This window comes from Nicotiana tomentosiformis, chromosome 12, assembly GCF_000390325.3.
Source record: "Nicotiana tomentosiformis chromosome 12, ASM39032v3, whole genome shotgun sequence".
In the NCBI taxonomy this organism is placed as follows: Eukaryota; Viridiplantae; Streptophyta; class Magnoliopsida; order Solanales; family Solanaceae; genus Nicotiana; species Nicotiana tomentosiformis.
Window position 1 is genome coordinate 33,048,718 of NC_090823.1, and position 72,089 is coordinate 33,120,806.

A 72,089-nucleotide genomic window follows, 5' to 3' on the forward strand; every position below is an offset into this window, starting at 1 on the left:
AAAAATTTGAACAACTTTTCTTCAAGTCCAAATTGATCCGTTAACCTCTCGAAATCCACCTGAGGCCCTCAAGACCTTAACCAATTATACTAGCACGTCCCAAAATACAATACAAACTTCGTCGAGGCTTCAAACCACGTCAAACAACGCCGAAATTATGAATCACGCATCGAATCGAATTATGAGTTTTTAAATCTTTCAACTTCTATATTTTACGCCGAAACGTATCCAATCAATCCGGAATGACTTCAAATTTTGCACACAAATCATAAATGACGTAATGGATTTGTTTCAATTTTCGGAATCGAAATCCGACCTCGTTATCAAAAATTCAATCTTCGGTCGAACTTTCCAAAAATCTTATATTTTCCAACTTTCGCCATAATGCGTCGAATTGTCCTACGAGCTTCCAAATCCAAATTCGGACATACGACTAAGTCTGAAATTACCATACGAAGCTATTTACATCATCAAAATTCTATTCCTGAGTCGTTTGCTCCTAAGTCACCTCTCCGGTCAACTCTTTTCATTTTAGCTTCTAAAATAAGAATTGTTCTTTCAATTTAATTTTGAATCTTCCGAAAATCAAACTCGACGGCACACGCAAGTCATAATACATATTACGAAGTTTCTCAGGATCTTAAGTTGCTGAACAGGGCATTAATTCTTAAAACGACAACTCGGGTAGTTATAAATTTGAGCAAAATCTTCAGGTTGCAAGGCTCCTCAAAATACGAGCTTAAATTGTAAATCGCTACGCTCCATGACGCATAGCCTAAACTGGATGTTCCTACACTCCTGGCCCGCTTGAGTCTAAATTGTGTACGACTCACCACAAAAACAAAAGAGACCCCTAGGTTGAAAACCTCGAAATAGGCGGCCTAGATAAAAGTTAGGACATAAAAAAAAGGGTTTGCTAGGTTGAAAACCTCGAAAGAGGCGGCCTAGGCAAAAGTTAGGACATAAAAAATAAAAAATAAAAAATTATCTATTCTGAACTAGGGTATGATTTGATCCTCTTTACCGAGATACGTAGGCAGCTTAGAGTTTCATTATAAGTTCAGCCGCATGATTTCAAAAGATACATAGTGCCCCAATCGTTGTTCGAATGAAGTACGATGGAATGTAATCCATTCAGTCATCACTTGAAAATTGAGCTGAGATATCATTCTTCTGTTAAACTTTGTATCCCATTTGATTTAAAGTGGGCAAGTCGTTATGGTAAATTAGTGTCTTCAATGAAATGATTATAATCATGTAGGAGGCTACATAGTATTTGCATTAAAGTATGGGGGTTCGCTATGTCTTCATGTTCGCACAACCTTCAAGTTTGTTGGTCTTCATATTCGCTCTCTGACAGAAAAAACAAAATGCATAGAAGAGAGTCACTTGGCACAACGTTTTAAATTCAGTGAGACATGAACCCAAGATATTTTTGAGAATTGAGCTCTTGAATTTTGATTGATAGCAAGAAAAACGTCTTGTGATACCGAGGCTTCCATATAAAGATATAAAATTTATTGGATTTAAATTTAATAAATAATTTGGATGATATTTTAAATATACTAGTCCAAATAAATATTATGGGCTAATATAATTGGATCAATTATATAAGTCCTATATATATGGATTAAATAAATAAGTCTTAATCCATTGGGCTAGCCTATTTAGTTGGCTACAAATCATGGCCCACTTCATTAAGCCAAAAATGTCTTCTTCCTAGAGGCCTAGTTTAGTGCCACATGCCAAATGACGTGGCACGCCAAGTCAAACAGAAGAGCCACTAGGATCACGCCACATGTCAAAATGACAGGGCATGCCAAGCCAAATCAAAAGGCCAATGAAATCGTGCCACGTGTGCAAGTGGCATGTTCTGGCCAATCAAATGCGGCCATGTCATACTTCAATTTGATTGGTCGGAAAGAGTTTGTTCTTATGAGAACTCTTCCCTCCCACAACTATAAATAGGAGTCTTCATGACCGAGAAAATGGACCAGAAGTTATAACAAGAAACAAGAGAGATCTCGTAGATGAAACGTTGGAGATTTCTCTAAAAGCTACAAGCATTCAAGCGTTCTAAGGATTAAAAGATTAAGATGAAGATTCAAGATCAAGCTACAAGCCCTTGGATTAAAAATACGTCAAGGTCAAGATCAGACCTCAACCACTTGGATTAAAATAAAATAAAATTCAAGATTAAGCTCGAATGGGCTTTTATTTACTGTTGAAAAGTAGAATGAGAGGATTCATAGAGATTGTAACACGTAAATATTTGAAATAAAATATTACGACTGTTGCAATATTTTTCAGTCTCGATTATTTGCTTGACGCAAATTTATTATCTATAATTATGAAACTAATATATCCCTAATTTATACGGAGGGACATGTAGCAAGCTCAGATATAAATAACCCATCCCGATTTTAAATATCAATTCTAATTAAAAATTCACCCAATATTTTAACTCATACCCGACACATTCCTTACAAATAACCCATTAATTACAAATCAACACACATGCACACATCTTCAATAATAGACATGGAACCACATTATTCCTTCACAAATTTTTACAGTCAGCTTACTCGTCCTTATTATTATTTTTTGGATCTTAATCTGTATAATTTATTTACTTAATTTCATTAAACACTTATGGAGGACACACATTTCATCGGCACAGTCCACTACTTTGACATTGTTAATACATTTTGCACCGGTGCATACATAGGTAAAGACACGATTCACTCTTCACTCAACACAGTCGTCTTCCCTCACCGCTAATCAGTGACGGATCCAAAATTTTTATCAAGGGGTGTCAAAATATAAATAATTAGATACATCGAAAAGTTAAGGAGAGTCAACGTATAATAAATATACATAAAATAAAAAAAATTATCTAGCAAAATAGCGTAATTTTCTGGTAAAGAAGTTTCGCTGACACCTCTGGCTTCAATGCGGTCCGTCACTGCCACTAACCCACCTCATTATTTATTCTCATCACCAGTCCAGTTGTATCTTCACTTTCTCCACTATGTTACTACCGTAAACAACCTATTAACACTAAATTAAAATTTCAACCACCACCCTTGCGATTGACATCGTTCATCACCATCGATCCAAATGCAAAGCCATGAAACTACGTACCTTGAACCGGTTTCATATCCTCACCTTCCACCACCATAAATTAACCAACAATTATTTTTTCCGTTTCTCCAAAATTCAGAACCTCAAAATTTTCAATCAGAAAACGCCATCCACTGTTACCCCCTAACAGACCCTGACCAGTTCCACCATCAAAACCACCATAAGATCTCCTTAACAATAGTGTTTAGATTGGATTTTTGAGTTAGGTTCAATGTTTTCCGGTCAAAGGCGAGGTTCTGTTGCAGCCGCCGATAAAACACTAAAAGGAAGGAGGAGAAAGCTAAGCTAAAAAAACAAAATTAGGGCAAAGAAGATAATTTCAATTTTCATAATGCCGACTCTGCAGATACAAGGACATATATGCTCCACTCTTCACTAAAGGACAAAACCGGATAACTAACTCTATAGGACTAAAAGTGAATGCCAATGACTAATTGCATGGGTCCAATTGTAAATACATAAAGATATAAAATGAACTATAAGGGGGACTAAAGTGTCGCACCCCAAAACTTATAACCTCCTATCTATTTAATTAATTATAATGGCTAGTTACAACTTCGCAAGCCCAGCATACAACCTTCTAAGCTTCTTCTTTTCTACTGCACATCAGTTCCCCCTGTTGAAATCTTACTTGTCTTGAAGGAAGGAAAGATGGAAAACGTATCTTTAGAGCTGAATAATCCTCCCATGTTGCCCCTTATGATGGTAACTCCTTCCATTTAACCAACGCATGTGCCACTGCCTTGTTTCCTCTTTGAATCATCCTTCTATCCATTATTTTCTCTGGTTGTGGGCAGTAAGGGCTAGACAACTCGATGACAGGAGGGTGTGTTATAGTAGGAGGAAATTCATGACAGAGCTTCAACTGGGAAACATGAAAGGTTGGGTGCATCAAGAGGTGGGCAGGAAGGGATAACCTATATGCCACTGGTCCTATTTTCTGTAACACATGGTAAGGGCTATAGTATCTTGCTTATAAATTAGTAAAATACCTGCCCGATATGGAAAGTTGCATGTATGGTTGGAGTTTTAGGTAAACCTTATCTCCCTCCTTGAAATGTCTGTTAGACTTGTGTTTGTTAGCTTGTTCTTCCATCCTTTGTTGGGCTCTTTTGAGGTGATAATTCAACAATTGTGTTTTGAACTCTCTAGTCAGTAGGCTTCTGTCCACTTATTCATCTTGAGAATCTCCAACCATGTATGGTAAGTGTAGTGGGGGTGGTTGTCCATAGAGGGTTTCATATGGTGTGCTCTATATAGAGGTGTGGAAGGTTGTATTGTACCACCATTCTGCATATGCTAAAAATTGAGACCAATCTGATTGTGAGTCTGAACAAAAGCACCTTAAGTAGGTTTCTAGGCACCTATTCACTACCTCTGTTTGCCCATCTAATTGAGGGTGATAAGCAGTGAAGGTATTGAGTGTTACTCCCATTATAGAGAACAATTACTACCAAACTTTACTAGTAAAGATTAGATATCTGTCACTAACGATATCTTCAGGTACCTCATGTAACTTATATATGTTTTCCATGAAGAATTTTGCAACATCATTGGCAGAATAAGGATGGGAGAGAGCAATGAAATGAGTATATTTGGTGAGTCGATCCATCACCACCCAAATCACTGGTTTTTCTGTAGATTTAGGCAGTGCATCTATGAAATCCATGCTAATACTGCTCCATGTTGCTACTGGTATTTTGAGTGGTTGCAGCAACCCAGGATAATGAGCATTGTCATACTTGTGCCTCTGGCAAACATCACATGCCTTGACCAATTCTTGGACTTCCTGCTTCATGTTCTTCCAATAAAAGAGAGCAACTACCTTCATGTAAGTGTTCTCTATCCCTGAGTGTCCTCCCACTGTTGAACTATGCCACAGTTGTAGGATATCTTTTCTAAGTTGAAGATCAGGTCCTACCACCAACTTCTCTTTCTTTCTGAGTTGACAATGGATAAAGGTGTACCCTTTTGTATCAATTTCTCCCTGTTGTATTGACTGAATGACTGCCCTCAGTTCTTCATCTAGCTCCCAGCTTTGTATAAATATTTCTAGTAGATCAGTTCTCACATTGGATAGTATCATTGCAACAAGTTGGATAAATGGATCCTAGACAAGGCATCTGCTGCCTTGTTTTCCTTTCCCTTCTTATACTCAATATCAGAATCATATTGCATCAGTTTAGTGATCCATTTGAGTTGAGTTCCAGTGTGTAGCTTCTGTTCTAAGAGGAATTTTAGGGCACTTTGGTCTGTTTTAACAATGAAGGACATAACTGTCAAGTATTGAGACCATTTGTTGTCTGCCATCACTAATGCCAACAATTTCATGTCGTATACATATAATGATTTATGTTGTGTGGATAACCCCTTGTTGAGAAAAGTAATAGGTTGCCCTCTTTGCATTAAAACAACTCCAATGCCTACATTGCAGACATCAGTCTCAACCACAAAAGCCAATGAGAAGTCAAGAAGGGCTAATATAGGTATTGTGGTGAGTGAAACTTTAAGTTGGTTGAAGGCTCTTCTAGCCCTTTCAGTCCATGTGAAACCATCTTTTTAAGCATATCAGTAAGGGGTTTACAAATCACCCCATAGCCTCTTATGAATATCATATAGTACCTTGCTAACCCCAGAAAACCTCTTAATTGTGTCACAGATTGATGCGCAGGCCAGGATTGTACAACTTCATCCTTCTTAGGATCAGTAAATACCCCTTGAGATGAAATGTAATGACCTAAGTATTCCGCCCTCTTTGCAGCAAAAACACACTTACTTCTCTTTGCCAATAACTGGTGTTGGAGTAGTAAGTCAAAGAATTTTCTTAAGTGTTTCAAGTGTTCTTCCAAGCTCCTGCTATAAACTAGGATATCATCAAAGAAAACTAAAATGAATTTCGTGAGATGTTCTAGAAAAATCTGGTTCATCAAACTCTGAAAGCTGGAGGGTGCATTGGTCAACCAAAAGGGCATGACCAGGTACTCATAAGGCCCAAAATGAGTTTTGAATGTTGTCTTATGAACATCATCTGGTGCCATTATGATCTGATGGTACCCTACCCTTAAGTCTATCTTAGAGTAAATGTGAGATCCACTCAATTCATCTAGGAGTTCTTCAATGATGGGTATGGGGAATTTGTCCTTGATGGTCACCTTGTTGAGAGCTTTGTAGTCAACACACAGCCTCCAAGATCCATCCTTCTTGTTCACTAGCACCACTGGAGAGACATACAAACTAGAACTATATTGTATGATTCCTTGGTTCATAATTTCCCTAACTATTGTCTCAATGACATCCTTCTGCACTGTTGAGTATCTATAAGGTCTTGAGTTAACTAGTAGACTGCCTTCTATCAAAGGAATATGGTGATCAAACACCCTTATTGAGGGAGGTAACTGTGTAGGCTCACCAAATATCTTTGCATACTCATCAAGAACCTGCTTTAGCTCCATAAGCTATTCAACTCCTTCAGGTTTTGTCACCTCCATCTCCTTGTATTTTGCCTCTCTTACCTTGGTCATGAAGAACTGGGATCCTTCATTGGCCATTTTGTTCATTGATTTTGCTTGGATCATTTTAAATTTAGGTTGGATTCCTTGCAAGGTGAGCAGCTGCCCATTATACTCAAATTCAATCATGAGCTTCCTGAAATTGAACTTGATATCTTCTAAGGGGTAGAGCCTTTGTATTCCCAGCACTATGTCACTTTTTCTAATTGGAAATACAAGAAAATCATCCTGAAATATAGCCCCTTGCATTAACCACTGGAATCCCTTACAAATTCTGTCTGTTGGCACTTTCCTTCCATCAACAACTTGTACCAACTGAGGCTTAGTTTTACGTATTTGGCACCCCAACCTTTTTGTTGTTTCTTCATCTATGAAGTTGTTTGTAGAGCCACATTAAATGAAAACTTCCAATGGTCTTTGCTCTGTGAATCCTCTCAACCTCAAAATCTAATAACCTAAGGTTCCATTTAAAGCTTGTAAGGAAATAACAGTTCTCAGGGAGTTCCTTGGCTATCTCTTCTTCTTCTCATTCTTCTCCTTCTACTCCTTCTTCTTCTTCTCCTCCTCCTTCTTCTTTTTCTCCTTCTTCTTCTTCTTCTTCTTCTTCTTCTCCTTCTCCTTCTCCTCCTTCTCCTCTTTCTTCTTCTCCTTCTTCTCCTCCTTCTCCTCCTCCTTCTCCTTTTGCCTCTTAGCCTGGCACTTGTGGCCATGCGCAAACTTCTCATCACAAAAGAAACACAGTCCTTGATCCCTCTTCTCTTCCATTTTCGCTGGACTAAACCTTCTTCTTCTATTGTTATCAAATTTAGTTGTGACTGGTTTCTTGAGTGTATTCAAGTTGCTCCTGGCCAATTGTTATGACTATGATTCATGTTCCCTCTATTCACAGATGACACAGAGTTGCCAATTTTTATGGCCTTACTCTGAGCTGCAAAACTGGATTCATGCAGCCTGACTAAGTAGAAAGCCTCGGGTAATGTACAAGGATTTCCAATTCTCACTACATGGCTAAGTTCTAGCTTGAGGTTGTTTAAGAATATGCTAATAGCATGTTCTACTGATATATTGAGCCTAATCATGACATTGACAAAGGCTCTTTGGTAATCCTTCATTGTCCCTGTGTGTTTGATGTTCATGATCTCAATCATTGTATCAGTATATTCAGCCCCAAATGTGTCACACAAAGCCCAAATATACTCCTTCCAAGTAGGAAGTGGTAACTCCCCCCTGCTCCTCATATAGCCTAAGTGCCATTGAAGGGCATCACCCTTAAAATGAAGAGAGACTAGCTTTATTTTCTATTGAATGGTGACATCTTCCTCAGCAAAGAACTGCCCCACCTTATACAACTAACTTCTCAAATCCTCACCATCAAACTTAAGAAATTCAACTTTGGTGTACTTAGTAAAATACAGGTTAAGATAGGCTACATTTTGTGTGTTTGGTTGGTTTGTGTATATGGGATTGTTTTGATAAGGCATATGTGCAGGGGTAGGTTGAAGATTTGTCTGAATATATGGTGTTTGGTGATACAGGGGTGGTGGAATGTGTGTAGGTTATGGGTAATATATTGGTGGATAAGACATGTCCTGATTATAGGAGCCATATGACACTGGCATGTTCTGGGCAGAGTAGTAGGGTCTATTGGCATCATGAGGAGTAAGAAATGGTTGGGGCTGGAAGGTGGTAAATCTGGGTTGAGGGGAGAAGCTTTGCTATATTGGTTGGTTTTGGAACTGGGTAGACTGAGCTATGGAGGCTCGACCCAGTGTTACAGGAGCTTGGGGTTGCGATAAGGTGCTTATAGGAAGTGGGAGAGGGTTAAGATTGGCAGGAATAATAGGTGGGGGAAGCTGAGAGTTGGGAATTTGGTTGTACACAATCAATGGAACAGTGTTACTACTCGTTCCTATGGAGACTGAGCTGTTAACACAAACAGAAAAAGGAGTAGTTACCTCACCTAGGTCGAATGGCTTATCACTTGGTGAATATAGCCCCCCTCTACTATGATTGAGGTCCTTGTCTCTCTCAGGTCTTTTTCCGCCATGGATGATCTCGTTTAACACCTATCTAATTTCACTCAAGGCTTCATCTTGATTTCTGCATGCTTGTTCATGGCAGCTTCAAGCTGGTCTTGTCTAGCTGTAAAGCTCGTCATCTCTGCAGAGATCTTCTGTAGCATATTCATCACTTCATTTAGTTCCGCCATTAATCCACAGAGCCGAGAAATTGCTCAGATACCACTGTTGCAGTCGCCGATAAAATAGTAAAAGGAAGGAGGAGAAAGCTAAGCTAAGAAAACAAAATCAGGGCAAAGAAAATAATTTCAATTTTCATAATGCCAACTTTGCAGATACAAGGACATATAAGCTTCACTCTTCAGTAAAGGACAAAACCGGATAACTAACTCTATAGGACTAAAAGTAAATGCCAAGGACTAATTACATGGGTCCAAATGTAACTACATAATGATATAAAATAAACTATAAGGGGGGACTAAAGTGTCGCACCCCAAAACTTATAGCCTCTAGTCTATTTAACTAATTATAACGGCTAGTTACAACTTCACAAGCCCATCGTACAACCTTCTAAGCTTCTTCTTTTCTACTGCACATCAGGTTCCGTTCAAGATCCGGTCGTTGGCCAGTTTCTGGTTAGTAATTCCTTTTTTTGTTAATGGATTATATTAAGTAAGGAAGATGGTAAGCCAGATGGGTTAAAAAAATGGGCGGGTGTTTAATTATCGGGTAATTAAAATTAAGAGTGAGTTATTTATTTCTGAGCTTGCCACGTGTCCCTCCATCTAAATTATGGGCATATCAATTCCATTGTATTGCAGTAGAGCTATAATTGACCGGATAGTGAAACTGAAGATATCTTTAAACTACTTTCCATAGAACAATCCTTTTTCGTATATAAAAATGTGGCTAAACGTTAAATAACATGACAGAAACTGGCCAACCCACGCCATTTCTACAAAAATGCACAATGAATTAGACTTTCGTCAATTGGACCTCCATTTTGGCCCATAATAAAACAAACATCCAAGACATTTTCATATAAACACCAACATGTAAACTCTTCCACTCTAGGGTTTTTTGGTTCGCCACAGGAAGCCGGTAGGCAATAGTGAGGGCAGAAGCAGCGAGAGAGACAAAAAATGAAGACTATACTCTCATCAGAAACGATGGATATCCCCGATGGGGTAAAAATCAAGGTAAAAGCAAAGCAAATAGAAGTGGAAGGACCAAGAGGAAAACTAACCCGCAACTTCAAGCACTTGAATCTTGATTTTCAGCTCATAAAAGATGAAGAAACCGGAAAGAAAAAGCTCAAGATTGATGCTTGGTTTGGATCTCGTAAAACCACTGCTGCTATTCGTACTGCACTTAGTCACGTTGAGAATCTCATAACTGGTGTCACTAAAGGGTACCGTTACAAGATGCGTTTTGTGTATGCCCATTTTCCTATCAATGCTTCTATCACTGGTGTGAACAAGGCTATCGAGATCAGAAACTTTCTTGGCGAGAAAAGGGTACCTTTTTTAAAATATATTTTCGAATTTTTTAATGTTAATGTTTAGTAATAACGTGTTTTTATTTGCTATTGCTTATAATGTATCTATCGTGTATTTACGTTGATTAGGAGATTGTATTTGGAAATGCTGTATTTAACTGCTAGAATTTCTGTAGTTTTTGGTGTGTGAGATATTGCTAGGCAGAGTGGATTGCTGAAGTTAATTGAGTATTCTGTTAAAATATGATTTGGTGTTTTTCTCCAAGTTTTGCCGCTGGCCCATTTTAGTGTTTACTTCTCAAATCTGTATGTAAAAATACTATTTGGAATGTTTTGGAATGAAGAGGTCAATTAGTCTTACTGAATGGAATTCGTTTGTTGGTAAATGTTATTTGGCTTTAATTTGCTGCTTAATAATAGTACTACTTTAATAGGATGGCCGAATATGCATCTTGAAACATTTGACGTTTCAGGTGTCTTTGAGTGCTACATATTTGTTTTGTTGCCTCCATCCATCTAAAAAAAATATTGGGATTCTCTGAAATACCAATTTTATATAATTGCACTTGTTGTATTAAGCACAATTTTTTTAAAAAGTGAGTGGCTCAAAAAAAGCACACTTATATGATGCACATGGCTTCACCAATGGCTTTTACGACACTGATTTAGTAATGTGCTTCCAAGTCCTTCAATTGATTGAAATCTGTTTCTTAACATTTCATTAGGGAATGCGCTTAGATTGTGGCTGGCGGAGCCACCATCTGTTAAGGGTATCACCTATTCGCCGAAAAATTATACTGTTTAGCTAGGTCAAAATTTTATTTTTATGTATGCATGCTATATGTTGACTCTTATTTTCTCTGAGTGTTCTTTTAATGTTTTGACAACCCCTAGTAAAATTCCTGGCTTTGCTATTGACATGGATGATGTAATAATACCATTTTTTGGGTTTTAAGTTCTATGAAATCAAGTAGTCTGAGATTGAATAGTTGCTTTTCTTCCACGGGTAAATAAATGTAATACTCCCTCTGTTTCAGTTTTCTGAACCTATTTTTTTTGTCTATTCCATAAAATGATCCCTTTTTAAATTTGGAATCAATTTAACTTAAATTTTCAATTCTATGCTTTGATAGCCCCACAATTGCTCTAGCATGTTTAACACCACAAGTTTCAAAAGATTATAGCCACACAAATGTTATGACTTGTTTAGGACCACAAGTTTTAAAAGTCCTTAGTTCAGTCAAATAGGTTCACACAAATTGGAGCGGAGCAGAGGGAGTAATAGCTAAGAGAACTAGAGAGCTAGATTGAAATTTTCGTAGTGAGTAAAGTACTTGGCTGCAATCAATGGATGGATTGAGATGATTTGGTTTATTTTTAATATAAGAGTAGATGTTTGAATCCTTTTTCCATAAGGAATGACATAGTTGTAGGTTAGTTTCCTTGATAGATGGATATGTTCTCCCAATTTCTTCTTTGGCGAGGTGTTTAAAATCTGCTGCTACATCATTCAATTTAACATTAGCTTTGGTGGCTTGGCAGATTTAAGTTTAAGGTAGTAGGGAACTGACTTGTTGCTTTCATTATATCAGGTAAGGAAAGTCGATATGCTTGAAGGGGTTACTGTTGTCAGGTCTGAGAAAGTTAAGGATGAATTGGTATTGGATGGGAATGACATTGAGCTTGTTTCGCGTTCTGCTGCCCTCATAAACCAGGTAAAACTCCCTCTTTTTACTCCTGTAGATATGCACTTTAATCTGCGCTTGTTGATTCTGCTTTATTGACAGAAATGCCATGTTAAGAACAAAGATATCCGTAAGTTCCTGGATGGTATCTATGTGAGTGAGAAAGGAAGAATAGCTGAAGAAGAGTAGGTTTTAGCAGACTGGTTGTTTCATTTGAAGTTAATTCAACAATTTTGGTTCCATCGTTTTCTGGATGAAGTATCTGTTAAGAGTAATTTTATGTTTTATGTTTGGCTCATTAACTAGAGATGGATGCTTTCCTTTGATCGTTTGCTTATTATCAGATCAATTTCTATGTCAGTTTTTTTCCTTTTACCTGTTGCCCTATGCCTTTTTAGATGGATTTAATTTTTTTTTTATATACACAATTAATGTGTCTTAACTTGTAGTAGCAAGTAATCTACTTTATTTACCCGTTACTAATTTTACTTTGTATGGAGAGTTATCCGAAGTTATGTGATAATGTAAATATTCTTTTGCGCCATCCGTATATACAAGTCTCATTCAAGAGGGATTGCACTCCAACTCTACAAAAAAGAACAAAAAAGCATTATAAACCATTTAACTAGGACATTATCTGATTGGTGTTCAACTTATTTTCAGTTATCTGTTAGTGACTGAGCTTTCTTCGATAAAAAGAATGTGGAAAAAGGAACTAGAAAAGGAAAAGTAAGAGGAAAAAAAATTAAATTTTGATAGGATCTCGTCTCTACCTGTTAATCTATGGATAACGGGTAAAGGAAGAGGTTCTTAAAATCAAACATGCTCACAATTTTCCTCTAAATCTAGAAGAAAAATAATATAGTTTATCTAAAGTGAATAATGGGGTGTCTTATATTGTAAATCACATAGGAGCATCCTATGTGGTTATTTTCGTTTTTAGTACGCACTTGCATTAATAAATGTACTTCCTCGAAAGGACCCTTGAAATTGTGTTTTTCCATTTGCAAGTAACACCATCACTCCTTTACTTTTAATTAATTATCTCAATTTCTTTTTTCACCATGCCTCGACTTCATAGTAGCTCAAGCGAGTAAATATTATAGGATGCAATTAATAGTAGCATATGATAATTCTTTCTTCTCAGATTTCGTGAAATGCCTATTCACCCCCATTTTCCTCACTATCCCCTGGGAAGGTCAAAGCGGACCCTTATTCATGTAATGCCATTGAAGATATATACATGCCATTGACAAGTACTGGAGGAAATTGTAATGGAGCAAATCCCAACCGCTAGTAATTATGGGTGGGTTTTGTTTGTTTCCCCTATGCTATTCGGTACTCACATTAGGCCCTAACTACGTACTTCCTATTAGGATTTTTTCCATTTTCAGGCTAAACCCAAAATCTATAATTAAGGACGAAGGAATCATATTTATCTCACTACAATCCTTGGTGGTGGTCTATATACAATCCCGAGTTACTCTATGTGCAACGTTACATCTACCCAACATTAACAGTTCAACATTCCATCTTACTTCACAAAATATACTTCAGGGTCGTTTGGTAAGCGGACTAAGTTATCCCGGGATAATAATCCCAGGATTATAATCCATAGACTATTTTATCCCGCATGGGAGGTGGGATAAAATAATTCTAAGTTTGATGAGATAAGGTGAGATAAAGTAGTATATCCAGTATTAAGTCTGGGATTAAATTTATACCATATTTGGTTGATGGTATAAATTTAATCCGTTACCTTATCCCACGTTCATGTATATGTTTACAATTTAAGAAGGAATATATAGAGTGTATTTCAGTGGCGAAGCCAGGAATTTCATTCAGGGTGTTCAAACTTGAAATAAGTAAAAATATTTCCGATAAAGGGTGTTCAATATACGTTATATACCATTAAAATCTAATATTTTACATATATATACAATGTAATTTTTCAATGAAGGGTGGTCAGTTGACCACCCTTAGGGCTATGTACTTTCGCCCCTGGCGTGTGTTGGTACGAAGGAAAATGTTTTCCTAGAAAATGTTTTCATGGAAAATAAATGATTTTATTACTTATTTTCTCTTTTTTGGTTGGTGAGTGAAAAATCTTTTTTGAAAAATATTTTATAGTGTTTGGCTAGAAAAAGCAACAACAACAACAATAACCCTGTATAATCCCATTAGTGGGGGTTGGGAAGGGTAGTGTGTACGCAGACCTTACCCCTACCCTAGGGTAGAGAGGCTGTTTCCGATAGACCATCAGCTTCCTCCCTCAAAGAACTCCCACCTTGTTCTTGGGGGGGGGGGGACTCGAATTCACAACCTCTTGATTGGAAGTGGAGGTTGATCACCATTACAGCAACCCATTCTTGATTAGAGAGTAGAAAATATTTTTCAGAAAAATAATTTTTTATGCCACTCTCCTCACCGCCCTTCCCCCAAGTCCCCATGTTTTCTGTGTTCTCCGCCCTTCCCATCCCAAAATCCAACATTTTCAGGACTCCATTTTCTTCAATAATTTAATTATTCTCAAATTCACACAAACCTAAAGGAACTAATGTGTTGCTTTACTTTTTTACGCAAAACAACGTTGAAATTTATGTTCCATAACTAAAAAGAAAATACTTTTTTTTGGTTGAAGAAAAAAAAATACTCTTTCTACAATATAAAAATAAAGTACTCATTTTGTTAAAATAAAAAAAAATACTTTTTCTACATCTTGAAAAGAAAACTCTTTTTGTTGAAATGAAAGAAAATGAAAAGAAGTTTTTTTTTGTTAAAATAAAAAAAATACTTTTTTTAATCATGAAAAGAAAATACTTATTTGTTGAAATGAAAAAAAAGTATTCTATCTATAACATAAAAAGAAAGTACTATTAATAATATTTTTATTTAGGAGGGGGAGGGGGTTGGAGGCGGGGGTTAGGGTGCGGTAGGCGAGGGTGGTGGGGTGGGGTAGGGCGAGGGTGATGGGGTGGGTGTGGGTGAGTGGGTGGGGTGGGTAGGTGAGGATTGGTGGAGATGGGCAATAGTACGGGAAATGTTGAAAAAGAGTTTTGAAAAATATTTTTCCTTCTCTTGATAGGGAAAATATTTATCTCCAATTGGAGGAAAATGAGTTCGTTAGGAAAATGTTTTCCAAAACATTTAATCAAATCTATCATTGAAAAATTAGAAAATATTTTGTGAAAAATATTTTCCTTCATACCAAACACACCCATAATCTCTGTGTATACGGGTGGAACCAAGCCCTTTGGACGCCTCGATTCCCGATGAAGTAAACAGAGCAAAGATGTGACTGTAAGGAACCGGAATCGGGGCAAGGATCCACTCGAGTCGGGGTCCAGAAAAAACACATGCTCTCGGAAGAATCGAGGCCACGTCCCCTAGGTCCCATTCGAACCCCAAAACTTCGCACAACATTACCAGATAATCGAGCACGACAAACAAAAGGCCGTGATATCCGTGCCCAGTCGGATGTTACGACGTGAGTCTCGGCACGTATCGGCAGAAAATCTGTGATTAGTAAAATGATTTTTTTTTACCTCTTTTGGAATTGTACTTAGGGTAAAACCCCTTACAATATAAATGGGAGTTTAAGTATTCATTACGGATCATTGTAACACGCATATCAAGATAATATACTCTTATTTTCTATGTTATTCAAAGTTCTTACTTTTATTCATCAGTTCTTCATTATCGTGAGCCCAAGATCGAAGGCATGCATTTCATTAAAGTTGTCACCGAGTCCGGGACCACTCCCCTTTAGTAGTTTGACAATTTATTACGCCCTTTATCTGTTTAATCTAACGCAAATTATCATTTGTATTAAATTAATCCGCGTATCCTTAAAGTCACATATAAATTTAATTGTTATCCATTTTTGAGGGTAAACAGTTTGGCGCCTACTGTGGGACTGAGGATAATAGTGGCAATTTGATACAAATTTCCATAACACACTCTATTTTACACTTGTTCTTTGAGCTTCTAATTTCAGGTCAAATTAAAACTTTCAAATTCCCAATCTGCCCATTTGAACGTTGATGTTGAATCCAACCACCATTGCGAGAACAACAATGTGGTGCCTGGCGAGAACAACATGCTAACTCACATGTGGCTATCAAATCAAACTTGCCAACCGACTCGAAAACAACATTCGCGGGGGGAGCCCGGAGTACACACGACATCGAAGGTGATGGGATCAACTTGCGGGTGATCTTTAAAATGTTATAGGCTCAACAAGCAGCGATAGCCCAGTTGCAGAACCAGAGCCGCACCCCATGCATCGTTGAGCCTGAACCGTCTCGGAAAAACACTCGCAAAAAAGAACCAGTCACAGAAAAGCCGAGTGAGGATGAACCCGGGACCAATCCCGTGATAATAAAGATGCTCGACGAACTGACAAAATGGGTGGAATCAGGAGAAAATAAAATCGAAGCCAACGGAAAAAATGTAGAGACCTATAACTCCAAGGTCGATCAAATACCAGAAGCACCACCGATACTGAAAGGCCTGGATTCCAAGAAGTTTGTCGAAAATCCTTTCCCTCCAAGTGCAGCTCCGAAGTCGATCCGAAAGAAGTTCTGTATGTCCGAAATTCCGAAATATAATGGAACGACTGATCCAACGAACATGTGACCTCCTACACGTGCGCCATCAAGGGGAACAACTTGGAAGATGATGAAATCGAATCCGTTCTCCTGAAAAGGTTCAGAGAGACCTTGTTAAAGAGAGCTATTATATGGTATCACAACTTACCCCCTAATTTTATTGACTCATTTGCTATGCTTACTGATGCCTTTTTAAAAGTGCACGCCGGTTTCATTCGGGAAGTTAAGTACTCGGACTGTTTAGCAAACATAGTAGTAGTGCTTAAAAAGGGAAATAAATTAAGAATGTGCGTAGACTACAAAGACTTGAACATGACATCCCCTAAGGACTTTTTTCCTTTGCCTAACATCGATCGCATGATCGATGCGATGGCCGGCCACGAGATACTCAGCTTTCTCGACGCTTATTCCGGGTACAACCAGATCCGGATGGACCCGGACGACTAAGAAAAGACTTCTTTCATCACTAAATACGACACCTATTATTATAACGTAATGCAATTCAGACTAAAAAATGCTGGTTCCACTTACCAACGACTAGTAAATCGGATGTTCGAAGAGCAAATAGGAAAATCAATGGAGGTTTACATTGATGACATGTTAATTAAGTCCCTGCGAGAAGAGGACCATTTGAAACGTTTGCAGGAAACCTTCAACATACTGAAGAAATACAATATAAAGCTAAACCCGGAGAAATGCGCATTCGGAGTCAGGTCCGGAAAGTTCCTTGGATTCATGGTGTCCAAACGGGGGATCGAGATTAATCCTGACAAGATCAAGGCCATATAAGACATCACCATGGTGGACAATGTCAAGGCCGTTCAAAGGCTAACCGAGCGCATAACCGCCCTGGGTCGGTTCATTTCAAGGTCCTCCGATAAGAGCCATCCGTTCTTCTCGTTATTGAAGAAGAAACATAACTTCTCGTGGACCCCGAAGTGCTAGCAAGCTTTTGAAGAACTCAAATAGTACCTTTCGAGTCCACATTTGCTTCATACTCCAAAGGCAAGCAGTTGTACCTGTACTTAATGGTATTCGAGATAGCGGTAAGTAGAGTCTTAGTTCGGGAAGAAGAAGGTAAGCAATTTCCTATATATTATGTTAGGAGGACTCTAGGCGAGGCCTAAACGAGGCATCCTTACCTGGAGAAATTGGCGCTCGCTTTGCTAAGCGCCTCTAGAAAGTTAAGGCCATATTTTCAATGCCATCCCATATGTGTCGCGACTACTTACCCATTAAGGAACATAATGCACAAACCCGAGATCTCGGGACGATTGGCCAGATGGGCCATGGAAATTAGTGGGTACAATATTGAATATCGGCCCCGAACCGCCATCAAATCTCAAATTTTGGCAGACTTCATGCCTGCCTTAATACACGAAGTCGAAAAGGAATAGTTGTTAACATTGAGGACCTCGTAGGGAATCTGGACCCTTTTTACGGACGATGCCTCAAAGGGGTCCGGACTCAGCATCGTGTTGAATCCGCCCATGGGTAACGTAATTAGGAAATCTATTAGAACTGTGAAATTGAGTAACAATGAGGTCGAGTATGAGGCCATGATTGCAGGTCTCGAATTGGCTAAACGCTTGGGGCCGAATTGATCGAAGCCAAATGTGATTCCCTCATTGTGGTGAATCAAGTCAATGGGGCATTCGAAGTGAAAAAGGAACAAATGCGAAGATACTTGCATAAACTACAAGTAACGCTACATCGATTCAAGGATTGGACCCTACAACACGTGCCCCGGGATCAAAATAGCGAAGTCGATGCCCTGGTTAACTTGGGGTCGTCGGTTGACGATGATGAATTGAGCTGGGGAATGGTCGTAGAACTCATGAAATCGGTAGTGGAAGAACCCCACGACGAGATAAACTCGGCAAGCTTAACCTGGGGATGGAGAAATAAGTATATAAATTACTTAAAGATCGGGAAGCTGCCCTCAGATCCTAAATAATCAAGAGCTTTGCGCACAAAGGTGGCTAGGTTCATTATGTCCGAAGATAACACCCTGTTCATAAGAATGTTCGATGGCCCACTCGCCATATGTCTGGGATCAGGAGGCACCAAATATGTTTTGAGGGAAGTTCACGAAGGTACCCGCGGGAATCATTCGGGGTCCGAATCGTTGGTTCGTAAGATAATCAGAGACGAATATTACTGGATCGACATGGAGAAAACTGCGAAGGAATTCGTACGAAAATGCGACGACTGTCAGAGGCACGCACCAATGATCCATCAGCCCGGGGAGCTACTACATTCGGTCTTGTCACCGCATCCATTCATGAAATGGGAAATGAACATCGTCGGTCTCCTTCCATGGGCACCTAGTAAGGCTTAATTTATATTGTTTATGACTGACTATTTTTCTAAATGGGTTGAAGCTCAGGTATTTGAGAAAGTTAGAGAAAAAGAAGTTATTGATTTTATTTGGGACCACATAATTTGTCGATTTGGGATGCCGGCCGAGATCGTATGTGATAACGGGAAACAATTCATCAGCAGCAAGGTAAGCAATTTTTTTGAGGTCCATAAGATCAAAGGGGTCTTTTCAACACCCTATCACTTTAGTGGGAACGAGCACGCGGAGTCTACAAACAAGTCCATACTCCAAAACCTTAAGAAAAGGTTGATCGATGCCAAAGGGAAATGGAAGGAAATTTTGCCCGTAGTCCTGTGGGCATACTGTACGACCTCAAAATCTAGTACCGGGGCCACCTTGTTTTCATCGATCTACGATGCCGAAGCACTAATACCGGTCGAGGTAGGAGAACCGAGTTTCAGGTTTTGATATGCCACCGAAGAGTCGAACGGTGAGTCCATGAGCACGAGCCAAGAACTATTGGATGAGAGGCATGAGGTCGCCCTCATCCGGTTGGCCTCCCAGAAATAGTGGATCGTGCTAACTTAGAATCGAATTCCGGTTTTGAATTAGAGTCGATGGTTAGATCAACAGTATCCGAGTCGTCTCGACGATCGACCTTGAATACTGGGGTACATCACCCTTGGATCATGATTTTTATCAAAGAAGGGAAACTCTGTGCTCGATCCGTCTAGTCTCGGTAGTTAGGATTCATTGTAAGGGCCAAACAGTCAAATGAACCATGCCCGCGTAGGTCATACCGGCTGCAATACGAGCTTTTATACAATCTTGCATGTTACACACAGAAATGAAAGAAAGTTTCTACCTTGCTAACAAATATTTTCTGCTTCTTAAAAGTATCGAGCCTAAGGGCTACTACTGCCCGAGAATTATCGAGCCCAAGGGCCACCCCTATCCGAGCCCAAAGGGCTACCCCCACTCGAGGATTGCCATCCTGGATAAGTTAAGACGACTTGGGTTATAGAAACTCGGAGGCACAAGACCTATTAGGAGTGCCCAAACCTAAAAGGCTACGGCCACCCTAAAAGCGGCTCGGAGACGTCCGAAGCCCGTGATCAAAACATAAGGCCTTCAAAATTTCGAATTGTTTCAAAGGTTACTCTCGACAAAATTATAGTCTAAAAACGTTTAAACAAGTATTTTGGGGAAAGATGTCGATATTCCGAGCCCCCACAAGTTTCAAACAAAATTTGCATCGAGAACAAGTCTTGTTCGGACCTCCGAAAAATGACTTATTGCTACATATTCCGTGCTAAGGCATTTGAAATCTTTGCAAATATAAAAAAGAATGCTAAAGGTAATAGACTTGAAAATTTTCAAAAGGGAAAAAACCTTATATATACATTCAGAATGTTTTTACAAAGGTCGATGAAAACGGCCTGCACAAAATAAATGTACAAAATGCGAAAACAAAGATAAATATTCCTAAGGCACCTACGCTTGATCTCCATCAGAACCCGCCTCGTCACTAGAGCTGTCAGGGTCTTCTCCATCTTCGGGTTCATCGGAGCCCTCAGAGCCTTCTTCATCCTCGGGTTCAGCAAGCTTCTTGGCCTCGACCTCAAGCCTTTTCGCCTCTTCGATCTTGGACGACATGTCGAAACCTTGGGCATGGATCTCTTCGAGAGTCTCCCTTCGATTCAACCGCTTCACGTACTCAAGAGTGACTTTCAGACGGGCCTCAACTGCCTCAACATCATCCCTATGCTGGGCCACCATCTCTTCAGCATCAACCCTGGTTGTTTCTGATTCGGACATCGTTCTTTTGATCTCCTTGCCAAGGGCATCCCGTTCAATAATGACCAAGCCGAGTTGAGCTGGAGGTCCTCGTTTTGTCAAGACTGTGTATCGGATTTCTCTTTCGCCACTCGCAGTTGAACCTCTACCAATGCCAGCTGCTCCCGGGCAGTCTTCTTCTCCGAAGCCAGCTAGTCCATTTTTCCCTTTCAGACATCGGCCATGGCCTGAACCTCGTTCATTTCAACCCGAAATTGGTCGATCCAGTCAATCTTATGCTGAACTTGCGAGGTTTGGTCATTAGTTTCCATGGCTAAGTCATCATTGCTAACTTCGAAAACCTTTACCTGTTCCACCAAGTCGGCATGCTCCTTCTGTGCCGCATCCACCTCGGCCCGGAGACTCTTGACGACACCTTCGTGTTGCTCGCTGAGAAGCTTATACATGTCTCTCTTCTCGGCGAGCTCCATAGCCTCAGCCTCAAACTTATTAACCTCAGTCCGGTACCGAAGAAAAGTTTCTTGATGGAGTGACGAGGCCCGCAAAAAGATAAAGGAAAGAAGACATGAGAAATATCAAGAACTAAGTCAAATGATGAAAGACCGTAGTGATACCTTACACGATTCAGTGCCTGCTGCGCCTCATTGAACAATCATGGTACGTCCACCTTATTCATTTTCACCTGGTCCTCTTCGGTCACCAGGCATCGAAGGTGGATCGCTACTCCCATGTGAGCGAAAAGAACTCGGGCATCCTTCGGGATAGTGATGACTATCGACCTCTTGCGGTCGGGATCTATGTTCGGGGCAAGGAATTGATTGACTAACTTTGGGCTTGAATTCAGACCGCCGACTTCTGACGAGAACCCTTTTCTCGGCACCTCCAAGTCGCCCAGCCTGGAAAAATCCTCCAAACGGACGAGTCCACACCGTAAAAAAAGGAACGAAAGGGATCCTCCATGCCACTAGTCCCTTCATTATACCTCTCATTTCCCGCTCAGGCCTCCTCGAGCATGGACTTGGTATAGGAGGGCAGCCCTGGAATCTCTATTACACTAGGTGCCTCCTTCGGGGGCATGACCGACTTTCCGGGAAGTCTCGGCCCCAATCTCCTCATCGATCCCCCGGGCCTGAAGGGGATCAACCTCATGGATCTTCTCTTCAACGGCTGCTCGATCCTCGGGGGATGTCAGCCCATTGGCCACGAAACAATCATATTCTTCGGGCTCATCTCTGAGCCGATAAAGTGAATCTGAGTCGGGCACTCGAGAGCTAGAACTTTCTTTTGGCTTATAGGCCAACCTTTTCTTTGGCTTCTTCTTCTCTGAGCTCGGGGAGCCCAGAGCCTTTCTTTTCTTCTTTTCTCGCTGCAACCCCGAGATGCCCCAAAGCGGAGGGGTCAATAGACGGATCCTCGTCCCCTACTAAAGGCCTATGCTCAATGGTCTTAGGCAAACCTGCAAAAGGAAAAGTGATGAAAATAGGGTAAGTATGATGCGAATGAGAGAGCCAGGTGTTACCTATTCGAGGAAGGGTCTTACCGTGGGAACGGGCCTCCCAACGGCCCCTCAAGAGTTTGCGCCATGAGCGGTCAGAATAAGGCATCTGTGAACAAATGCCCTCGATCCACTCCTTGAGCCGAGGGATCGCATTTGGGACTCGAGCGATGACTGCACCACCACAAATACCAGTAAGAAAAGAGGAGATGAAGGTAAAATGGTGTTCAAGGGGAAACTACACTTACGAGATGCGTTACACTTCTCGGGGAATGACATGAGTTCGGGGGGAACCAAGTCTTAGGTCTTCACCTGAACGAAACGTCCCTGCTAGCCCGGTCTTGGTCCTCATCGATGCTCGAGAATGAGGCTTTATAGGACCGGTGTGTGAGCTTTATTAGTCCCCCTCAAAAGATTCGGGGACTGTATAGGCAGAGAAGATGATAGATGGTAAACCGACGAGATTCGGTCTTGTTCACGAAATAACGAAGGAGGATCACGATCCTCCACAATGACAAGTGGATTTGATCGAGGCATACTTCGTACCTCTTGCATAAATCCAAGATAACCTAGATTTACCGGGCCCAGCGTAAAAGGATACGTGTAAACACTTAGATAACCCTCCACGAGGTAATGATGGCATCCGCAGGCCCGGGGACTACTACGTCCTTACCCGCCCAGTTGCAGTCCTCTCGGACCGCAGGGAAGACGTCTTCGGTAATGGAGCATATATATCTTGATACTCCCTCACACCGGCCCTGCACCGACGAGGGCTTCTCAACCTTAAAGTCATCGGCAACCGAATAATCCCCAAGAATGAACATTTTCAAAGAAGGCTCGAGATTCGGTTCATCGGTACCCGTGTCAGGAGCGAACCTCTCGAGGATGACCACATCAGGAGTAGTTTCATCGATTTTAGCAGTCGGTTGCGAAGAAGAAGAAGCGACTTTTTGGGGGACATATTTGGAAGTTTTAGCAATTGTTATCTCGAAAAAGCTTGAAAAATATGAAGAGAGGTTGAGAGATGAAAGGTCAAGTGTGCTGATTTTGGTAGAAAATAAGTAAAAGCTTGCAACATACTGAGAAGTTTTGAAGAACGGAGGTGAAAATATTAGAGTATGAAAAAGAGTAGTGATATCTTGAAAACTCGAAGATAGAAGCTTGGTCAAAAGGTACAAAAAATGAACGAAAGAGGAAAGTATTTATAGAGGTTTCTCGCCGTTTTGCATTCAGGGATGACCTGCCGATGACCGACTTGTGTTTGAAGTCATAATGACACGATTGACGGGACGTTTCAGATTCTTTGTCGTTTCTATCACGGCGAAGAACCAAACGAAGTGCATATGTCGTTTCTCGTCGTTTCCGTAAACTTACTCTCCGAGAAACGAGGAGACTATAGGTATATGGGTGAAACCGAGCCCTTTGGACACCTCGGTCCAAGATGAAGTAAATGGTGCAGAGATGTGACTGTAAGGAACCGACATGGGGGCAAGGAGCCCCTCGAGTCGGGGTCTGGGCAAAACACCTGCCCTCGAAAGAATCGGGGCCACGTCCCCCGGGTCCGATTTGAACCCCAAAACTTCAGAGGGCATTACCAGATAATCGAGCACGACAAACAAAGGGCCGTGATGTCCGTGCCTGGCCGGATGTTACGACGTGAATCTCGGCACGTATCGGCAGAAAATCAATGATTAGTAAAACAGAAGATTTTTACCTATTTTGAAAATGTATTTAGGTAAAACTCCCCTACTATATAAAAAGGAGTCTAACTATTCATTAGGGATCATTGTAACATGCATATCAAGGCAATATACTCTAATTTTCTCTCTTATTCAAAGTTCTTACTTTTCTTCATCAGTTCTTCATTATCATGATCCCGGGATCGAAGGCAGGTATTTCATTAAAGTTGTCAGTGAGTCCGGGACCACTCCCCTTTATTGGTTTGATAATTTATTACATCCTTTATCTGTTTAATCTAAAGCAATTTATCATTTGTATTGAATTAATCCGCGTATCCTTAAAACCACATATAAATTTAATTGTTATCCATTTTTGAGGTAAATACTCTTGCAATTTTTTTCCTCTTTAAAATGAGAAACTTTATATAGTTCTTACAAAAACTGAAAAGATGATCAACATAATAAGATCTCGTAGGATTTGAAATGAGTAATTAAGGGTGTCAATGGATATTTAAAAACCGACTAAACAGATCGAACCAAATCGATTTTTAGGTTTCTTTTAATAAAATCATAATTTTTTTTAATATAAATCTATAATCGTACCGATAATTAGGGTATGTTTTTTATTTTATGAAAATGAATCGAAAAAATACCGAACCGTACCGAATAAATTTACATGGGAAAAATATATTAATATTAAAAATAATAAATCATTAAATTTTTCCTTGGGCCTTGAAATTGTAAAAACGGTTACAAGCCAACAATTAATTAAACCCAAAATTCTATTTCTCAAACCTATTATACTACTCCTATTGAAACTAAATTATTTCCAGCATATTCGCTAGCAAGACACAAGGTAATCTAGCGATTATGAGTAGCAAATTACAATGTATTGAATTTTCGTATGATTTAAATTTATATTTTTAAATTAATCTTCTATAGACTTTATTCTTGAGTCTCAGTTTGCTTAATATCTTTCCACCCATGTGATTTATGTTTTATTTGTCTTTGCTTAGTTTCTTTTACGCTGCTATAAAATAGTTGATGGATCGATACTCTGATCATCTTTCATATTTTATTAGTTCATTATCTTTTAAATAGTAAAATTGTCTAGAAAGTTTTGATTAGTCCCATCAAAGTAGGTATGTTATTACATTATGCTTCTACTAATGACTTTTTAATGATATTTAAAAAAATATCGAAAATTAATCGAACTGTATCGATACCGAAGAAAAACCAACATCATTGATGCAGTTTTTAAAAGTCTAAAACCATTTACACCCGCATGAGTAATACACCCGTGATGGTCCAAAATAAGAACTCACGCATGATCGCAACCCTACCTAGGCTATTGAATATTAAAATGTGGAAGATGCCAAATGTCAATGTTAATTAAGGAAAAAGCTAGAGTCCCGCCTTGGTCTTCGGTTAAACCAATCAAAAGAATATTCCCATAATTAACTTTCGCAAATCTACAATCTCTATGCATTTATTATTGATTAATTACTTTCCCTCTTCCTGCCTGCACTTTTAGTAATTAATTGCTACTTTTCCATCTTAAATATTCTACCGGTTCACAATAATTGATTTTTTTGATGTTTTAACACAGATTAAGAAATTCACCTTTTAATATTAATTAGCAATGAAATCGACCATATTAACATTTACTATCTCTTCACATAAATACTCCTAACACATACTCCAATACTATTTACTCTAAGAACAATGTAGGAAAAAAATATTTAATTCATTCTTGAAATCTGAAAAAATCATTTATTTTGGACCACAAAAAAGGGCTAAAAAATTAATTAGGACAAGAGGAAGTATAGTTCAAGACGGGTTTGAGAGCTAGCTCATGTGGTGAGCTTTCTACCTTTCTCATTAATAGCATTGCAAACAAAAAGAAAAAATATTTGGCACCCCATTAATTTTTTTTTTTGCTATTATTTATAAGCTGATTTGACTAAGTTACCCTTTAATATCTCTTCAAATTACCTTCATCTCTTCTTCGATTAATTAAATCATTTACTGGCGCAGTGGTAGATTTGGAAAAAAATATTTATGGCCTTCTTAGTTTCGTAAAATGACACTAATCTTGGATCATTTTGAAATGCTCAATGACACTTAAAAATGAAATGGTGGTAGTAACAATGTGTAACGAAATCCAACAAAAAATGGGATACTTCGACCGTCAAATTGTAAAGGTAAGAAGTTTGTCTTTTGCTCATTTTACAATTATTTTATTCGTATAAGCTACAGCAATTAACGTAGAACTGACACTTCACAGAATTCTAAAATCTCTTAGTTCCTTCCAATCAGTACGTATACGTATCAAATTAACTAGGGCGGATCTACTGTGTTGGTTTTAAGTTTTGTTATATCAAGAAATCTACTAATATCTATAAATATGAATCCAATTATTTTTGTAGTATCGGGCCGTAGAAATGCATAAACTTCATTAAATTTAAAAACGATTTTATTGCTGAATAATTAACACTTCTAAATATTTTTCTATATACAAATCTAAGCTAATAATGACTATAGCATTTGAGAACTGGCAACTCACATGTTGATGTTCTACTCAAACCAATGCATTTTAATTTTGGCGTTCTTCATGGATCTTACAACCATTCTTAATCTCGTGAGCTTTCTTCTAATTTTGAAAATTTCTACATTAATTAGTGACACATCTCCCAAGGATTCATCTCAATTTCCTACACATATTTTGAGTACGCAACGTACGATTGACATTTTAGTCACTAAGCTATAAATGTACACATTAATCTTCACATTACTCCATAAGCAACATGGCTAACTTCAATACAATTGTATCTTTGCAACTTTTCTTTTTCTCTTCTTACATATTACTAATACCTTCTTGTTTAGCTTACAATGTGGTTAGTTTTGGGGCTAGAGGAGATGGAAGGACAGACTCAACCGCGCCATTTCTTCGTGCTTGGATGGCAGCCTGCAGCTCAGCTAGTCCGAATAACGTGTATGTTCCTCGAGGAACATACGTTATAAGGCCAGTGACGTTCACTGGCCCATGCCGGAGCAGAATTGAGTTCCGGATTGACGGAACTGTCATTGCTCCGGCAGATTATAATGTTATTGGAGGTTCTAGCTTCTGGATTTTGTTTTATAAAGTTAGTAGGCTTTCTGTCTATGGTGGAACAATTGATGCTAAAGGACATGGTTTTTGGTCTTGTAGAAGATCTGGTCATTCTTGCCCTCCTGGAGCTAGGGTAAGTAATTAAGTTTTTCTAAATCAACTTATAATTGATATCTAGGTTCATCTTTAATTAACCTTGTGTTTATATTAGTATAACAAGAGTTTAACTTCTATATATAGTATACCAGTGTAAAAGAATTTGTATACTATCAAACTAAATCATCTAAAATATTACAACATGTAACGCCTAATATTTTACTACATTGCTAGCTGGGGACGTAATTATAATTTTAAGTCAACTTACAAAATGTAATTATAACACCGTTTGACTCGGTAAAATTATTATTACAATAAAAATAGAAACAGTACATGTATAGTACTCCATTGAGCATGTAAATATGTAGAGAACTTCAAGTACTATTTTTATTTATTTAAACTTTGTAAGATGTTAACCTGAGGTAAATTTAAATGGAGAAATATGGTTAATGATGATTTATACAATCGATCCAACTTATTTAGGATTAATGCGTAGTTATCATTGTGTTGTAAAGAATTAAACTTAGACTTTACAAGTGGCTATAATATTATTTTGAAAAAACATACTGCATGCATAATATTTTCTCACATATGCACTTTGATCTCTTTGCATGCAGTCAATAACATTCTTGTGGTGTGATAATGTACTGCTAAGTGGATTGAAATCATTGAACAGCCAAATAATGAATGTGGCAATTGATTATAGCAGCCATGTGAGAGTCCAAAATGTAAGAATAAGATCTCCAAGTGGAAGTCCAAATACAGATGGAATTCATGTGGAGAATTCCAGGGATGTTACAATCAAAGATAGCATCATCCAAACTGGAGATGACTGCATTTCCATTGGTCCTGGCTCAATGAATATGTTGATTCAGAAGATTGGTTGTGGCCCTGGACATGGCATCAGGTAAACTAATTGTTTGCTTGACGAATTAACTTAAATAGCCATTTACCCAACTGCTTAAACTAAAAATAATCGACGGATGTGAAATATATATATTATGTGCATAATCATATTTAATTAATGCATAATTTATGTATTCAACGTACATGCTATTTTGCGTAAAGATCCCTCTTTTTTAAATAGATTTTTTTCCTTTCTCTCTCTTTTCTTTTTATAATATGATGAAGATTTGGTTGTCCTTTTGCAGCATAGGGAGTTTGGCAAACAGTTACAACGAAGCAGGAGTTCAAAATATAACAGTGGCAAATTCAGTATTCACTAAGACGCAAAATGGTGTAAGGATAAAGTCATGGGCAAGGCCAAGTGATGGCTATGCTAAAAATCTCATGTTCAGAAATCTTGTTATGAGGAATGTTGGGTTCCCCATCCTCATCGATCAAAACTATTGCCCTGAAGATAGTTGTCCTCATCAGGTATATAATCGACCCCAATTCGCTTGAAATTGAGACGTAATAATTATTGTATTGAATTATAAACATATGATTATTCTTAATGCAGGGTTCAGGAGTGAAGGTGAGTGAAGTGACATACAAGAATGTGAAGGGGACATCGTCCACACAACAAGCAATAAAATTAGATTGCAGTAATACAAGTCCATGTACTGGTATTAAATTGCAAGATATAAAGCTCACTTTCGTGGATTATCGATTGAGAAGGCCAGCTTTAACCTACTGTAGAAATGCACATGGCAGACATGGTGGCACCGTCATTCCAAAGAGTTGTTTTTAAAACAAATTAATACTAATGCATGATTATTAATACAAGTATAATTGATTCTCATTACAGTAAGATAGAAATACTGGCTGTGTATACGTATTTCCAACTTTCCAAAGGAAAAGGGAAAAGAAGGCTCATTTCTCATGAGTACCATTTTCTTGTATAAATGGTCATTAGTTCAGTCTTGTTGGGTAGTAAAGAGAGAATTTATTTATATGAAAATTCTTGGTTACAAGTGTACTACTTAGTGGGGCTTTGGACATAAAGAATTGTAAAATTACAAAAAAAGTATTAAATTTTTTTAAGTGAAAATGATATTTGAAAATTAGAGTTGTGTTTGAACATGAAAATAATTTTGGGTTGTTTTTGAAGTTTTGTGAGTGATCTAAGAGAATTTGAAAAATAACTTTTTGGAGTTTTTCAAATTTTCGAAAAATTCCAAAATACATTTTCAAGTGAAAATTAAAAATTTTATGGCAAAACACCGATTTCGAAAAAAGTGAATTTTTTTGAAAAAAAAGTGAAAAACTTCTTATGTCCAAACGGGCTCTTAGTATGCCTTTCTATACAGTACTCTCTATCCTAACGTGACACTATTCGACGGAGTCAAGTTTTTCATTTTGTTAGTTTGAGAGCCTTTATGGATTACTTAAAAACTTGGTTCGTTACCTTACTCCTTAAAGCGTAAGCGAAATAAACAATAAAGTAAACACAATAATTTTTTACGTGGAAAATCATCCGGCTCAAGACGTGCAAAAATCACGACCTACCACGTAGGAAGAGCCAAATGTATCGATTACGAGACCTGTAACTCAATACCCTCTAGTTCTCCTACTTCAACTATTTGACTTACAAGTTACTCTAACTTGCAAAACCAGACAATCACTCCAACTCACTGATTATATATGACACTTTGATTACAACTCGCTTTTCCTTAAACACATTCACTAAACTGACACAAGAAGAACACTAACATTAGTAATCGCCTTGAGTATAGAAAATGTAATTCCTCAGTTAATGTGTGAAAGGATAATCTCAGCAGTCCAAAAAGATAGTATTTAATCTTCCTGGACTTCAAGATCTTTTAGGAGTCTTATGCATAGTCAGCTTCTCATTTGATAGGACTCCTGCAACTCCAAGGATGCCACAATTCTTGAGACTCTTGTATCTCATTTATGCAAGCATATCTTCTTGAATAACAATCCTTATCATGTTTAGCAGTCCTCTTCCAACGAACTCGGACTTGAGTAACTTTGTGATAAAGTTACTGCCTTGTATGAACATGCAATCATCGACCTTGAGGACCTGGTTTTTAGAATAGTTTAGCAGCTACATTGAGGACCCGGTTCTTAAAGCATTACCTCTAAAAATACTTTGTTAATCATCAAAACCTCATATTGATGCAGGGTGGCAAGGTTATTGCATATCATTCACGACAGTTGAAGGTTCACGAGAAAAATTACCCCGTTCATGATCTAGAGCTGGCAGTCATTGTTCATGTGCTGAAGACTTGGAGGCACTATCTTTACGGCGTGCCATGTGAGGTATTCACTGATCATTGGAGCTTACAGTATTTGTTCAAGCAGAAGGAACTCAATTTGAGGCAGAGGAGGTGGCTGGAGCTTTTGAAAGACTATGATATCACCATATTGTATCATCCCGGGAAGGCAAATGTGGTGGCCGATGCTTTGAGTAAAAAGTCAGTCAGTATGGGTAGCCTTGCAAATATTCTAATTGGTGAGAGACCGCTTGTGTTGGATGTTCAGGCCTTGGCCAACCAGTTCGTGAGGTTAGATGTTTCTGAGCCGAGCCGTGTTCTAGCTTGTACAATTACTCGGTCTTCTTTATTTGAGCGCATCAGATATCAGCAGGATGACGATCGTTATATACTTATCCTTAGAGACACAGTGCGGCACAATGGTGCTAAGCAGGTTATTGTTGGAGATGACAGAATTTTGAGAATGTAGGGTTGTATTTGTGTGCCTAATGTGGATGGATTTCGTGAGTTGATCCTTGAGGAGTCCCACAGTTCCTGGTATTCTATTCATCCGGGCGTCGCCAAGATGTATCAGGACTTGAGGCAGCATTATTGGTGGAGGCGAATGAAGAAGGACATAGTTGCCTATGTAGCTCGGTGCCTAAATTGCTAGCAGGTAAGGTGTGAGCATCAGAGACCTAGTGGTTTACTTCAGAGGTTAGATATTCCTGAGTGGAAGTGGGAGCATATCACTATGAACTTTGTTGTTGGACTCCCACAGACTAAGAGGAAATTCGATGCAGTTTGGGTCATTGTGGACAGGCTGACTAAGTCAACGCATTTCACTCCTGTGGCAGTTACCTATTCCTCGAAGCGGTTGGCAGAGATTTATATTCGTGAGATCGTTCGTCTTTACGGTGTGCCCATGTCTATCATTTATGATCGAGGTACGCAGTTTACCTCGCACTTTTGGAGGGAAGTTCAGCGTGAGTTGGGTACATAGGTTGAATTGAGCACAACATTTCATCCTCAGACGGACGGGCAGTCCGAGCGTACTATTCAGATCTTGGAGGATATGCTCCGCGCCTGTGTTATTGACTTTGGAGGTTCTTGGGATCAGGTTTTGCCGTTAGTGGAGTTTGCCTACAATAACAGCTACCAGTCGAGCATTCATATGGCTCCCTATGAGGCATTATATGGTAGACGGTGTAGGTCGCCAGTTGGGTGGTTTGAGCCGGGGGAGGCTCAGTTATTGGGTACAGATTTAGTTCAGGAGGCCTTGGACAAGGTCAAGATTATACAGGATCGACTTCGTATAGCTCAGTCCAGGCAAAAGAGTTATGCTGACCGTAGAGTTTGTGATGTTGCATCCATGGTCGGAGAGAGAGTGTTACTTCGGGTATCACCCATGAAGGGTGTAATGAGGTTCAGAAAGAAGGGCAAGTTGAGCCCTAGGTATATCGATCCATTTGAGATCCTCGAGAGAGTGGGGGAGGTAGCTTATAGACTTGCGTTGCCTCCAGGGTTATCCTCAGTTCATCCGGTATTCCATATGTCTATGCTCCGAAAATATCATGGTGACCCGTCTCACGTGTTAGATTTCAGCTCTGTCCAGTTGGACAAGGATTTGACTTACGAGGAGGAGTCGGTGGCAATTCTAGCCCGACAAGTTCGCCAGTTGAGATCCAAGAGTTACCCTTTAGTTCGAGTGAAGTGGAGAGGTCAGCCTATTGAGGTAGCTACTTGGGAGTCCGAGTCCGATATGCGAAGTAGATATTCCCACCTTTTCACCAGCCCAGGTATATTTCTATGTCCGTTCGAGGACGAACGGTTGTTTTAGAGGTGGAGAATGTGATGACCCAAAAGGTCATCTTATGTTTTAGAACACGAATCTGCGCTCTTAAGCCTTAAAATTTTTATTTTTACTCTCCTTGATTTGCGTACGCAGTCCGGGTAGGTTTCCAGAAAGCTTTTATGTTGAAAACTGATAAAAATAAGAATTTTTGCCTTAAAAGTTGATTTTAGTTGAATTCGGTCAACATATTTGGTAAACGGGCTTAGATCCGTGCTTTGACGGTCCCGGTAGGTCCGTATCAAATTATGGGACTTGGGCGTATGCCCGAAATCGAATTTGGAGGTCCCTAGCTTGAGTTATGAATTTTTGATGAAAATTAAAAGTTTGAAAATTATTTGTTTTTAAGAATTGATTGATATTTGGCATTGTTAGTATCAGGTTCGTATCTTGGTTTCGGAGCCCGGTACAGGTTCATTATGATATTTAAGACATGTCTGTGAAATGTTGTGAAAAATAGAGTTGATTTGACGTGATTCAGACGTCTAATTGAGAAATTAGAAGTTTTAAAGTGTTCTTGAGAATTTTATTTGAATTGGTGCTAAATTTAGAGTTCTAGGTGTTATTTTGGCGATTTGATCACGCGAGCAAGTTCGTATGATGTTTTTAGACTTGTGTGCATGTTTGGTTTGGAGACCCGAGGGCTCGGGTGAGTTTCGGATAGGCCACGAGATGTTTTGGACTTTGGAAATCTGGTTTTTCTGTAGAATCTGTGTTCTGGCATGTCCTCCTTCGCGTTCGCGAAGGTACTCTCGCGAACGCGAAAAGTAAACTGGGCAGGTGAGGATTTCTTCTTCGCGAACGTGAAGGCTTGGTCGTGAACGTGAAGCAATGGGAGCGTTACCCTTCGCGAATGCGATAATGCTCATCGCGAACGCGTAGCGTTAGCACTGGGGAGAGGGAGTTAGCCTTTTCTTCATCGCGAACGCGAGCAATGTCTCGCGAACGCGAAGACCAAAGAATGGTAGCCTACACGAATGCGAGCACTGCCTCACGAACGCGAAGGCTTCGCAGTCCATACACTTCGCAAACGCGATGAACACTGTCGCCTAGCACTTAACAAAATCCAAAACGGGATTTTTGCAAAAAAACTCATTTTTCTCAAAAACCAAACGATGAGGGGCGCTTTTCAAGTGTCATTCCTTCCCCAAATTGTTGGTAAGTGATTCTAAACCATTTTCTTTCAATTACCCATTATATTTCTTAAATTTTCAACCTAAAATCTAGAGATTTCATAGTAGAATTAGGGGTTAGGGTAGAAAATAGGGATTTTGGGAATTTGGGGATTTAGAGCTCAATTTGAGGTTGGATTCCAAAACTAATTACATATTCGGGCTCGGGGGTGAATGGGTAAAAAGATTTTGGTCCGAACCTCGGGTTTTGACCAAGCGGGCCCGGGGTCGATTTTTTGACTTTTTAGAGAAAAAAATTGGAAAATTTAATTTATGCAATATAATTGATTCCTTTAGCAATATTTGATATTATTGAGTCATTTTTGAATAGATACGAGTAGTTTGGAGGTGAATTCTAAAGGAAAAGCTATGATTGAGAATTAAGTAGCCTTCGGAGCGAGGTAAGTGTTGTGTCTAACCCTAACTTGAGGAAATTAGGAACCTTAGATTATTTGCTAAGTGAAATTCATGTGAGCGGAGTATATTTGAGGTGACGAGTACTTATGCACCGTTAATTTACTTTTTTTCCATGTTTCTCTATTTTTCTGATATTGTCTCATTCCTCTGCTAAATTGCTACGTGTTATACTAGTGTTGTCCAAATTATCGTTCTTACTATGTTTATGGATTTTTCTGGTGATAATTGAGTTTATATTTCAAAGTTGAGATTGATATTATGGAATCAAATATTTAATTAAGGTTTGTACTTATTATTCTATCTCCGTGTTGTTATTTATGCATTGCATTATGGTAAGGGAGAGTGTTAATGTACAAAGGGTGATGCCATGCCATATTGTGAGTATTAATGCACGAAGGATGATATCGTGCCATATTGTGAGTGTTAATGCACGAAGGGTGATGGTGTGCCTTATTATGAGTGTTAATGCACGAAGGGTGATGGTGTGCCATATTGTGAGTATTAATGCACGAAGGGTGATGCCGTGCCATATTGTGAGTGTTAATGCACGAAGGGTGATGTCGTGCCATAATATGAGAGTAAAAGCACGAAGGGTGATTCCGTGCCATGATATGAGAGTAAAATAACGAAGGGTGATGCCGTGCCATTTATATAAATTTTATGGTGAGATTGAGATTAATAGCATGAAGGGTGATGTCGTGCATTTTTCTTTACTGTATTCACTATTCCTGTTAATTCATGGTATATTGACTGCTCCGGTGATCATTCTGTTGTAGTTCTTTATCTTGTATTCCCCTCTGTATGTCTCCCCTCCTGACATATCCTGTTTAGTTCTTCATTCCTGTTATTTGCGTATACACTGTTAAATTGTACAGGTTGATTGTAGGTGCCTTGCCTTAGCCTCGTCACTACTTCGTCAACGTTAGGCTCGACACTTACCAGTACATGGGGTCGGTTGTATTGATGCTGCACTCTGCACTTTCTGAGCAGATTTTGATACCGGCTCAGGTTGATCGAGATTTGCTATTGGTCCGCTGTCCGAAAACTCAAGGTAGATCTATCGGCGTTCACATACCTTGATGTCCCCGTCTATCCTTTATGTCATACTGTTTTCTTTCATTCATATAGTTATATTTCTTTCAGACTATTACTTGTAGTAAATTCTAGAATGTTCGTGAATTGTGACTCCAGATCCGGGTGGTAGTAATTAATATCGTTTTATGATATTTCACACTTATTATATTTGAATTGAGTTAATTATTGTTATTTACTGAATGTAAATAAGGAATTGGTTTAACGATTTTTTAACGTTGGCTTGCCTAGCAAGTGAAATGTTAGGCGCCATCACGGTCCCGTCGGTGGAAATATTCTGGTCGTGACAGTAACCTTCTGACTATCCGCTTTTGCGGACAATCCCTTCGCACCTGTGAGTCCGCTTCTGCGGCTACTAGACCAATGCTCCTGTGCAAGCGCATCTGCAGACTTCCCCAGCTAGGCCCAAATCTCGCATATGCGCCATCTAGTCCACATATGTGGCCAAACTTCCGCATATGCGAAAACACTAGAATTCAGAAATCTCAACAATGCCAACTCAATCCAAGTTGATCTGAAATCAATCTGAAACACACCCGAGTCCCTCGATACCCCTTCCAAACACACCTACTAATTTTGAAACATAACACAGACCTACTCGAGGCCCAAAATCACACAAAACAACATCAAAACTACGAATCGAACCTCAATTCAAGACTAAGGAACTTATGAACTTCCAACTTCTAAAACTCGTGCTGAACCACATCAAGTCAACCCGGAATGATCTCAAATTTTTCACACAAGTCCCAAATAAGACAATGAACATATTCCAACTACCTGAACCACAATCCGAGCACAATATCAATAAAGTCAACTCCCAGTCAAACCTATGGACCTTCCAAACCTTCAATTTTCTAACTTTTGCCAAATAGCACCAAATTAACCTACGGAACTCCAAATCAAAATCCAGACATACGCCTAAGTCCAAAATTACCATTCAAACCTATTGGAAACATCAAAATAATATTCTGGGTCATCTAGGAAAAATTCAAACCCTAATCAACTCTTACAACTTAAGTACCTAACCCTAAGACTAAGAGTACCAATTCACTCCAAGATTTCCCGAAAACCAAACCAATCATCCCGGAAAGTCACGTAACCACAAATACACATATGTAAAGCATCAAATAGGGGAAATGAGGCTAAAATATTCAAAATGACCGACCGGGTCGTTACATAATCCCCTTCTTAAACAAGCGTTTGTCCTCAAACGAGTCTAAAATCATACATGGAGTCTCAAGAAGGTGAGGATATCTGCTATCTCCTTCTTGGTCTCCCAAGTATCCTCCTCGACCGTATGACCTCTCAAATAAGCCTTCATCGATGATGTATTCTTCGACCTCAACTTTGAAACCTGCCAGTCGAAAATGGCTACTGGTCCCACATCATAAGTCAAATCCCCGTCCACTTGCACCGTGCTGAAGTCCAATACATGTGATGGATACTCATAATACTTCTGGAGCATAAAACATAAAACACTAGGTAAACTCCATATAGACTAGGTGGCAAGGCAAGTCTATAGGCCACCTCTCCAACTCTCTCACTCACCTCAAAGGACCAAGGGACCAATATACCTAGGGCTTAACTTGCCCTTTCTCCCAAACCTCATCACACCCTTCATGGGCAAAACACTGAGTAAAAACTTCTTACCCACCATATATGCCACATCACGAGCCTTCCTGTTAGTATAACTCTTCTGCCTAGACTATGTTGTACGAAACCGCTCCTGAATCACCTTCACATTGTCCAAATAGTCACGGACCTAATCAATGCCTAACAACCTAGCCTCCCCATGCTCAAACCAACCAACTAGAGAACGACATCACCTCCCATATAAGGCCTCATATGGAGCCATCTGGATACTTGACCGATAGCTATTGTTGTAGGAGAACTCTACTAATGGTAGAAATTGATCCCATGATCCCCCAAAATTAATGACACAAGCTCGTAACATGTCCTCCAATATATGAATAGTACACTTAGACTGTCCGTCCGTCTGGAGATGAAATACCGTACTTAGCTCAATCTGTGTTCCTAACTCACGCTACACTGCTCTCCAAAAATACGATGTGAACTCAGTGCCTTGATCTAAGATAATAGACACGGGCACACCATGAAGGTGAAAATTCTCATGAATATAAATCCGGACCAGCTGCTCTGAAGAGTAGGTAGTCATTACTGGAATGAAGTGCTCAGACTTGGTCGGTCTGTCCATAATAACCCACACTGCATCAAATCTCCTCAAGGTCCGTGGATGTCCAACTACAAAATATATCATTATACGCTCCCAGTTCCACTCCGGAATATCAAGCCTCTGAAGCAGACCACATGGTCTCTGATGCTCATACTTTTCCTGCTAACAGTTCAAACACTGAGCAACATGCTCAACAATATCCTTCTTCATCCTTCTCCACCATTAGTGCTGCCTAAAGTCCTTCTACATCTTCACAACACCCGGATGAATGGAATATCGCAAACTATGGGCCTCCTTAGGTATCAAATCTCTCAAATCATCCATATTAGGCACACAAATACGACCATGAAGTATCAATACTCCATTATCACCATTATTAACCTCCTTGGCATCACCGTGATACACTAAGTCCTTTAGGACAAACAAATAGGGATCATCATACTGACATGCCTTGATGCGCTCAAACAAGAACGACCGCGATACAACACAAACAAGAACCTTGTTGGGCACCAAAATATCTAACCTCATGAACTGATTGGCCAAAGCTTGAACATCCAATGCTAATGGTCTGTCCCCAACGAGGATATAAACAAGATTTCCCATGCTCTCAACCTTCTTACTCAATGCATCGGCCACCACATTGGCTTTCACCAGATGATAAAGAATGGTAATATCATAGTCTTTTAGTAGATTAAACCACCTTTGTTACCTCAAGTTCAAATCCTTATGCTTGAATAAGTGCTGGAGACTCCTGAGATCCGTGAACACCTCTCAAGGCACGCCATAAAGATAGTGCTCCAAATCTTCAGCGCATGAACAATAGCTTCCAACTCCAAATCATGTATAAGGTAGTTCTTCTCATATGGATTCAACTGACGTAAAGCATAAGCAATCACTCTGCCCTTTTACATCAATACACAACCAATGACAATCCATGAATCATCATAATAAACTGTATAAGAACCCGATCCCAAAGGTAAAACCAGAACTGGAGATGTAGTCAAGGCTGTCTTGAGCTTTTGAAAACTCTCACAGACCATCTGAATAAGGCACCCTTCTGTGTCAATCTAGTCAATGAGGCTGCTATAGATGAAAACCCCTCACAAAATGATGATAATACCAAGCCAACCCAAATAAACTCTGAATCTCAGTAGCAGTAGATAATTTGGGCCAACTCTGAACTGCCTCAATTTTTTCCAGATCCACCGTAATCCCCTCACTGGATACCACGTGGACCAAGAATGCCATCGAGTCTAACCAAAACTCACACTTGGAGAATTTAGCATATAGCTTCTTCTCCCTCAAAGTCTGGAGAACGATCCTCAAATGTTGCTCATGATCCTAGGTTCTTCTCCCTCAAAGTATGGAGCACGATCCACAAATGTTACTCATGATCCTCCCGACTGTGAGAATACACCAATATATCATCAATAAATACAATTACGAAGGCATCAAGATAGGGCTGAAATACACTGTTCATCAAGTGCATAAAAGTTGCTGGGGCATTGGTCAGCCCAAAAGACATCACCAAGAACTCATAGTGTCCATAACAGATCCTGAAAGCAGTTTTAGGACACCTTAATCAATTGTACAAAGTCAAGTAAAACAATCCCAAACAATAAATCTATGACATTGAATCAATTATACAAAGTCAACCCAAAAAGTCAACCCTGGGCTCGCACTCCAGAACCCGTCAAAACTCACAAATCACGAACACATGTAGCAACTCGACTGGCCATTTTGAGCTCTAGCATGTCGTTCAGCAGTTTTAGACTTTGAGTAGCTTCATTTCGTGTATTATGATTTGTACATGTAGTCGGATTAGAATTTCGGGAAGTTCAGAGTTGATTTGGAAGGATATTTCTCAATTCGAAAGTCTTAAGTTGGTAGAGTTGACCAAGGTTTGGCTTTTGAGTAAACTACCTTAGAATCGGGATTTGAAAGTTTCTATAGGTTCATAAGGTGATTTTGTACTTGGGCTTATGTTCGGATCGAGTTTCGGGTGGACTAGGAGTGTTTCAAACCTTACTGTGAAAAATTGGCATTTTGAAGGTTTTAGAATTTTCTAAGTTTGATTTGAAGTGGACTTTGGTGTTATTGATGACCGTTTGAGATTTCGAGCCTTGGAATAGGTTTGTATTATAATTTGTGACTTGTATGTAAAATTTGGCGTCATTCCGGATGGTTTAAGTGTGATACAAACTCATTCGGCAAAGTTTGAAGGTTTAAAAGTTAAAAGAAGGATTTTGATCGTTGATTCATAGCTTTGATATTATTCGTAGAGTTTCGAGCCTTTGGATAAGTTTGGATAAGGTATTGGGACTTGTTGGTGTCAATGGACGGGGTCTCTCCTGGGTCCTCGTGTGTGTTTCGGGATGGTTTCAGACCTAGTTTGGGAGTTCTGTTGTTGCTGGTGTTTGGTGCTAGTGTTGTGATTCGCGATTGTGAGTGGACTTATGCAATTGCAAAAAAGGAATTTGGTGGGCTACCTTTTGTGCTTCGCGAATGCAATAGTGGAGTTGTGAACGCGGATAAGGAGCTGGGGTCAAGGGACTTTTACCCTACGTGAATGCGACAAGCTAGTCGTGAACGCGATGAATCGTGGGTCGGCAGATTTTCCCTTCGCGAACGCGGAAGGGAGACCGCGAACGCGAAGACTGGTTTCATTGTTGGTAGATAGTTGGTCATCGTGAATGCGATGTGTTGATCGCAAACGCGAAGCTTTTGGGTTGGTAGCCCTCCGCGAACGCGACCACGAGTCCGCGAATGCGAAGAAGAAATGCATGGCAGAATATGTTCTTATTTCGGGGGTTAGACCCATTTCCTTCACTTTTGGCATGGATTGGGCGATTTATGGATCTCTTTAAGGGGAGATTTTTATCATCTATAGCTAGGCAAGTAACTCCCAAATATTGTGAGTTAAATACATGAATTATATATGGATTTGAACATAAAAATTTATAGAAATTATGAGATTTTGGAAAATAACCTAGAAATGGTAAATTTGGATATTAACCACGAAATTTGATATGGAATTAGGAATAAATTATATATAGAATTTCGTGGTGTTATTGGTGATTTTTATGTCACAACCCAAACTCCTTCCGTATAATGTCGTGACGACACCTAATCTCTACGACTAGGTAAGCCTAAGAAATTGTGGAAAATAACAAAACGAAAGTAAAACTTGGCAACTAACAGCAGTGGATAACTGAATAACTAGTAACAATGCCACCTGACATGTACAATAATCAATACTCTATAAATACATAGTCTTTCCAAAACCCGAAACATCGTAAGTCACAAGCTATAGAAGGAAACTAGTATATCTATACACCAGAGTCTAAGAAAAGAAGTACGAAAGGTAAATGACATAGGATAGAATAAAGGGGGACTCCGAGGTCTGCGGACGCGGCAGATGTACCTTGAAGTCTCGGTACATATTCCCGTGTACGTACTCGTCACCTCATGTACACGGTGCTCACATATCATAACAGTATCAAATCCTAAGAGGATTTCTCCCACACAAGGTTAGGCAAGTCACTTACCTCGAGCCAAGCTCAATCAATCAGTAAGAATGCCCTTTCCTCGATTATCCAACTCTGAATGGTCCAAATCTAGCCAAAAACAGTTTCATACCATAAATATAACTATATTAGACTAATTTAATTAATGAAATCAAGGCTTTAATAAGAATTTCGAAAATTTTCCTAAAAAGCCTCCCCGGGCCCACGTCTCGGAATCGGGTAAAAGTCACAAAATATGAACACCCATTCACTCATGAGTTCACTCGTACCAAAATTATCCAAATCCGATATCAAAATCTCAATTAAAACCCAAAACCTTAGTTGAAGAACGTTTTCCCCTTTCCCCCAAATTTTCATCCAAATTCGAAATTAAAAGATGAATTTAGTGATAGATTAGTGGATTATAACCATAAATGGATTAAGAATCGTTACCCAAAAGCTTCCTCTGAAAATCTCCCAAATTATCGCCTCAATCCGAGCTCTCAAAGACACAAAATAAAAAATTAGATCAAACCCTCAAAATTGATCTTTTCTGCCCAGCGATTCCACATCTGCGGACCACCAGTCGCACCTGCGGAAAATCCCTCGCAGGTGCAAAAATGACTTAAAGGGCTGGGTCCGCATCTGCGAGCAAGGTGTCGCACCTGCGCGCCCGCTCCTGCGGAAATATTCCGCTTTTACGAAACCTCACACTCGAGGCCCCGTCCGCTTCTGCGCTCCATCTTCCGCACGTACGAGTCCTCACCTACGGTCTCCCCACCGCAGTTGTGAAAACACGAGAAACTAGAAACTTCAGCAAAAACACAAGTCCAATTTTTGATCCGTTAAGCATCCAAAATACACCCGAGGCCCCCGGACCTCAACCAAACATACCAACAACTCCTAAAACATCATACGAACTTAGTTGAGCCCTAAAATCACATCAAACAACGCTAAAAACACGAATCACTCTCTGATTCATACTTAATAAACTCGAAACTTCCAATTTCTACAACTGATGACGAAACCTATCAAACCCGATTGACCCCAAATTTTGCACATAGGTCATATTCAACCCTACGGACCTACTCCAACTTATGGAATTAGAATCCAACCCCGATATCAAAAATTCTACTAACGGTCAAAATCTCCAAATATTTGACTTTCACCATTTCAAACCTAAATAAGCTATAGACCTCCAAAACAAAATCCGGACATGCCCTAAGCCCAAAATCATCCAAAGGAGATAACAGAACCGACAAAACTCCATTCTGGAGTCGTCTTCACATAGTTCTAACTACGGTAAAAAATCCTAAGACTTAAGGTTCCGTTTAGGGACTAAGTATCCCAAAAATACTCCAAAACCAATAGCAAAACCTCCCGACAAGTCATATAAGCAGAAAATGATACAGGGAAAGCAGTTAATAGGGGATCGGGGCTATTACTCTCAAAACGATAGGCCAGGTCGTTACAGTTTATTTTCCAAAATTTTCGGAATCCGGGTACGTGGGCCTAGGGGTTGACTTTTCGAGCGAAGTTGGAAAGTATTATGAATTGTTAAACTATTAGTATTGGAATATATTATTATTGGTTTGCACATTGTTTGATTAGTTTCAGATTGTTTGGCATCGGTTTGAGGTGTTAGAGAGGTGTTGGGGCTAGTTATAAGATTTCAGAGCGATGTAAGTCTCTAGTCTAACGTTGTGAGGGCAAAATTACCTCGTAGCTGTGATATTTATTATGTGATACATGTTATGGGAGCTATGTAAGTATGGGGTGACGAGTGTCCGTGCGTATGCTAGAATTCCTGATTATGTCCGAGTAGACTTAGACTCATGCCATGATTTAATTGTACTCTTTGAGTTATTCTTGCATGTTTAAATGCTTTAATTCATGTTATAACCTAGGATTACACTTGCATATAGTAATGGACTTGATATTTTAGATTTTGGATGATCTACTTGATAAGCCATGGAAATTGTACTGCCCTTACGTATTTCTCCTGTGTTGTGCGTATTCATCGAAAAGTTTTTCTTGAATTTCATAACTCACACGTATATTCGTGAGTGGGGTCAAGGACCCATTAAAGTCTCATATATTTTAATGGATCGGGATGAATGCCCCAGTAGTATTCTTATGGGATCGGGTCGTTCGCCTCAGCAGAGTAATATATTCTTATAGGATCGGGTCGTTTGCCTCGGCAGGATTAAGTACAACACTCTTATTGGATCGGGTCGTTCCCCTTGGCAGTTTTATGAAACACTCTTATAGGATCGGGCCGCTCACCTCAGCAAAATCGTTCGTAATACTTGATATGAGTCAATACCCATGAGTTTCCTAACTTAAGATGTGACAGTTTATTTGGTGTTGACCATTATATATTCCATTTGAGAAAGTACCCGATATTTGAGGACTTTGCGTTTACTCTTTAGTTGGATTACATTATGTACATATATCTATTCCCACTGTTTTATATGCCATGCCCCATACCTGTTTACTTTGTTATACTTGATTTATTGGACCACTAGTAAATGTTGATGTCGACCCCTCGTCACTACTTCTTGGGGGGTTAGGCTAGATAGTTACTGGGTACGCGTTGATTTACGTAATCATGCTACACTTCTGCACTGATTGTGCGGGTACTAAGACGTGCATATTTGGTGGTAATCTTGGCACACAAGTGCATTTGCTAAGAGGACTTTATGGTCAGCTGCATTCCATGTTACGATCCGCAGCACACAGAGTCTCCATCTTACTCAATTATTTTATTCTGTCTATTTTATATTCCATACATATGTTGTATTAGTATTGTACATCCTAATAGCTACTCATGCACTTGTGACACCCGGTTTTGGGGGTTTCTAGTGGATGTTCATAGTTGCATTTTGATATTATTATTATCACTGCACTTTATGATATTTTTATACTCGGAAACTTGCTAAGGAAAATCATATGTATCAATAAATGCTAGAGTTAATTCTATTTATTTAATGAAATCCCTGATGTTTACAAATTAAAATGGATAACTAAGTGGAGGTTCATGTGTTGGCTTGCGTAGCAACATAGTTGGGCGCCATCACGACCTATTACGGGATTTTGGTCGTGACAACTTGGTATCAGAGAACTAGGTTCACTTAGGTCTCACGAGTCATGAGCAAGTCTAGTAAAGTCTTACAAATCGGTACATAAACGTCTATGCTTATTTTCGAGAGGTTACAAGGCTGTTAGGAGAAATTCCCTTTCTTTATTCCCTATCGTGCAATTTGATTTCGTTGAAGCTTATGTCTTCATTTCCTTCCTACTTATTCGAATGCGGTGTTGAGCGTTTGTTATCAATTAGGCATCGAGGAGTTGTAGTGGTGCTACATATGTGGTGCAAGATGTTTTTCACTGTATATATGGGAATACTATTAACGTCACCTTGTGGAGGGGTATTCTGTTGTTTCAATCCAGTGTTAGTGTTGCCCATGGTTTCGAGGCTATACATAGTATGTTGTGATGTTTTCATATTATTATCGTGTCATACTAGTGTGAACGGCAGAGTGTTTACTCATATGTTGCGGCAGTGAGTGATTCAGGAAAATGGTTATTCGATTCGTGATTGGAAGATTCAGTATTTAGTTCTAGCACCGGAGAAGTAATTGGACTATGGGTGTTCAGGCCATGGCCAACGGAGTAGCAAGATTTGATATCTCCGAACTTGGTGGAATCCTAGTCTATGTTGTGGTGTCATCATCCTTGTTTGAACCTATTAAGGCTCACCAATATGATGGTTTTTGTTTGTTTACCTTTGGGCATGATGTTGTGAAATGGTAACTAAGAAGCGGTTGATGATTCAAGGGGTATGATCCCTGAGATGGCTTTTGTACTTAGGAAGTTTGAATGTAACGAGAAGGGCTGATTTGAATGTAGGAAAATGTGAATATATGATTATCATTTTAGGATGTAGTATGCCTTTGAGATTTAAACATATTGTTGGACCTTCGGTTGATGTTAATGAATGAATGGATTCTTACGGTTGGTGGAAGAGTGTGGACCCATGGAGAATAATTGATTTTATAAAGAATGTAACTATGGCAATGTCGTTAGGGGATGTCGTTATGAGATTAAACTAGTGGGCTATATCCTGTGAGAAGGTTAAGGATCACATGATTCCTAATGAAGTTCCTATAAAGAGTTTTACTTTCTATCCAACATGAGGTATGTACTACAACGTGGGCTTGAATCGTCTGAAGAATATGGTGCAGCTCTTAGGAGGTCGAGTGTTCTTTTGGGGATGATAATTTGAGATATGTTATGCAACGTTTAGGAAGAGCTTGCGAGAGATTTGGTTGGGTAACGATGTGGGATCATGGTAGCTAGGATGAGAAGTCATTGTGGGTCCTTGGAGTTGTGAGTGTGGCTTAAAGCTATGTGGGGGAGCCTTCTATTTCTGATTGGGTCACGTGGTTATGTGCCTTTGCATTTTCTAGTTATTGGTACGTTGGTGGATTAGTGATGAATGAGATAAAGAACATCATGGGTAATTCGAGCAAGGAATTTGACGTATGTGTGCTATATTTCACCTTATTAATGGGTGGAGGTTGTGAGATGACTCAGATTTTATATTTCTTGTAGATGTGATGCACAAGGGAAGGATTCATTTGGTTGCTTCTTTGGAATATTCGTGTGCTAACGGAGCACTAGCTATTGGGTTTTATATATTCGGGACTAGCTGAGAGTGGGCCACTTTCAATAATGGTTCTAGTGGAGTCGAGATTTAAGGTGTGGTGCTCGAAGATTTTCGGGTTCGTTATTTGTGGATGAGGATTTAGGTTTTGCAGTAGAGTGTGAAGGGTACTTGGAGTATTTTTATGTTTTCACTGGGTCTGCAGTGCAATATCAGAAAGATAGAAGAAACAACTTCGGATTCACAGAAGATCTTTTAGAGAGGGTGTGTAAGTGAAAAGTAGTATTGAGTGCTTGAGGGGGATATAAAATGGCTTATGGATATTTAGATGATTTGGTCTTATGGTTTGCGACCACTCGAGATGAGTGTTGATTGAGGTCCATTGTGTGTTGGAAAAGAGAGGTATTGATTCTGAAGGTAAGTCAAGAGAAAACTGAGTAATTGAGTTAGTTTAGCAGTTGTTTGGATTGGCATGGAAATGGAAATGATCAATCATTCAGTACGATAGGGTTATACAAGTGTTCGTGGCTATACTTCGGGGTTTGGCAGTCTCTTAAATTTGGTTGGTTTGGAGGGATTCAATCCCGATGGTTTGGTTATGTGCAAATGGGTCCCAAAGAGTTATGACAGTCTCGACCATGACTTGTGTGTTGGAATTTGACCATGCAAATGCAGTTATAGGAAGATGGTTGTGTGTTGCGATTCTTCTTCTGAAATGAGTTAAGTGAAAGGCTTCTAGCCGATGAAGTGTTTATTCTACTAGTGGTTCATGAGTTATGATAAAATTATAGTAATCTCGCGTAGCAACATGATAGGTGTATTGAGCGGTATGGAATTGGAATTTGAGGATCAAGGTTGCGGTTCAGTTTTGATAAGAATGTCACAAGCTCGGAGGAGCGGGGGGAGATTTAAGTTATTTAGAGTATGCTGGCACAATTTTCAGATGGCCTGAGGATGGTTGGTTTTGTGGAAAAAGCATTATGTATTGATTTGCAGATGCTTGACTAGCACTACAGTAATAGTATGGTTGTAGCCATGGATGTGTAGATTTTACTACTTGGAGCGGAAGGTTGTGGAGTATCTCCCATAGGATGATTGTGTAAGTGTGATGTGTCAGTCATTTAAATAGTAGAGATTGAGATCAGGTATGAAGATTTTGGTATTGTTGTTGATTGGAGAGTTTATGTCTGAGCGATGCTCTATTCCAGTGGTTGCAATTGTGGAAGTTTGTTCTTGATTTGACGGTTGATCATATGTGTCATGGATAGGGTCATTGTGGATCTTTGGATGGTTATTGATATGTTTTGGGATGATCATAATCGGCTTTGAGGCCCATAGGCCTAATGTGGGTGTATGTTCTACATCCTATCAGATATGTTTATTCAACATAATGTTGCTCATAGATGATTTTTTGAGCGTGGTGGATGTTACTCCTGCCCTCGCCTATTTTATGTGTTACTCTTTTATGCCATGTGGGTTGTGAGACGAATTGATTATTCATGTGTGTGTTGTGATCCTGTGTAGCTTGTGGTGTTATATGAGCGGGATGGCTCTTGAGATGTTGGTTGATTATTGCACGTTAGTCGTGCTTGGGCCTTTGTAGTGCATGGTGGTATCCATCTCTCCAGGGTTATGTTTATGCACTCGGTGTTATTTTTTGTTATTTTACGTGTGTCTAGTAAGGATAAGCATTTTTGGCTCCATGGGTATTCCTATGTAGATTTATTATGTGTGGATCAGGTGGCACGCCATCATGGGTGAGATGATTGGATCGGGTAGCACGCCGCAACAGTAAAATGTTGAGCACGATTCCTTATACTTATTTTATGTGTTTTGTTTCTCATCTTGGAGATAGGTCTATAGCACTATTTGGCTATTTTTATTCATTACGTGGGTTGGATAGTTCTGTACTCGATTTTTCTTTTCCATATTGGTCATATTCGAGTTGTGGCTCATTGGCGCGTTGATGATGTTGTATGAGATTTTCGATGGTTTTGATGTGGCTTTTCGACCGAGAAACTTGTGCTGGGTGAGATGAGGTCGTTGGTCCTGGAATCATTGTAATCAGATTGGGATACTGTACGTTGGAGGGAGAATGTCACTAATCAGTTCAGAAAGCGGCAAAGGTTCCTGTGGAACAGAGGAACTCCATGGTTTATTATTTTGACGGGTTATTATGAGATTATGCACATCTCTTTCATTGTTTACGTATTTTGAGGTTCAGAACAGGACTTTTATGGGTCATAAGGTATATTACGGGCATCGGGTTTGTAAATTTGCAGCTAGTATGGTTGGAAGATATTACGATGGGCATATGAGTTAGGCGGTGCATCGTGTGGTTATAACTTGGGTGTATATGTATGTTGTGTATAGCTTGTGGAGTTTGGTACGGTGCATGCATGATAGAATCGGACCTTATAGAAGGTTCCATGTGTTGGAATTTGGTTCTAAGGCTTGTGGGTTAAGGTAGCAGGAAGGATCTTCAGTTTGGGATGAGCTAATGTGCTCATATGGATTTTGGTGGCATGGGTAGGAGCACGAGGTGTTATACAGTAATTTTGGCAACTTTGGAATAGTTCTTGACACGTTCGAAGACGAACGCATGTTTAAGTAGGGGATAATGTAAAGACCGACCAGTTGTTTTGAGCTCTAGCATGTCGTTCGGCTGTTTGAGAACTTGAGTAGCTTCACTTCGTCTATTATGATTTTTACGAGTAGTCAGATATGAATTTCGGGAAGTTCAGAGTTGATTTGGAAGGATAATTCTCTATTCGGACATAAGTTGGTAAAGTTGACCAAGGTTTGACTTTTGAATAAGCAACATCGGAATCGAAATTTGAAGATTCCTATAGGTTCGTGGCTTTGATGTTATTCATGGCATTTATAGCCTTTGGATAAGTTTGGATAAGGTATTGGGACTTGTTGGTGTGATTGGTAGGGGTCCCAAGGCATCATGTGTGTTTCAGGATGGTTTCAGACCAAGTTTAGGAGTTTTGATGTTGCTGGTGTTGGTGTTGTGCTTCGCGATCGCGAGTGGACTTACGCGATCACGAAGAAGGAATTTGGTGGGCTGCCTTTTGTGCTTCGCGAATGCGACAGTGGAGTTGCAAACGCGAATAAGGAGTTGTGGGCCAGGGACTTTTACCCTACACGCATGCGACAGGGTAGTCGCGAACGTGATGAATCGTGGGCTGGCATATTTGCCCTTCGCTAACGCGAATGCTGGTTTTATGGCTGGGAGATATTTGGTGATCGCGAACGAGATGGGTTGATCACGAATGTAAAGCTTTTGGGCTGGTAGGACTTTGTGAACGCGACCAGGAGTCCACGAACGCGAAGAAGAAATGCATGGCAAATTATGTTTTTATTTCGGGGGTGAGAACTATTTTCTTCATTTTTCACATGGATTGGGAAATTTATGGAGATATTCAAGGGGATATTTTTATCATCTATGGAAAGATAAGTAATTCTCACACAGTGTGAGTTAAATACACGAATTATATATGGATTTGAACATGAAAACTTTAAGAAATTGTGGGATTTTGGAAGAAAATCTAGAAATGGTAAATTTGGATTTTAACCACGAAATTGGACATGGAATTAGGAATAAATTATATATTTGAGTTCATGGTGTTATGCGTAATGTTCATCTTTGAAAATTTTCAAAATTCGGGGCCTGTGGGCCTAGAGGTTGACATTGTTGGATTTTCGAGCAAAGTTGGAAATTGTTATAAATTATTAAATTATGGGTAATGGAGTATATTGTGATTGGTTTGAACGTTGTTTGATTAGTTTTGGATCGTTTGACATCGGTTTGAGGTGTTAGAGAGGCGCTGAGGCAGGTTATCAGATTTCGGAGCGAGGTAAGTCTCCTGTCAACCTTGTGAAGGGGAAATTACCATGTAGGTGTTATATTTGTTATGTGCACATATTATGGGAGCTACGCACATATGAGGTGACGAGTGTCCGTGCATATGCTAGAATTCCTGATTATGTCCGGTAGACTTAGACTCACGCCATACTTTAATTGTATTATTTTAGTTATTCTTGCCTGTTTAAATGCTTTAATTCACGTTATAACCTGGGATTAGACTCGCGTAGAGTAATGGACTTGCTATTTAAGATACATGACGAGCTACTTGATTAGCCGTGGAAATTGTACTTCCCTTACGGATTACTCCCACGTTGTACGTATTCATCGAAAAGTTTTCTTGAATTTCATAACTCACACGTATATTCGTGAGTGGGGTCAAGGACCTATTAAAGTCTCATATATTCTAATGGGATCGGCTGAACGTCTCAGCAGCATTCTTATGGGATCGAGCCATTCGCTTCGGTAGAGTAATATATTCTATGGTATCGGGCCGTTCACCTCAGCAGGATTATATACCACACTTTTACGGGATCAGGTCGTTCGTCTCGGGGGGATTATGTATCATATTCTTATGGGATCGAGCCATTCGTCTTGGCAGGATATTGTAACACACTCTTATGGGATCGGGTTGTTCGCCTCGACAGTTCTATGAAACACTCTTATAGGAACAATCCGCTCGCCTCGGCAGAATCGTGCGTATAACTATATAAAATATCAGTATGTATACCCGTGAGTTTCCTGACTTGATATGTGACCATTTATTTGGTGTTGACCATTATATATTCCATTTGAGTAAGTACCCGATTTTGAGGACTTCGCATTTACTCTTCAGTTGAGGATTGCATTATGTACTTATATCTGTTCCTATTGTTTTAGCTGCCATGCATCATACCTGTTTACTTTTATTATACTTGATTTATTGGACCACTAGTAAGTGTCGATGTCGAGTCCTCATCACTACTTCTTCGGGGTTAGGCTATATACTTACTGGGTACATGTTGATTTACGTACTCATGCTACACTTCTGCACTGATTGTGCGGGTACTAAGACGTGCACATTTGGTGGTAATCTTGGCGCACGGGCATAGCTGCTGAGAGGACTTCATGGTCAGTTGCATTCCATTTTATAATTCTCAGCACACAGAGTCTCCATCTTACTCAATTATTTTATTCAGTCTATTTTATATTCCAAACATATGTTGTATTAGTATTGTACATCCTAGTAGATGCTCATGCACTTGTGACACCCGATTTTAGGGGTTTCTAGTGGATATTCATAGTTGCATATTGATATTATTATTATCACTGCACTTTATGATTTATTTATACTCGGAAACTTGGTAAAGAAAATCATATGTATCTATGAGTGTTAGAGTTAATTCTATTTATTTAATGAAATCCTTGATTTTTACAAATTAAAATGGATAACTAAGTAAAGGTTCACGTGTTGTCTTTCCTAGCAACATAGTTGGGCGCCATCACTACCTATTACAGGATTTGGGCCGTGACGACACCCATTCCGATACGAGTCTAAATATGTGCTTCACCCAAATCCAACTTCAAATCGACCCTCAAATCATCAATTTCTATTCCTTAAAACCATGGTACAAATTCACAAATTTCACCTTTAATTCACATAAACTATGTGTAATAATACATGAATAATTAATATCTAACACCAAAATCAAGTAAAGATTACTTACCCCTTTCATTGTGCTAAAGTCCTCTCCAAACATCACCTCTAGCCGAGCTCGACAACTCCAAATAATGAAAAATGACCAAAGTTTGCCCAGTGATTCCGCATTTATGGTCCAAATCCTCGCACATGCGGTGCCACATCTGCAGATAACCCATCGCAGATGCTGAAATCACCAACCTTCCGACCATCCGCTTCTATGGACACTCTTTTCGCACCTACGAGTATGGTTCTAAGGCTAGACCAATGCTCTTGTGCAAGCACAATTGCGCTCCTATTCTGCATCTGCGGACTTCCCTAGGTAGGACCAAATCTCGCATATGCGCCACCCATACCGCATCTGCGGCCAAACTTATGCAGATGCGAAAACACCAGAATTTAGAAATCTCTGCAATGCCATCTCAATCCAAATTGATTCGAAATCAATCCGAAACATACCCGAGGCCCTCGGGACCTCGTCCAAATACACCAGCTAATCCTGAAACATAACATGGACCTACTCGAGGCCTCAAATCACACAAAACAACATCAAACTATGCATTATACCTCAATTCAAGCCTAAGGAACTAATGAACTTCCAACTTTCAAAACTCGTATCGAACCACATCAAATCAACCCGAAATTACTTCAAATTTCGCACTCAAGTCCCAAATGACACAACAGACCTATTCTAACTCCTGGAACCACAATCCAAACCCGATATCAGTTAAGTCAACTCCAATTCAAACCTACAAACATTTCAAACCTATAAAGTTTCAACTTTCTCCAAATAGCACCAAATCAACCTACGGAACTCCAAATCCAAATCCGGACATACGCCTAGGTCCAAAATCACCATACGAACCTATTGGAAATACAAAAACACCATTCTGGGGTCGTCTACACAAAATTTATACTCCAATCAACTCTTACAACTTAAGCACCCAGCCTTGAGACTAAGTGTCTAAATTTTCTCCAAGACTTCCCTGATACCAAACCAACCACCCCGGCAAGTCAGTAACCTCAAATATATATATATATATATATATATATATATATATATATATATATATATATATATATATATATATATGTTAAGCATCGAATAGGGGAAACGGGTCTAAAATACTCAAAATGACCGATCGGTCGTTACAAAAAAATTATATAACTGATCTCAATTGGTTGAAAGTGAAATGTTTTGCTTGTTATGGATTTTGAGGCCCACTAATCAAAATTGAATCCAAATCCAATTTCTCTATGGTTTTACCTCAAAATAAGCCCATCTGAAGATGATAAAAGTACTGGAATTTTAAAGTTATATATTTCAATATATAATTTTATTGACATTTGCAAAAATTAAAAGTTTATAACGACTCAATCGGTCGTTTTGAGTTATGGTATATTATTTGTGATTTAAGACTTCTCGTAAGTTCATTTAATGATTTGTGACTTGGGGGGTATGGATGGTTCGGGTCCTGCAACATTCCGGAGCATTTTAGAACAATCTATTTTTAACTTGAAACATTAAAGTTCATAGAGTTGACCAAAGTCAAAAACTTGAGTTAACACACTTAAAATCTTAATTTTGAAGCTTCTAACAAGTTTGAATAATGATTTTGGACATGTATGGATGTTCAGATTAGGACCCGGGGGGTTTATGTACATTTAGGTTGTCACGACCCGAAATCCCAACCACGGGGCCATGATGGCACCTAACATCCACTTGCAAGGCAAGCCAATATTAGCTACACAATATTCGTCTTTAGCAATTTAAAAGCAGATTAATAGGAAGGTAAATGGATGTGCTACCAATACACTGTCTAGCCTAATCCCGGAATCAAGTGTCACAAATGGATGTGCTACTAAAAATACTATTACCAAGGTATAAAAAAAATACAACTGTGTGAAAGAGATAAATAGTACAAAAGATAAGAAGGGGACTTCAGGTTCTGCGAACGTCGTGCAGCTGTATCTTAAGTCTCCGAGTAAGGCTAGTCCGAGCAAAATCTCGGCTAAGCGCCGCTGGTACCAACACCAAAATCTGCACAAGAAGTGAAGAAGTGTAGTATGAGTACAACCGATATCATGTACTATGTAAGTGCATCTTAACCTCTACGAAGTAGCGACGAGGCTACAACAAGGCACTCACTGCAAACCTATATAAGTATAAGTGACAACAATAGCAGAATAAAGAAAATAATAATTAACATGAAAATCGGAATGGAAAATACTCAACAGAGGGCCCTAGAATATCATCTATTCTCAAATTCACAATACAACACAGATACGGAACCAACAGTCAAGAACAACCATAACATATCTTCTCTGTTGCAGCGCACAACCCGATCCACACATATATTATAACAATACCAATAATGTTGCGGCGTGCAACCCGATCCTAAATAACATATTAATATCTGCTACGACGTGCAACCCAATCCCAGTTACAATATCAATATCCGTTGCGGCGTGTAATCCGATCCCAAATATATAACACATTTTTAAAAAACTACAGTCGACTATGACGTATTTCACAATGAAATGCAATAAGGGATTTAAACAAATAAGGACATAAGATGGATAAAAGCGGCTATCTAACAATATATAGAACATAAGGCAAGTAAAGGCAGTCAATAGATAGACACATATACATGGACACAAATAGCAATTTAAGGCATGTAACGAACATAAGCATAAATTTAACAATCAAGGGCAAGTAACTGTTTAAGCATTTAACACGTAGTAGCATGGAATAAATGAAGGCAATAATTAATTGAAGAAAAACAACTAAGTAGCATGCCCCGCATGCTTAACCCATGACAATGTATATACACTCGTCACCTCACATATAGGTCGTCCCCACACATACATCTAGTAGCAAATAGACCAAACAAGTCCTAATTCTCTCAAGTCAATGTTAACCACAAGACTTACCTCTTTCCCCAACCAAATCAACAATCAATCATGGCTTTGCCTTTCGAACAAGCCTCCAAACCAACCGTATCTAGCCAATTATCAATCAAACAATCTAAAATAAGCTTTAGAAACTACCCACGAATGAAAAAGGTTCAATTTTAATCATTTTTTTAAAAATTCAACCCTAGGACCGCTTGGTCAAAAATCTGTGATTCAGACAAAATCTGGATTGCTCCTTCACCCCGAGCCCGACTATGTGATTTGTTTCAAAATCTAACCTCAAATTGAGATCTAAATCTCAATTTCACAAAATCCCTAAATTCTATCAAAAATCCCTAATTTCTACCATTAAATTCATACATTTGATATTAAAAATTCATGAAAAGTAGTGGAGAATTGATGGAAAATGAATTAGAGTTCCTTACGAATGAATTTGGGGAGAAAACGTTCTTAAAAAATCGCCTCTAAAGTGTTTAGGGTTGAAGAATAGTGTAAAATGAGCTAAGTCCCAATTTTCCCATCTTTTACCTAGCTGCAGACGTCGTAATTGCAAACACTTGTTCTGTCACGACCCCAATTTCCCTTCGTAAGATGTCGTGATGGAACCTAGTCTCTAAGACTAGGTAAGCCTAACATACATGCATAATTTAACTGAGATAATGATAAAACTCTCAAATTAACCAACAACTATCATAAAAATGACTCCGCAACTCAACACAACAATACTCCCAAAATCTGGTGATACTAAGTCACAAGCTCTACATGAGTATTGAACATCCCTATATAGTAATATCTAATAAAAGAAGAACAATATAGAACTAGATAGAGGGTGACTCCGAGGCCTGCGCATGCCGGCAGGTATACTTTGAAGTCTCCAATCCGAGCTCGACTCACTGGTGCCTAGGCTGGTATGAGGTACATGGATCTACACTAAAATATGTGTTGAAGCGTAGTATGAGTACACCACAACGGTACCCACAAAGTATCAAGCCTAACCTTGGTAGAGTTGTGACGAGGTCGGGTCAATACACCTACTAGAATAAATAAAGAAACTTAGCAGGTATAGCATAATATGATAATGAAAACAAGGGAAATGATACGAGGAAGAGATATAACAAGAATAGCTACACTGATACTAAAGAAATTTAGGCATCACAGAAGAAACACATAATAAGAATGCCAAGGAAATGATGCAACCAAAAATACAAGTGATGTAAATGAAGGGTATCAACAAGAATCACTACCGAGGTACCGTCTCGTAGTCTCATTTCACAAATCAAATCACAATCTTTCCTTATATCACCGCGGGAGCCTTACATTTAGTTTTGACCATTATTTTCCCGAAATAACTACCCGCATTTTAGCCCACCTTATCACACCGCGTAGCTTCAAGTAGTTATCCTACTAGCAACACGCGTATCAAGCCCACCGTATCTCACCGCATACATTACAACCCCAATCCTTATACTAACACATGCGTATCAATATCACAACATACCACAAATCGCACCTCAAGTGCCCAATACCATAACTTGCCAAAGAAGTCACTAATAATAATATTTCCACAATTAATAGTCCATGGCTCAACCACAACAAGAACAAGAGTCTCAACAATAGCAACCGAAAGTGAATAACTCAACAAGAATGGTATTTCGATAAATTTAAAACTTTGCCTCGATGTGAATCACAACCTTTATAACTTCAACTCCAAAATTCAACAATAAGATATTCCAAGAAATAACAACTTCTAGTAAAGGAACTCAACGGTTAAATAATGAATAAGGAATTGAGAGAACAATAACTTCAACCAAACATGTAAAGACAATTAGCAAGTAAGATATAAGTCAAGTATTATGATGTCAAGTAAAGCATGTGAAGATAGACTAATGATTATGAATATAATATGTTATGGCAACTCAATTAAAGGCATGGAGAGAATCTTCATAGCTAAAACCAGTCAATTACCATATTTAGCCCGTGTTCACAGTCGTCACCTTGCGTACATGACTTCCACATATCCCAATTAGCACAAAACAATAAAATCCTAAGGGGTAATTCCCTCACACAAAGTTAGGCAAGACACATACCTCAAAACACACTAACTCAATCCACTAGTATTCCACGATTATCCAACTCCGTCGGCTCAAATCTAGCCAAAATAACTTTATACCATAAATACAAACCATAGGAAACTATTCCGAATAATAAAGTTGCAATCATTAATTGCCATACAAAAATCCTAATACCCATTCAATAACAAGTCCAACCATACAAAAATTACTCAAATCCGACTTAAAATCGCCTTTCAAATCCCCAAACTTTTGTCTATGAAGTTTCACAATTCTTCCCCAAATTTTCCAACTCAAATCGCTAATCTAATAACAAAAAAATGATGGATTCATGTATAATTGAAAAATCCAAGTTAGAATAACTTACCTCGATGACTTCCTTGAAACTCCCTCTAAATATCGCCACCAACCGAGCTCTCTAAGTCAAAAGATGAAGAGTGGAATTAAACCCTCGAACACACCTTTTCTGCCCAGCGATTTCGCACCTGCGAACCCTCAGTCGCATTTGCCGCTCCGCACCTGCGGAATTTCCATCGCATATGTGGTCCTCACTTAGGCCCAACTCCCTTCGCTTCTGTGGATGGTTGCTTGATTCTGCGAGCCCGCTTCTGCGAAATTTCGACCGCATCTGCGGTCCTTCTCAAGTCCTTCACAGTTCCGCTTCTGCGAAAGATTTGGCCGCGCCTGTGGATGCGCACCTGCACCCAGGTCTCCGCAACTGCAACCCAGGCCTAGACTGGCCCTTTCCACTTCTGCAATACTTCACTCGCACCTGCGACCACTTCTACCGTAGGTGCGATGACACCGGAACAGCTGAAGTTTCAACAAAACAACTAAATCAAAATGATCTAATTTCAATCTGATTCACCCCCGGGACCCTGTCCGAATATACCAACAAGTTCCAAAACACATAACGGACCTACTCGAGGCCAAAAATCACATCAAACAACATCGATTCTGCGAATCGCAACCCAATTCAAGCCTATTGAAACTATGAACATCCAATTTCCAAAACTAACACTGAATCATACCAAACCAACTCCAATTGATCTCAAATTTTGTCCACAGGTAATAAATGACATGACGGACCTATTCCAACTTCCGGAATCGGAATCCAATCCCAATATCAATAAATTCAACTCCCGGTCAAACTTCTCAACCTTCCAAACCTTTAACTTTCTAATTTTTGCCAATTCAAGCTGAAATGACCTACGGACCTCCAAATCAACATCTGGACACACTCCTATGTCCAAAGTCGTCATACAGAGCTATTGGAATAGTTAAAATTCCATTCCGGAGCCGTCTACACAAAATTCAAACTCCTATCAACTCTTTTAACTTAAGCCTCCAACTTAGGGACTGTGTCCCATTTCACTCCGAGACTCACCCGAAACCAAAAACCAACCACCCCGACATGTCACATAACCACAATATAACATATAGGAAGCTATAGATAGGGGAACGGGGCTATAATACTCAAAATGACCGATCGGGTCGTTACATCCTCCCCTCTTAAAACAAATGTTCGTCCTCGAACGAGTATAGAGACATACCTTAAGTGGTGAAAAGATGAGGATAATGACTATGCATATCATGCTCGGTCTCCCAAGTTACCTCCTCGACTGGTTGACCCCTCCACTAAACCTTCACAAAAGTAATGCTCTTCGACCTCAACTTTCAGACCTGCCTGTCCAAGATGGCCAGTGGCTCCTCAACATAAGACAAATCCTTGTCCATTTGGACTAAACTGAATTCTAACACATGGGACAGATCATCGTGATACTTCCGGATCATGGAAACATGGAATATCGGATGATTTGCAGCTAGACTAAGTGGCAATGCAAGCTTATAGTCCACCTCACCAATCCCCTCAAGAATCTCAAAAGGTCTGATATACTTGGGGCTAAACTTTCCCTCTTCCCGAACCTTATAACACCCTTCATAAGAGAAACCCGGAGCAAGACCCGCTCTCCAACCATGTATGAAACATCATGAACCTTCCGATCTGCATAACTCTTCTGCCTAGATTGGGTTGTACGAAGCCGATACTGGATCAACTTGACCTTCTCCAAGGCATATTGAACCAAATTCGTGCCTAATAACTTGGCCTCTCCCGGCTCAAACCAACCAACTGGGGAACGACATCTTCTCCCATATAGAACCTCATAAGGAGCCATCTGAATACTCAACCGGTAACTGTTGTTGTAGGCAAACTTCGAACGGGGAAAGAATTGATCCCATGAACCCCCGAACTCCATAACACATGTATGAAGCATATCTTCCAATATCTGAATAGTGCACTCGGACTGTCCGTCCATATAAGGGTGAAATATTGTACTCAACTCAACTCGTGTTCCTAACTCACGTTGTACGGCCCTCCAGAAGCGCAATGTAAACTGTGTACCCCGATCAGAGATGATGGATATCGGCATGCCATGAAGTCGGACAATCTCGCGAATATATAATTGAGCCAGCTTCTCTAAAGAATAAGTAGTCACCACTGGAATAAAATGAGCCGTCTTGGTCAACATATCCACAATTACCCATACTACGTCAAACTTCTTCTGAGTCCGTGGGAGCCCAACAACGAAATTTATGGTAACTCGCTCCCATTTACACTCAGGAATCTCAAGTCTCTGAAGCAACCCACCTGGATGTTGATGCTCATACTTCACCTGCTGACTACTTACGCACCGAGCTACATACTCCAATATGTCTTTCTTTATCCTCTTCCACCAATAGTGTTGCCTCAAGTCTTGATACATCTTAGCGGCACCCGTATGAATGGAGAACCGCGAACTATGGGCCTCCTAAAGAATCAACTCACGCAAACCATCTATATTGGGCACACACAACCGACCCTACATCCATAACAAACTGTCATCCCGACCAGTAACCTCTTTGGCTTTGTCGTGCTGAACCGTGTCCTTGAGGACAAGAAAATGGGGGTCATCATATTGACGCTCTCTGATGCGATCATATTGAGAAGACCGAGAAACCACGCAAGCCAGAACTCGACTCCGCTCCAAAACATCTAATCTAACAAACTGGTTGGCCAAGGCTTGAACATCTAATGCCAATGGCCTCTCTGATGCCGGTAGATATGCTAAACTGCCCAAACTCTACGCCTTTCGGCTCAAGGCATCGGCCACCACATTGACCTTCCTGGGATGATGTAGAATGGTGATATCATAGTCCTTAAGCAACTCTAACCACCTCCGCTGCCGCAAGTTAAAATCCTTCTATTTGAACAGATGTTGTAGACTTTGATGGTTGGTATGGACCTCACAAGGGACACCATACAAATAGTGCCGCCAAATCTTTAAGGCATGAACAATAGCTGCTAATTCCAGGTCATGGACAAGATAATTCTTCTCATGAATCTTCAGCTGTCTAGACGCGTAGGCAATCACCGTAGTATCTTGCATCAACACGCAATGCATCACAGTACACAGTGTAAGATCTTGAGCATGTAGGCAACACCAACACTAGGTAATAGTCAAAGCAGTCTTGAGATTTTGAAAGCTCTCTGCACACTCCTCGGTCCATCTGAACGGAGCACCCTTCTGGGTCAATCTGGTCATAGGTGTTGCGATTGATTAGAAACCCTCTACGAAATGACGGTAATACCCTGCCAAACCAATAAAACTCTGGATCTCAGTAGCTGAAGACGGTCTGGGCCAACTCTGCACTGCCTCAATCTTCTTCGAATCTACCTTGATCCCCTCGCTCAACACCGCATGACCCAAAACCGCCACCAAATATGCCAAAATTCACACTTCAAAAATTTTGCATACAATTTCTTTTCTCTCAAGGTCTGGAGCACGATCGTCAGGTGTTGCTCATGATCCTCCCGGCTCCGGGAGTACACCAAGATGTCGTCAATAAACACAATAGAGAACGAATCAAGATAGGGATGGAATACACTATTCATAAAGTGCATGAATATTGCTTGGGAGTTGGTCAGCCCGAATGACATCACAAGGAACTCGTAGTGACCATACCGAGTCATGAAAGTAGTCTTCGAAATATCTGGATCCCAAATCTTCAGCTGATGAAACCCCGACCGCAAATCGATCTTTGAAAACACTTTGTCACCCTATAGCTGATCAAATGGGTCATCAATGTATGGCAATGGATACCCGTTCTTCAATGTAACCTTGTTCAACTATCGATAATCAATACACATGCACATAGAACAATCCTTCTTCTTCACAAACAGAACCGGAGCACCCTAATGTGACACACTAGGCCGAATGAAACCATTATCAAGCAACTCTTGCAACTGCTCCTTTAACTCTTTCAACTCCGCTGGGGACATACGATATGGTGGAATAAAAATGGGTTGAGTGCCTGGCAACAGGTCAATACCAAAATCGATATCCCTATTGAACGGCATGCCTGAACGATCTGCCAGAAATACATCTGGATTGTCTCTCACTATCGGAGATGACTCGACGGTAAAAGAATCAATACTGACATCTCTCACAAAGACTATTTATGCATCACACCCCTTCCTAACCATCCGATGTGCCTTAAAGAAGGACACAACCCTACTAGGAACATAATCCAAAGTACCCCTCCACTCCAACCGCGGTAAACCTGGCATAGCCAACGTCACTGTCTTGGCATGACAATCAAGAATAACATGATAGGGAAAAATCAATACATGCCCAAAATAACATCAAAGTTTACCATACTAAGCAATAATAGATCGAATCTGGTCTCAAAACCACCAATAACAACTAAACACGACCAATACACACGGTAAAAAACAATAGAATTTCCTACAAGTGTGGATACATAAATAGGAGAACTCAAAGAACCATGTGATATACCCAAATACGGAGCAAAGTAAGATGATACATATGAATAAGTGGAGCCTGGGTCAAATAAGACTGATGCATCTCTATGACAAACCAGAACAATACCTATGATAACTGCGTCTGATGCAACTACCTTCGTCCTACCCTGAAAAGCATAACATCTGGCATGGCCTCCCTCTCTAGGGAGATCCCTACATGCCTAACCTCTACCCCCAGCTGGTTGAGAAGTTACTTGAGTAGTAACCACGACATGAGAAGTCTAGGACATGTGGAATACATGGGACCTGAGTAGTCGGTGGAGATGCACCATTTTTGATTCTAGGGAAGTCCATCACCATGTGACGAGTATCACCACACTCAAAACAAGCTCTCGGAGTATGTGGCTATTGAAACTGGCTCGAGCCTGGTCGGCTAGACTAACGGTTGAAAGCACCCCGTGCAAAAGGTACACTAGATAATGGAGGTGCATAATAAGCAACCTGAGGCCTGGGAGTAGCCAGAGTATCACTAAAAGCTAGAAGTGTTGAATAAACTGGACAACTCATGTAGCCTATACTATGACGGGCTGCAACCGGGGCACGGGCACCACTATACCCGCCAAAATCACGAGGCCTCTTGGCCTCCCTGTCCTCCCTCTCCCGGCCCCGCATACCATCCGATCTCTATGTGATCTCTACCACCTGCTGATATGGAGTATCTATCTTCAATTCTCGAGCCATGTTGAATCTAATACCATAGTTGAGCCCCTCGATAAATTGACGAACTCGCTCTCTGAATGTGGTAACTAAGGCAGGTGCATGTCTGGAAAACTCGTTGAACCTGATAGCATACTCCGACACGGTCATAGCATCCTGGCGCAGCTGCTCAAACTCCGTGCACCATGCATCTCGTAGGCTCTGGGAAAACACTCTCTCAGGAACATCTCTAAAAACTTAGCCCATGTGAGTGAAGCTTCCTCAATAGGGCTACCCTCCTCATAAATCACCACCACTGGTACGCTGGTCTTGACAACTAGAAAGTAGTGAAAGCAACCCCGCTCGTCTCCACTATACCCATGGGATGGAGAATACGGTGGCACTTCTGCAGAAATCCATGTACGTCCTCTGTATCTAGGCCACTAAAAATAGGAGGGTGGTATTTCTTGTACCTCTCGAGTCTGAGTTGTTCCTCCTCAGATCCTATTACCCTAACCTCGGGCTAAAATGGGACAACCGATTGTACTAGAATAACCTCTAGGACCTGGTCAACATGGACCCTCTGCTCTGGGGTACGGGTCGCGGGAGTCTGTGCTCCTCCCCAGCCTGAGATGTGGCTGGTGCAATTGGAATCAACCCCGCCTAAGCTAGAGTACCAAACATGCTCAAGAACTGGGCGAGGTTTTTCTGAAGTGCAGGGGTAGCAACAGGCACCTTGGGTGCTTGCCCCCCCCCCAACTGTATCTACTGGTGGCTCTTATGTTGCAACTCGGGCAGGTTTTCTCGCTGCACTACGTGCCCCTCCTCGACCTCTGCCCCATTCCCGACCCCGGCCTCTCGCGGCTTTAGCAGGGGATGTGGGTGTCTGATCTTCAGATCCAGCGGTATGTGTCCTCACCATCTATGAGAGAAAATAAAGACAAAGATTAAGAATTTTGAAGTCAACAAATTCGAATGATAAGGAATCAAAGAAGTGAGATTTTTTCCTAACAGTTCCATAGCCTCTCGACGATAAGTACAAACGTCTTTGTACCGATCCACGAGACTCTACTAAACTTGCTTGTGACTCGTAACACCTATGAACCTAGAGCTCTGATACCAACTTGTCATGACCCTAATTTCTCTCTGTAGGATGTTGTGATGGCACCTAGTCTCTAACACTAGGTAAGCCTAACATACATGCAGAATTTAATTGAGATAATGATAAAACAATCAAATTAACCAAAAACTGTCATAAAAAGGACTCCTTACCTCAACTGAACAACACCCCAAAAACCAGTGATAACAAATCACAAGCTCTACGTGAGTATACTGAGCATCCCTATACAACAGTATCTAATAAAATAAGAATGAAATAGAACTAGATATATGGTGACTCTGAGGCCTGCGGACACCGGTTGGTATACCTTGAAGTCTTTGATCCAAGCTCCACTCGCTGGTGCCTAGGCTGGTATGAGGCATATGGATCTACACAAAAAGATGTGCTGAAGCATAGTATGAGTACACCACAACGATACCCATTAAGTATAAAGCCTAACCTCGGTAGAGTTGTGACGAGGTCGGGTCAAGACACCTACTGGAATAAATAAATAAACTAAGTAGGTATAGCATAATATGATAATGAAAAAAAGGGAAATACTACGAGGAAGATATATAACAAGAATAGCTACACGGATACTAAAGCAAGAAATTAAGGCATCATAGAAGAAACACGTAATAAGAATTCCAAGGAAATTATGCAACCAAAAATACAAGTGATGTAAATGAAAGATATCAACAAGAATCACTACCGAGGTACCACTTCGTAGTCTGATTTCACAAATCAAATCACAATCTTTCCTTATACGCGGGAGACTTACATTTAGTTTTGAAAATCATTTTCCCGAAATAGCTACCGGAGTTTTAGCCCATCTTATCACACCGCGTGGCTTCAAGTAGCTCCCCTACTAGCAACACGCGTATCAAGCCTACCTTATTTCACTGCATGCGTTTCAACCCCAATCCTTATACCACCGCATACGTATCAATATGACAACATAATACAAATCGCACCTCAAGTGCCCAATACAACAACTTGCCAAAGAAGTCAACAATAATAGTATTTCCACAATTAATAGTCCATGGCTCAACCACAACAAGAACAAGAGTCTCAACAATAGCAACCGAAAGTGAATAACTCAACAAGAATGGTATTTCAATAAATTTACAACTTTGCCTCGATGTGAATTATAACCTTTATAACTTCAACTCCAAAATTCAACAATAAGATATTCCAAGAAATAACAACTTCAAGTAAAGGAACTCAACGGTTAAATAATGAATAAGGAATTGAGAGAACAATAACTTCAACTAAACATGTAAAGACAATAAGAAAGTAAGAGATAAGACAATTATTAACGATGTCGAGTAAAGCATGTGAATATAGACTAATGATGATGGATATAACATGTTATGGCAACTCAATTAAAGGCATCGAAAGAATCTTTATAGTTAAAACTGATCAATTACCATATTTAGCACATGTACATACGTGTAACCTTGCATACACGGCTTCCACATATCCCAATCAACACCAAACAACACCAATCCTAAGGGGTAATTCCCCCACACAAGTTAGGCAAGATACTTACCTCAAAACATGCTAACTCAATCCATTAGTAAGCCTTTTCCGCGATTATCCAACTCCGATCGGCTTGAATCAAGCCAAAATAACTTTATACCATAAATACAAACCATGGGAAACTATTCCGAACAATAAAGTTGCAATCTTTAAAAAACAAAAAGTCAACTCAAAAGGCAACCCTAGGCCTACGTCTCAGAATCTGACAGAACTTACAAAATCCAAATACCAATTCGATAACGAGTCCAATCATACAAAAACTACTCAAATCCGACTTCAAATCGCCTTTCAAATCCCCAAATTTTTGTCTATGAAGTTTCATAATTTTCCCCAAATTTTCCAACTCAAATCACTAATTAAATGTATAATAACAAAATCCGAGTTAGAATCACTTACCCTGATGATTTTCTTGAAAATCCATCTAAATATCACCACCAACCTAGCTCTCTAGGTCAAAAGATGAAGAATGGAATTAAACCATCAAACGCACCTTTTCTACCCAACGATTTTGCACTTGCGAACCCTCAGTCGCATCTGCTGATCCACACCCACAGAATTTCCATCGCAGGTGCGGTCCTCACTTAGGCCCAACTCCCTTCGCTTTGCGAACCCGCTTTTGCGGAATTTCGACCGCACTTGCAGTCCTTCTCAAGTTCTTCATAGTTCCGCTTTTGCGGAAGATATGGTTGTGCCTGCGAATGCGCATCTGTGCCCAAGTCTCTACGACTGCGACCTAGTTGGGCTGTGCCTTTCTGCTTCTGCACTACTTCACTCGCATCAGCAAATCCGCATCTACGGCCACTCCCACCGCAGGTGCGATGACACCAGAATAGTTGAAGCTTCAGCAAAACAACTAAGTCCAAATTGATCTGATTTCAATTCGATTCACCCTCGGAACCCCCGCGACCCCATCAGAATACAACAACAAGTTTCAAAACACATAACGGACCTACTCGAGGCCAAAAATCACATCAAGCAATATCGATTCTACGAATCGCAACCCGATTCAAGCCTATTGAAACTATGAACATCCGACTTTCAAAACTAACGCTGAATCATACCAAAGCAACTCCGATTAATCTCAAATTTTGCGTAAAAGTCACAAATGATATGATGGACTTATTCCAACTTCCGGAATTGGAATCCGACCTCGATATTAATAAAGTCAACTTCCGGTCAAACTTCTCAACCTTCCAACCTTCAAATTTCTAAATTTTGCCAATATAAGCCGAAATGACCTACGTACCTCCAAATCAACATACGGACACACTCCTAAGTCCAAAATCACCATACAGAGCTATTGGAACAGTCAAAACTCTATTTCGGAGTCGTTTATACAAAAGTCAAACTCCGGTCAACTCTTTCAACTTAAGCCTCCAACTTAGGGACTATGTGTGCCATTTTACTCCGAAACTCATTCGAAACCAAAACCAACCACCCCGACAAGTCACATAACCACAATATAACATAGAGGAAGTAATAGATAGGGGGACGGGGATACAATACTCAAAATGACTATGGGGTCATTACTTGTTCGCAATTGCAATGTCATCAAGTGTAATAACATCATACCAACTTGGCCGCTACCTCATATCATCGAAATAATATCAAATGAGGAGAATAGATCATCAAATCTCCAGATTTTAACTTAAAATGTAATTTTCACAATCTTTTACATAATGCACCGTAATGCGCTTGGGTCACCCGGGACCCCAACCAAACATGCATACATGTAAGGCCGCATAGAATTTTGTAAGTATTTAAGACTTTATAGTGCACCAACAATAATTGGGAATAATACTTTTGAGTACGAAAGGAAACCTATGGGATGTAACCACATAATTTTGACATAAAAATATCTGTGAAAAGTGTTCTAGAACATATTAAGGAGGTTTATGAGTTGGGAGAAGTTGTTTGGAACAAGTTGGAAGTATCAAGTGGAAAATATGTCTTAATTCGCACAACTCATGACCTTGAATGGATATAGATCTCAAAATATAAAGATATTTTCCATGAAATGTTCCCCCAACTCCTTCCATATTCAAGGTAAGAAATCCATATTGTATTGGTGTGAATCCAAACATTTTTATACTAGAACTAACTTAATCCATCATGAAATCATTAGATTTTCAAGAAAATTCTTCAAGAACTTAAAGGAGGGTTTTGCAAGATTTCTTTCATAAGGTAATACAACCCCTTAGACTTACATGCATGAGTCTACTATGAGTATATATTAAGTAATGGAACTTATGGTAATGTGATTGGAAGCCATAAGTTTCCAATTTAAATACTTAGCCATTGTAGAGATGGAGGGTGATTATTTGATAGAATTTTGTTGGCTGGGTGTGGATGGTTGGGCATGCATATGATGTTGGAATTTATAAATTACTTAAGTATGAAAGTGGGATAAATTGTTGGTAAATGGTGATAGTTGAATGAAAAAATGCTATGGTTAAGAGATGTAGAGATTTATGCCTATAGGTGTTTGATAAAGTGCCTAAATGGCCTAAATTGTGGAATTTGTTACTAATACTGGTCCCATTTGATGTTGTTATTGTATATTGAAGTTTCTTAATGTAGTAAATCATTGTAGTATCATTAAGGGGATAATTTATGGTATGCTGTCTAAACTCCCTTTTTAGAATCGGAATTCATGAGTTCCTCGTAAGTTCCAAATGTGGTTTGTTGAAACTCTTATTCCTACTATTTAAAATTGCTTCCAATAATATATTCTCCTAAATGTTTAGGTACTAGAGCCATGTACTAATTTCCCTTATCATATTATGCTCCACCCTTTGTCGGAAAATGTTCCAATATTGTTGTTGTAACTAATACATATGATTTGAATCCATGTTTTAGTTGTAAATCATCATGATCCCCTTTGAAAGTATTTCCAAGGTTCTTTGAGTCCTTACATACTCATTAGTTAAAACTATATATTGCCCTTTTAAGGAATAGTATTTCATGAATAAATGGTGTATTAATCGTTTATGATGTTAACTTGTGCTTCGATTACCAGTCATTATGATCCATTCTTTGGAAAGAAAACTAATGTGTTTAAAGCCTTCATTACTAATGAACTTAAAGTCATGATTTCTAGAATATCCTATATGTTGATATTTATGATAACGATCCTTGGAACTAAAGAAATAAAAGTGTGAAATATGAAATACGGCTATCATGCCATGAACAAAGAACTTTATGTATGGCCAAGAGAGCCAATGAAATAATGATGTTGTGAGTGGTTAAAAGTTCTAATGAAACTATATATGGTATGAAAGGCTATGAGATGAATACATTTACATTTCTATTTCCTTTGTATACAAAAAATATATATTTTGGAGTATCATTAGCGAGGAAGGGTAGATTGTAACGGCCCACACCTGAAACTACATGTGCCGGTATAGGAGTTGTTTGAAGTTATTCCCCTTAATTGGGATGATTTTAATATGCTGAGATTAGTCCCCTTAATTTGGATGAGCTTGTTGTTATCCTTGGATGTCGACTCACACAACATATGTGAGGAGACGACCTAGCTGATCTAGTGGTGATTAGATGCCATGTCGCGCCCATGGTGGTTCCCCTTCTTATTATTGTATTTTATTTGCATCACCATGTTGATCCACATTCATTCATGGGGAGATGGATCAGACGATCGAGTTGCGATCGGAATCTATGCCTCATGCATGGTGTGATGATAGGAGGATAATGACCTCCCAACCAAAAGTATTAATATTTATTTGAAAATTTTTATGTTTTAACTTGGCATTTGGATATCATGGGTTTTTCCTTATTGCTATCATGATTTTCCTCTTCTTATATTGGCATTCTATTTCATGAGAGGGTATTTAGCTTTACATACTAGTACTATTCCATATGTACTAACATCTCTTTTGTCGGGGATGCTGCATTTTCAATAGATGCAGGTGGCTCTGCAGCAGGTAGCTCAGGTTCTTGATACGCATACCTCTTCTCATTTGATTCTATGAACCCTATTCTACTTCGGGGGCTTATGACATTTGATTTTGCACATGGTATTTTAAGGTATAGTCGGGGCCTTATCGCCGGCACTTCCATATTTTACTCTTGTTCACTTAGAGGCTCCGAAGACATACTGTGGGTTGTGTTTTGAGTGAGGGAAAACTAACTGAAAACGTTGTTAAAATTGTTGGGTGTTTTCTCTTTTAACTATGAACTTGAACTATTTTGGTAACTGTAAATGAAGCTTTTGTAAGAATGAAAGTTGGTGTTGTGCATACTATCCTTTTGATTGGTTTGACTCTTTATATTTATCCTCAAATTATTCATAGGTGAGGTGGAATGGTAGGCACTAAGTAGGTTGGCTTGATGGGGGAAACTCAGTCGAGCGCCGGTCCCGCTCCCCAAGGTCGAGGCATGACAAGCTTGGTATTAGAGCCTAAGTTTTTAAATTGTCCTCGGATGTATCGAAGCCGTGTCTAGTAAAGTGCTTCTTATTGGTGTGTTGTCGACCACATCTATAATTAAGAGGCTACTTAGACATTTAGGAATGTCACCCTTCTTTGATATTCTATATCGTGCGATAGGACTCAAGATAGGAAATTAATTTCCCCATCATATCTCCTTTTTTCTAGATGAGTAAACCCCGAGTTCGAAGTAGTGAGGAGGGAGTGACCCCGTTATTGAATCTGGGGGAGATTGAACAAGATTTCATTGGGAGAATGGGTCGAGTCGTGGAGAGGTTGGAAGCACTAGTTTCTAGGGGGAATTCCCTTGTCTCCCTTTATGTCACCCCATCACTGGATCATGTGGCGCGAGCACCTAGGAAATGAAATACGGTTGTCTGTACCAATAAGCAAGAATGTCTGATTTGTAAGAAGTGCCTACCTGAGGATATGTTGGATGACTCTTGAAATATGTTATGGTTGTATAAAAAGGGGGCACCAAAGAACAAATACGCTAGATTGGGTACACCTAACCTGGTCTGCTCGGCATGGGGTAGGGAACATTTGGCTTCGTGTCGTAAGAATGCTCAGGAGCATTTTAGGGGTGGCAGGCTTGGGAAATTCCAAAGGCCCACACAGCAAACCGGTATAGAGATGGTTATTCCCGCCATGGGGCCTAGAGGAAGGATGGGGGGATGCTTATGATGTATGAAAAAAGGCTAAAAATTAGGTTAGTGGGGCGAGCCAGCTTAGTGGACCTCATCCTCGTTGTGAGAAGAGTAGGAGGTGTCATTCGGGGGTATGCCACTATTGTACCAATGCATGTTATGGGTCTGGAGTCGAGGGGCATCAGTTAAGGCACTGCCCCGGCAACCTAAAGTCACTCCTTACTACATCATTATGAACACCATGTAATCCTCCTTGTTGTATATGCATATCTATATTGAAGAGCCAATGTAAGCATGGTCTTAACAAGACACTGAATGATAAAACATTGCATGTACCTACTTTTTGAACGAGACATATTATTCGTGAAGCCTCTTTACCACAATTATCTTACATACGACCTCTTAATGAATTGGGTTCTATAATGATTTCCTTGAATTGAGTTATAACCCTAGGTTAATACTTCCCACTTGCTTCCCCAAATTCTCAACAAAAGACTATAACTGATGAATTTCCTACAAAACCTTCTGATTCAAATGGATAACATTTGCTCACTTGTGCATGAACCATCATAATATTTTCCTATATGGCATCGAATCTAATGTAAAGCAACCTAGTGTTGAGATCTTTCTTGAACCACCCGCGTTCTCTCTCCTGTGTATATGACTCATATGGTTTAAGAAATCACTTTACTCCATTTGTGAACATTATCATGAACCCTTTTCACTATCTAGTAACATAATAGCATATCTCAATACCTATCATATGTGTACATGACAATTGAAAGGGTCACTTGTCCGCATAAGGTTTCTCTGAAATTTGAGATCCTCGCAAATTCGTCATAGGAAGATCTTTTGGTTGCCCATGTTACTGTAACTTTCAGTCCACTTAGAACATCCCTCAGTAAGTAACTTACCCCTTGCTATTATTGTAGTTGCCCATGTCGTGGCCTAGTATGGCAGTTTGAAAGTTATTATGGAAAAAATATGTCTAGCTCATAACAAGTGTTCGTTCTCTTTTTCCACCTCTGCAACATGCTCTAATTGTGTTCCGTAGTTAGTAAATTCATTGCGCTAGTCTCCCGACACTTGTTGGGATAATCATGAGAGAGAGCATTCTTCTATGAGTTGCTTTAACACTCCCCTTCTCGTAGGATTCTTAATAGGATCTCTATCAAGACCAAATGCACTTTTGAGTTTATTGTAGCATCACATCTGTTTCTCATGCTCATCCCATCCTTTATTAGCATATGGGTACTTTCCAAGTCCCAAACCCACGGAAAACCCATTATGAGCATTCGCAAACCTTCCATGTTTACTTTATAGTGCCTCCTTGGGTTCCGTTATCTTTGACACTCGGCTTCTGGAATCATTTACTATGCTCTTGTCATGTGCGGAGAGTTTATTTTCCTTATCACAGCCTTGGATGGGCGAGGGTTTATTACACATTTCCCTCTGGAGCATCACATTAACCAATAGAACCTCCCTAACCAATGCATGATTTCATCCCAATATTAAGATGTCCTAACTACATGGTCTCACTCTTGTGTGGTTAAAATTAAGTATCCTTACCACGGCCTTTGCTTCCTTACTTGGGTAGGGTGTTCTAAATTTTGACTCATGTTTTGAACGTCTCGACTTGAGGGGAAAGTCTATCGTATCTTTAGTCCTCTCGTATAGGATAAACTATCAGGAAGGGTTAAGTTTCCATAGTAATAACCTCACAAGTGCTCAACCCTTTACTTTTAATCTCATGGGCTTGGTGCCTACGTCATTGGTGCCAATTAATGTTAAGAGCGTAATGAAATTTCGTGTATTTTTGTAAATCACATTCATGGTGCAAGGATCTCCTCATTTCGAGTTCAACTGATTTTCTCTACACTCAAGGAGGCATCTTATTTCATGTGCTTGTCTACTTCTCCTTAGACTTATCATTGACAAACTGGGTGCATATGGCATGAAGAAAAAATCAATATCTCTTTAATGACTCCTCATCCCCGAAAAGTAACCAATGCCATTGTATTTATCCTCCTGGTCATGCTATGATATATCATATGTCTAAAATGACTCACTACTTTTACATCTTGGGATCATATACATGGTTCTCATGTTATCCATATGTACTAGATGACTCGAGGTCTCTTTTGGTTGAATCAATGATTTTATCGTCATGGTTAACTATGACAGTTCTACCTTGTTTCTTATTAGGATATAACTCCTAAAAACTCCTCTACTCAACACATTGACAGATTCTTAAACAATTCCAGCATAATCTCAAACCTCGATGTTCCAATTTGTATTAATCTATCAGGAGGTTGAAGGTCGCCAAAAGTTTAATTCGGGTGTTCGGCGTAGAGATTTGGAGTTTGAAGAAAGTGAATGAGTGCTTCTCAAGATTTTCACCGTGAGGACGTTATGTGATTTGTTAAGAAAGGTAAATTGCGACCAAGGTATATCGGACCTTATGGAATCCGGAGAAAGGTTGGTGAAGTGGCGTATAGGCTCGAACTACCTGTATAGTTGTACTCCATGCATCTTGTGTTTCATATGTCCATGTGGGAGCAAGTGATTGGGGATTTGTTGCGCATTGCCCCTATGGAGAATGTTGGAAATTAAGGAAGGATGGACCTATAAAGAGATACCTCATTGTCCTCCTTGTTAGACAAGTTTGGAAGTTGAGGAATAAAGAGATTGCCTCTGTCAAAGTGCTATGGAGAAACCAACAAGTCGAAGAGGCCACCTGGTAATCCTAAGAAGAAATGAAATGAAAATACCCTCATTTGTTTGTGTAACCAAATAGATGTGATAAAAGGAATATTAAAATTTTACCTTTTCTGTATTCAAACATGTACAGTTTATGCTATGACGTTTCTTTGTGCAATACAATGCTTATAATGATATGGTTGATGATGTTTCCATGTTATGGTGTTTGGTTGTGTTATGGATAAATTTCTAGGATTGGTTTCTGGATCACTCTAAAAGGTGGATAGGCCCAATTACAGGAGGTACTCTGCCGAAATATTTGACAATTTGGGGAGTTAGTCAAATTTGGAACTTCAGGTGTGTGAATAAAGAGTTAAGCCTTGTTGGGTCTCTATGGAGGACTCTAACCCTTGTTCAAGGATGAATTATCCTAAGTGGGGGAGGATGTAAGGCCCCGTAGAATTTTTTAAGGATTTAAGACTTTATAGTGCACCAACGATAATTAGGAATATTGTTTTTGAGTACGAAAGGAGACCTATGGGATGTAACCACATAATTTTGACATAATAATATATGTGAAAGGTATTCTAGAACAT

General features: G+C 39.6%; 2 protein-coding genes and 1 long non-coding RNA gene across 3 annotated transcripts; all 3 read left to right on the forward strand.

The window, feature by feature from the left end:
• The first annotated feature begins 9,664 nt into the window (after nt 1-9,664).
• LOC104097228 (large ribosomal subunit protein uL6z/uL6y-like) lies at nt 9,665-12,229 on the forward strand. Its single transcript, XM_009603804.4, has 3 exons — nt 9,665-10,188; nt 11,762-11,884; nt 11,957-12,229. Exons 1-3 carry the CDS (start codon nt 9,814-9,816, stop codon nt 12,041-12,043), a joined length of 585 nt encoding a protein of 194 aa, XP_009602099.1. The 5' UTR covers nt 9,665-9,813; the 3' UTR covers nt 12,044-12,229.
• Nucleotides 12,230-12,744: 515 nt separating this feature from the next.
• On the forward strand, nt 12,745-13,739 carry LOC138903520 (uncharacterized). Its single transcript, XR_011412706.1, has 2 exons — nt 12,745-13,160; nt 13,249-13,739. It is a non-coding gene; the product is annotated as an uncharacterized lncRNA (long non-coding RNA).
• A 12,705-nt stretch (nt 13,740-26,444) lies between these two features.
• LOC104097313 (polygalacturonase-like) lies at nt 26,445-28,814 on the forward strand. Its single transcript, XM_009603900.2, has 4 exons — nt 26,445-27,003; nt 27,584-27,873; nt 28,118-28,343; nt 28,429-28,814. Exons 1-4 carry the CDS (start codon nt 26,566-26,568, stop codon nt 28,657-28,659), a joined length of 1,185 nt encoding a protein of 394 aa, XP_009602195.1. The 5' UTR covers nt 26,445-26,565; the 3' UTR covers nt 28,660-28,814.
• Nucleotides 28,815-72,089: the final 43,275 nt, after the last annotated feature.

Bases quoted from the DNA above. Each gene is read 5' to 3' on its own strand.
- LOC104097228 (XM_009603804.4), top strand. From the start codon at position 9,814: ATGAAGACTATACTCTCATCAGAAACGATGGATATCCCCGATGGGGTA. The intron at 10,189-11,761 runs GTACCTTTTTTA...TCATTATATCAG, and splicing joins ACTTTCTTGGCGAGAAAAGG to GTAAGGAAAGTCGATATGCT. The intron at 11,885-11,956 runs GTAAAACTCCCT...CTTTATTGACAG, and splicing joins CTGCTGCCCTCATAAACCAG to AAATGCCATGTTAAGAACAA.
- LOC104097313 (XM_009603900.2), top strand. From the start codon at position 26,566: ATGGCTAACTTCAATACAATTGTATCTTTGCAACTTTTCTTTTTCTCT. The intron at 27,874-28,117 runs GTAAACTAATTG...GTCCTTTTGCAG, and splicing joins GGCCCTGGACATGGCATCAG to CATAGGGAGTTTGGCAAACA. The intron at 28,344-28,428 runs GTATATAATCGA...TTCTTAATGCAG, and splicing joins AAGATAGTTGTCCTCATCAG to GGTTCAGGAGTGAAGGTGAG.